Here is a 60,948-nt window from a genome sequence, read left to right on the forward strand (position 1 = left end):
TAGGGTATTTTTATGGAATTTTCCCAATTTGAGTTGAAGAAATTCGGATTTCCATCTCTTTCTCCTTGTTCCTTCTTTTATGGGTGCTGATGGTGAATCATAATAACGACATGATCTCTGGAGAGTATCAAATATCTTTACGACCATACTTAATGTCCTGATCTCCTATCTGATTTTGCTTTGATCGTGTTCAGTTCGGCATGGACAGTCTTCCTAGCTCGAGACGGGCCCTCAACTTCCGTGGACCTGTTGTCTCCTTGTCGAATTTTTATGATATTTGACCGGATTCTTGAAACGGGTTTAGAGTGGGTGGACCCCGTCTCCAACACAGTTAACAGAGGAACCAACTTACGATTTTTGTGCAGGTTGGTTACCGCTACAAAAAAAATGAAAACCACAAGATTTGGTTTAGAGAATAACGAATGGAAAAATCAGAAAAAAAAAATGGAAAGAGAGTTGTGCTCTAGTTCTCTTACAATCGCAGCCACCGATGTGTTTTCCGCCTATGAACACATTAGGAACGGTGCGTTGTCCTGTCCATTCTGCAAGAGCTGATTGAACTTGGGTACCATCACCTTTATTATAAATAACAAGAGCAATTAACAATGGTTGAGTATGGACTCTTTGGTGAGTCTGAATCAAATTAATATACACATCTGAGTGTAATGATTCCAGATAGATACGTATACATGGAATGAAAAAACTATCTGGAATCTTTAGAGAAAAGAGAGAAAATTATGAATGATGGCTCGTGAGCAGAAGGATCAAAGCAAAAACTTAACTTTAACAGAAAGCAGAGAGACATTTTAGAGATATGCTTCGATTGGAATCAAAAGAAACTCCAGAGAAACTTTCTACAGTGGGTTCATGATAAAACTTATACTTGGGACTCTACGGAGAACCCACGCAAGAGAAGAGAACAATCACAAAGTTTCTAAAAACAGTAAAAGCAGAGAAGCCTTCGATTTTGGGATCATGAACAATGAAATGATTTATAAGAAGAATATTGGGGATTGTTACTTTCTTTGTCGAGCTCGACGGCGATGAATTTAGCTCCCAGTTTCTTCAAAAGATCCTTCACTTTCACACAGTATGGGCAATAAGACTTGCTGCAAAAGATAAAACCATCAAAACACAAAGACTCTTCATGGATGATATGCTTGATAATCGTGATATCTTTCCATGGCAACATACACACAATCAAAGCCTTCACAAACAACCATCGAGAAGAGACGGACCTGAAAACAACGACCGCATTGCTAGAAACGATCTCTTTAGCCTTCTTCATCGCCATCTTTAACACTAGATTCGCTTTTCTTGGTTTCTCAGGAATGTTGGGAGAGATAGAAGCGAATCAATCCGCTTTATAAAAACGCAGTTGCAGACTTTTGTCATCAGTCAATAATATGAAACGTTTGTTTAGTATCAGCCGTCATTTTTGAAACGTCAATTTATTTTTTGGGTTGGGGGAAGGGCTTTTTTGTGTTTCCTAATACCTTCGAGTCTATTGTGACACCACGTTATGTCTAGCTATGATTGATAGAGTAACTCAAATCCACATTTCTTTAACAAAAGAAAAAAAAATGATGATCACGTACATAAGTAATGTATCACTACATAACTACACATCTGGACAAATATAATGTATCAATACCAACATGACCTATATGATTTACATGATAGCATTCATGAACTATTATTTGTTATGTTACTAATAACATCAACATTATTCCGATAGTATAACGTTGCATTTAAAAAAAAAAAAAAACTTTGCATTTCAATACTTAATCTATGTATTTTGTTTTATTTTAATTTTTAATTTGTATGCGTTATGATCCGTTTTTAAAGAGTTTGGTTGAAAAACTTTTCATTAGAAGTTGCTGCACCAATAGCTCAAGTAGCTTCATATTGGTTCGTATAGTTCGAGAAGCTATGATAGTAATTGAAAATAAGCTTTATTATTCTTCCGTTTAACGTCTTTCTTATTAATTTGAGAAGAAATTACATGGATTATACTCCCTCTGTTTCATAATAAATGTCACTCTGAGCTTATTTTCTTGTTACACAAAAAATATCACTTTACAATTCCAATGTAAATTATATTAACTTTCAGCTGAAAATTAATTGTAAACTGCATTGATTTTATAAATAATTTTATTTATCTAAAATACTATTGGTCAAAGAGGTATAATTAATTACAACTTACATATATTTCAACAATTTTCTTAATTTGTGTGAAAAATGTCACAACGACATTCTTTAAGAAACGGAGGGAGTATTTAACATTTTACCAAAAAAAAAAAATTACATGGATTATACATACAAGATACAGATACTTTATGGAGAATCTAAACTTAGTTACGAGTGTCACCTGTAACAAAGAGCATAGCTGCAAACTATCTCCTTCTATTAGTATATATATACCCTCAGAAAAAAAAAACCATGCACATCATCTACACCATATTATCTGCATTTCATCGGAGCAAAGCTCGAGCTTCTAGTTATCGTACGGAATTTGAAATATCGAACAAAGCCCATATATATGTTCTGTTCTTACATACAATCAAACATTTTGTAACACATATTCACAACAAAAACGTCAAATGTGATCCATCAAACAGCAAGAGCATAGCTGCAAACTATCTCTTTCAAAAACAAGCCAAGCCATATGTTCTGTTTTTAGAAATAATTTACCATTTTTAAGTTCAAAAAAATAATAATAATTTACCATTTTCAAACACATTTATATTCACAACTACAACAACGTTACCCGCTTGTCAGATGACCCATTTATCCAAACAGTAGCAGAAAGGGTTACACCATCAAACAGTAGAAGAGATAGCATACATAAATTCGTAAGACTTGGGCACTTTAAGAACAGCATCAAACCACTCGACTTCCCCCCGAATCTCTTCACAGCTGCGCCGTTCAAGCTTAATCTCTGCACACCAAATAATAAGCTCCTTAAACCCACTTGCAGGGACATACATGTCCCACAAAACCAACATCTTTCCACCGTGTTCCACCAATTTGACACAACTGTAACCAGCAAACTTTGGTAGCCTTTCTAAACCTCGTAATTTCCCCAAAAAACTATCATTCTTGGTGTCAAACCATTCAAACTCGCCACTGGACCTATAATAGTAGGCTATGTTCTCTATCATACAGGGAGAATCCCAATCCGTATTCGATCCTAGCAACTCCCCTGTCTTTTCCTTTGGCTTAAAAGCCAAACCCTTCTCACCAGTAGTTCTATTGACGCTCGCGACGATCATCTTTCCTTCCATATCCCTACCGTGTAGTTCACGTTTTCCGGGCGGCACTGGCTTCCAAGTTCGTGTCGTTGTGTTGAACACTTCAATACAGTTCAAAGAAGTTGGATTCTCACCGATTCCTGCTAAATACATCTTACCATCATGTTCACTATCAGTGTATGCAAGCCGCAAGCTTGGAGCCTCGAGCCACGTGTGAGTTCGACAGTCAAGGAACGGGACGTTAGAGCAGGGAGCTTTTTCAATGTGTCCGCAGATGGCGTAGATGTAAGGACCGACCGCGACGAGAGTTGTCCAATCAACAGGAGGAGCGTTAAGAACTGAGACCGGAACCATAAGATTGCCACTTGACTTCTTCTTGTTGGTTAGGGTTTGGTCAGGCTTCCGACAGAGAGTGAACCAGCGAGTGTTTGGGTCGGGAGGGAACCCTAAGCAGAGATAGAGACAACTCTCGGTGCGGCCTATGAGGGATCGGGTCTCGTAAAGCTCAGGGGAAGAAAGGAGAGATCGGAATCTTTTGGAGACGAGGGAGAGAGTTGGGTAGTATGACCTAGAGATGCGTGCGAAGCAAGTCAATAGCAAATCATCGGGAAGTGACGAGATAGGTGTGGAATGCTGCGGTGTCTGTGGGAGTTCAGGCAACGGCTTCTTCTTTTTCTTCTTCTTCTTAATTAGAAGTAAGATTCGTCGGTACAAATTAGCCGTTGAACAGGGAGTCATTAGAAGTAGGGTTTGTCGATATGATTAGCCGTTGATCAGTCTCTGTCTTGAGAGATATACGCCGGTGATGGAGTTTTATTAGGCCTAGATTTGTTGATCTTTTCTTGTTCTTCATTAGTTTATTAAATTGACTCAGTCCATACTCTTTAAACTATGTTATTAAAGGAAGAAATTTCCAGTTTAATAAACCAACTATTTATATTACCACAAATATAAACTAGTAGAAACAGACATGCCCTTGACCAAATGGCGCTGAGGATTAGAAAGACAACCGGACAGATCACAATAAATAAATAAGTGAATTAGAGTTGATATTAAAATGAGGTCTTTTACTTTATATAATTTTACGACTATTTATATATTTTAATTTTTATAACAAAAATTTAACCTATGATCACAAAATTTCTAGTGTTAAACTTTAAACTGTTTTATTAGTTTATAATCATTTTCAAAATATCAAAAAATAAAGTATACAAAAAATCAAAATTAATTTTAGTTATATGGTTAATATGATTCTTTAATTTAATTAATAATATAAAATTATTTAATACTATCAGTATTCATATATATATATATATATATTTCAGTTCACATTACACAATTTCATATATTTTATTTAAGGATATTGTTTTTTGTAGATTACTAACGCATTAACGCATGATCGTTAGTGGATCTATTATACCTTAGTTAACTAATTTAAACTTATTCGAATTTAAATTTGAAGGGAGATTTTTGGAATGTGGGTTTTAATTTTTTTTTAAAGTAAATAAATGATAAAAAATTCATATAAAATAACACAACTAAATTGTTTTAAGTGTTTTAATACCAAATTTTTTATTACCCGTTTTAACTTCAACTAATTATTTTGATCATCTTAATACACAAAAAATTTAAACTTGTACCTATTTTAATACCTAAATTTTATTTTTTTTAATCAAATATAAATACTAATAAGTTTCAAATAAAAATTTTAAATATCTAAAATTTACAAAAAAATCTCAGAAGTTTAAATTTTCTTTTTTTTCTCTTTGGAAATAAAGGTATCTAAATTATATATAATCTCAAATTTTGTAAGAAAAGTTTTGATTTTCAAATATTGAACATAATTTGTTTCTGAAATTATAAGAAAAATATTGTTTTTCTTCAAAACTAAATTTTAAAAATTTAAAAACATTTCTCCATACTTTATTTAGATTCTTTCCTAAATTTTAGAATAAAATTAGATTTTTATATTTTTCCTTAGAAAGATTTTTAAAATTTTGTCTAAAACTTATTAGTATTTGTAACTAAAATTAAAAAAAAAAATTGTATAATAAACTGAAAAAATAATTAGTTGAAATATTAAACGTAAAAGAAATTTAGGCATTAAAAGGATTAACTAAATTTAGTTGGGATATTTTTATGGAAGATAGTTCATGATATTGGGTTTTATGTTTTGGATATCTAAGTTAGTTGTGGAAATTAGTGGTGATAATGGATTGAGCTGAGGATTAACACCCGTTGACGTTTGATGGTAGTAAGTTAGAGAAGGTGACAGGTTCTTTGGAAAGGCGAAGAAGATGAGGATCTCTTTCGGTAAAAAGAATAAAAAATTGAGGATACCCTCTGCACTAGGTTCAAACTGTGGCTTTATTGATTTCAGTTAGAGAACATATTTTGAATTTTGTTATGATAGTTTTGGTCTCACAATATTATTTTAGGCTTTGCAAAACTATTATTAACAATGGGCTAAACACAAAATTCGCGATGTTTAAAAAACGTAGGAGACACAACAAATGGCTTTTTCTAATTGGATAATCATTTTAAATATTGTGGCATAGCTTAGAGAGCCATTTGTTGCTTGTTGCTTGTTGCTTGTTGCTTGTTGCTTGATGGCTTAGAGAGCCATTTTAAATCGACAATAGCTCTATTTTTTAATCGAGAATCTATTTATATAAAATAGACTTTCAATCACTCCTAGGCTATCCACATAGGATGCCATGTCATTAATTCATGCATCTTGGAGCTGCCACGTGTCCAGGTAAACAAAGCACACCGTTTCATTTAAAATCTAACCATCATGGGTTTCGATCATGTAGAATGCTATATCTTCCTGGGTTTTTAATACATGGCTGCCAATTATGATGTGGGTCTGTCGTAAATATTAGGCCATGTATCTATTTACCTGCCTGGATATGAATTGTCGTCGTCTCAGAAACTCCGACGAACTGTGAAGGTTCACGCAGCCAAAGAAATCAGTCTGAGTAACGTCGGACAATTGTTTACGGCCAAATCCTGTTTGAACTCGGAGTCTGTGTTTAATCGAATCGTCTTCTTCTTACCGGCGAACAAACTACAGAAACGTTATGGTAGTAGGAGACCTTCAATCTTCGTTATTAATGCCCTCATTAACAGTACCTCCCCACTAATCAAGACGATTTATTATCCAATACATCCCATCTATTATTTCCTTCTGTGAATCTCTCCCTATAAATATATGAGTTTATTTCGTTGAAAATCATCAGTTTTTTACTCTCAATCGTTACCAAACTTTCAAAAATGAGAATAGCAAACTTCTCTCTCATGTTCTCCGATTTGAGAGCCGGTCGTTCTAGCACCACCGTCGAGATTTCGCCAGCTGGGATTTTGGGAGTCGAGATCTCTCCCGATGTTATGTTGTGTTTTGTATTTATTCTCTATATAACAATCTCATCCGCTTGGAAGTTTTGGAATTTTGTGGTTGAGTTGAACATTTGATTTGCTGAGTCTAAGTATGTGTGGTGATTGGTGAACGAAGCTATTATTTTTAACAGGTTCCATATCAAGTATTTGGTCACAGGATTTGAGGATCTTGAACCTGTGTGTAAGTCGGAACCGCGTACGGATCAGTTCACAAGCCACTTACTTGCATAAGTTTGTTAAGTAACTACTTCTTCAATAACTTTTACAGCGTGGTAGCAGCATTAGGATCTGGATTTGGGTACTCTATGGTGAGCCAAGCCTTGCAAGGACAACAGCTGGTTTTGCTATATTCCAAGCAATAATTTTCAAAGGGAGGTATTGTTCTTTACTTTCTCACCGCTATATATATATCATCTTGAAGATTTCTTTGGTATTGCAACTAAGACTGTTGTCTTGATGCTTTTTGAAATATGAATGAAGAGCGGTAAGAGATGTGAGCATCCCACCAGGGACAAGGCTTCTGATAGTAGAACATATCCAGAGGTTTGAAATCAACTTCTATGCTCTTGCATTGATGAAAGAGTGAATGTGTTAAAAAAATACAAAGTGGATTGAACCATTCTCTGTTGTTTTGGGTGCAGGACCCCGAAGTTAAACGGCCAAACAAGGAAATGGGTTTTTTTTCTTTTCATATACACAGAAATACTAATCAGCTATAGCTTCACATCGGGTATGAGTTTATGGAGAAGATTACGTTTAATGACCATCTGTTTGCGTCGGATAACCCTAGGTTGAGCTGGAGACAGGTCTGAGATATATGTTGGTGCATCTAGAGGGCTTTACTATCCTCATACAGATTTTGCAATAGCCATCAAACACAGCAATGTGAAGTCTGCTAAGTTGGCACGTATGTATGCCGGTGAAATGAAGTTTTTATTACCTCGATCCGAGTAGTTGACCAAACAACAACTGACTGAGAAATCTTATATTTTCTCTGTTGGTGTGGTGATGTGTTAAGCTCTATGCGGGAGACCAGTCATTGCTCCATCTCTTCCGAGAGAGAAAGTGAATTTCATTTGAATGGGCGACAAAGTTGGTGAAGAAAGGGAAAAAGGGATCAAGGAAAACTTTCTTTACGAGAAGTGAAGCTTGAAGAGATTAAGAAGTATTGTGAGTTATCAGAGAAGTGTTTGGTGCAAGCCCGTACCGGTTTTCAAACTCCATCATCTAAAAGAAATGATCAGTGAAAAAAGATCGTTAATGTGTTGTTAATCTAAATAAGGTTTTGATTCTCAATAGCATATTTTTCATGTAAACTAATAATCCAAATGGATTTCTTTAGAATTTTTTTTTTTGGTTCAAGATTTCTTTAGATTAGATTTGTACTTTTGAGAGCTAGAGAAAAGAATTTCACATAATAAGTAATGAGTAAAGTCTAGATATTAAATTAAATTAAACTCTAAACCCAAAACATTTAACCCCAAAACTTAACACATTGATTTAAAACACTAAAAATTAAATTTTAAACACTAAATAATCGACTTTGTTACCACAACATTTAGCATTTGAATTGTTGGAACTGCATGTCTAAAACCACTATATTGTACTTATTTTACTTACACATTTTTTACATGGCGATTATTTATGAATACTACATCTCTACACACTTTTAGTTTATCACAAAAAACTATTGCAGAACAAATGTTACTATAAAAATAAGTTATGATGATTTTTTTTCATGCTGAATAAACTCAAACTAATACATTACATTATTTCTACTTAAGGGACTCAAGTTATATGTTCGTTTTCAAATACAGTAAAAACTCTATAAATTAATAATGTTAGAAGTATGACATTTTATTAATTTATAAAGTTATTAATATACGAAATTTTTTTTAAAGATTTTTCAGTTTTAGAGTATATCTTTTACCTAAAATATGAAATAATTAATTTTACTGTATACTCCCTCTGTTTTTAAATAATACATGTTTTGAGATTTTTACACTTTTAATAAAACATATTAAAATTTACTTATTAGTGCATAGTTTTTTGTTATTTTATATTTCCTATATTTCTAAACCAATAAAATTTCAAGAAATGCAATTAATGTTTTTGAGATTCACAATTATTCATAATTAGTTGACAAAAATTACATTTGAAAATATACAAAATACATCTTTTTGAAACAAAAAAATTCCTAAAACATACATCTTTAAAAAACAGAGGGAGTATACATTAATTAAGTTTTTTCAAATTCAACTTTCATATTATTTTTTCTTATATTTTTCGTGTATATGAAATATGATCAATAGAATTTAATTTTTTGTTTTAGATAAAATTTTACCAAATATTATCAAAATATAGTAAACTGTTAAAAATAGAGATAATAACATTGTGATTTAAATAAGCCATAACTTACACTGAGTTTTCAAAAAAATATTTATGTTAGTATTTTATTGATTTATGTCATATTTTGAATCGGTTCAACCTAGGACCAGGAAAATTTATTAATTTATATTGTTTATTAATTTATTGAGTATTAGTTGATATATATTTTATATTATCCATCTGCTTCGAGAAATTATTCAAAATAAAAGACATATCAAAATCTGATATAAAAAAAAAAAAACAAAATGATCAATAAATACAGCTAAGCTTTAAAATTAGACGAATTTAAACTTTTGAAATGAAAATTGTTAACCGAGACTTAAAAATATTAATTTAAAATATACACAATTAATCTTATAACTAATATCACATATTATGTCATACAATTAACAAATATCCCGCCCGTAGGGCGGGCCAATCCTAGTGGCTCTATAAGCTATACCCACTAACGACGTCGCGTGATCGGTAGCGAGAAGCCTTTAACACGCTTTGAATATGGCGAGTGAGAGATAGGAAAAACAGAAGAAGCCAAACCGAATCAAACCAAAATACTATTACCGAAACGAACCAAAAATCTGATTGCAAACCAAATGGTGACTCAGTCCTTTCCGTGGCGTGTACTTTGCCACTTATGATCATTGATATATATTCTATTAATTCTCCAGCATGACCGGTTAATAAAAAGTTGTGTCCAATAAATATAAAATAGATTAAATAAACTATACAACCATAATTAACTTTTATTAATCGATATTATTTTATAACCTCCAATCCATTATTTTCGGCACCACTTCTTTCTATTACATACATTAACCGACAGTTATATATAATAACAATTATTCCTTCTTTTTGGGTTTATACCAAATTATGATCGGTAATTTATGTTATTTTATATTATAATAAATTATAATTAAAATATATTACAGTATATACACGAACATCATTTTCTTATATTTTTATAATAACTAAATTAAATAATTATTTTTAAAAAATTATAATCCGCTGATAACTGCCAAATTAAATGGCCGGATACAATACAAATTATTTGTTTGCGAATTATGCGGGTCATATTTTTGATCAAAACAAAATTGAAATCCATGGGTTGGCGGATTCGACCGGCAACCCAGCCCAGCGTATACGGGATCTGCCAAACTAAATGGGCGGTGCCAGTACAAATTATTTGTTTGTGGGTTGTGCGGGTCATATTTTTTGACCAAAACAAAATTGAAACCCGCGGATTGGCGAATTCGACCGACAATCCAGTCCTAACAGAGAGTATATCGGATCAAATTTTAAATTTCTATTATTTAATAAAATATATTTTGATTAATATTTATACACAAATATGATTACAAATAAAAAACTAAAAATTTAATCACAAAAAATACAAATATGAAAATTAAATTAAAACAAAAAATATATCCGCCCTTTAAAATCTAGTAATATTGTTATAGCTCGATCAAAGTCTTCTTGGCATGCGCGATAAGTACATTGACATGTGTGATAAGTGCATTCCACTATGTTGACGACTTTATTGAATTACAATATTTTAGTTTAGATGAACTATTGTAATTATTTGGACGAACAATTATAACTATTTGACCAATGTTATGTTTAGATCTTGATTATTACAGCTGATGACAAAACTGTAGCACTATGCTATAAAAATTGTATCCTATATTTTTACCAAAAAAATTGTATACTGCAGAAATAATATGTTTTCATGAATCTATTTAATAAATGTATATATTAAATATTGCATTTATAATGTATATATTAGCTTTAGATTTTTATTAAAAATAATAAATAATATTTGATTATATATTTAATTATATTTTAAATGGTAATCTAAATTTTAAAAATTAAAATTTATTTATTTTTATTTTCTTTTTGAAATAAAGAACTTATTTTGGATACTAATATACTTTTGATTTTATGAAAAAAAAATTATAATTATATTTTTTATATTTTTATATATTCTAAATGCAAATACTCTAACAAAATATTAATATGAAATCATTGGATTAAGAGCATTTGCAACTTTTAAATTTCATTCAAAATATTCTTATAGTTATTGTTGTTTGGATAATAAGAAGCATAATGCTCATATTAATGTTCTACCAATAGCCAGTGTTCTTCTTATTATCCAAACTGACTATGTGATTGGTAGAACATTAATATGAGCATTAATTTTCATAACTCATTATATAATCATAACTCATTATATAATAAGAACACTGACTATAAGAACACTGACTATAAGAACTCATTAAGGTCATGCACATGTGTTGCAAGTCGGTATCGTGCGTGGTGGTCAATTGTTGCTCACTTCTAGTCATTATCATGTAGTTTTGGTTATCCTCATATTTCTAGCGCGAAACTGTTAAGAAAAAGTAGAATTTTACTGGAAACAAAAAGCAAAATAATAAAATAGATCAAAAGTTAGGTTTTATCTAAAATATTAATACTGAAGTACAAATAACTCTGTCCCCTTAGTTTTGCACAAATATTACCACTCCATGCCACTGCCATCACAATTAAAAAAACGTGGCCTATTAACATTGTCTTTGGGCTTTCTTTTTAACATGCACATGGTCCATCCTAAAATAGTCTTAAATTTTCGAAATTTTTTAATTGATGTACATTAATAACATTTAAAGTTATTTATAATTGATACTCACTCTGATATTTTCCTAATACTACGCGATCTTTCTGTTATATTCACTCAGAGATTTTCCTAATCCTACGGGAAAAGAATATAAACTATTTATTGTTGAACAGCTCGATGCAACTAACTAACCATACGGAAATCTTTCAATGTAATCTTGACCACCAAATTCTTTTCTCTACGAAAATCTTTTTAAATATCTTGACCACCAAATTCTCTTTTTCTCTACGAATATTCCTTTTCCCAAATAGATACTAAATAATAAATGTACATTTAATTACTTTTAAGATCTTTTGCCTTTGATTGTGTTTTTAAATTATAAATACCAAAAATAAAATATCGAACTTAATGACATTTAAAATGGGCTGTATATATTATGAACAAGAGATAAGAGAGAGAGAGAGAGAGAGAGAGAGAGAGAGAGAGAGGTCTGTACACAGACATAAATAAAATAAGAGAGAAAAAATAAATTGTTTATGGAAAACAACTCTTAACTATTTTTTCTGTTAGTTTCGCGGACAAAAAATTATAATGGACTTCGCATATTAGTCTCTTCCTTTCCATATATTAGCAAATTGGGCACATTTGCTATTCTGGCCTATCATAATATAATTTTCAAAACAAAATAATTTGGGTACATTTCCATTAATTTTTAGATTTTGAAAAATTTTATAATTAAAAGTTTAGAATATTTAAGCTTACATACACAAGTTATACAAAATTATAATTAAAAAAAGTACACACAATAATATTTTCAAAATTATTTAATTTTGGTAAATTTCCATTATTTTAAATTTTTTTAAAAAATCATGTAATTCAAAGTTTAGAATATATAAACTTACATACACAAGTTATAATAAATTTGAATTTTAAAAAAACATACAATAATATTTTCATTCTAAAAAATGGATATTTATATAAAATCATACTTTTTAATCAAATACTCAACAAATCGAATAAAATACACAAATATAAATTCAACAAATATGAAAGCCTCTAAATTTTTACTTACCAGTTCATCTTTCCAAACATACATCCGCGCGGGCGCGCGGGTCCAAAATCTAGTTGATCTTAAAAGAAGAAGTAGAATTTTAATGGTGAATGAACCCTGCTTTTATCTATAGCTGTTTCTTAGTTGAAAGTGTTTCAACTCGGATCTCCTTTTCTAATATTTTACTGTTCCTTATATATGTAGCTTACGAGATTAATGTTAGAGCTGGCCATAATATTGAGATATTGTAAGATTTTCTTTTTTAAGCTTGAAAATTGGAAGAAGTGCGATCCAAAAACTAGAAATCAGAATTTTGAAACAAAAAAATTCGAGTGCTTCTTTTTTAAATGAAAATAGGCTTTTAGATTAATTATCCCTAATACTCCTTCTGTTTTAAAATGATTCATGTTCTAAAAAAAATTGTTTCAAAAAAGATCAATCCCCTAGTCTATATTTGAGAAGTGATTTGCCACATATCTTATCTACAATCGTTTTCACAAAAAATTTGTGACGTGGCTATTAAGATTGATGACATGTCATATAGTTAAATATGACATGGATAATTATAATTAATATTGATATATATTTTTGGAAATCTTTTTAGAATATGACAATAACTCATATATTTCATCTAATATTGATTTATATTTTTGGTAAATTTTGTAGAATATGGTAATAACTCATAAATCATTACTAAAATAAATATATTCAAATATGACATTTTGAATTTCGAAATATTATATAATTTTACTTTTATAATTATAAAAAATTATTATCTAAAATTTTCTGAATTTTTTAAAAAAATTTAAATCGTAATATCATTAGTTTCTTTTAGATATCTGCAAATTATATAAATATTATTTAGTTTTAATTTTTGATAACTATACAATTTTATATGTTTTTTAGTAATTTTGTACAAGTTGATTTAATACATTTAACCAAATGAAATAAATAATTTTTTTATCTAAGATTTTAACTTTATATATATACATATATATTCTTAAAAATACTTAAAAATATTTTCTCTTAAATTTATGCTTAATTAATGATATTTATATTAATTACTGGTCAAATAATAAAAGATATAATATTAATAAATTACATTTTAAAATATAAAATTTAACTTTTAAAAAATTCATCACTATACATGGTGCACGAAAACATTTAGATTAATAATTGTGACATAACTACTAAAATTGATGAAATGTCTTATAGATTAATATCACATGGACAATTATATTTAATGTTAATTTATATTTTTGGTAAAATTTTTAAAATATGGTAATAACTCATATATTACATTTATTATCGATTTATATTTTTTGGACTTTTTAAAAACATGGTAATAACTCATAAATCATCATTAAAATAAATATATTCAATTATGACATTTCAAATTTCGAAATATCATTTAAATTAAAAAGTTTTCAAAAATAAATACATATTTTTTGAAAATTATAAAAATTAAATAATAAAATCAAATTAAATCGCAAAATTATTAGTTTCTTATATATATCTACAGATTTTATAAATATTTTTTAATTTTTGAAAATATGCAATTTTACATATCCATTCAATATACTTAATTAAAATAAATAGATAGAAAAATCTACCTAAGATTATAATTTTAAATATATACATGCACATTCTTAAATATAATTCAAAATAAACAAAATTGTTTTTATCTTAATATTAATGTTCAGTTAAATTAAATTATATTAAAAATATTGATAAGAAAAAAGAAAATTTATAATATTAATAAAGAATAAATATAATTTATATTTATCTATTAAAAATATTTTAAAATTCTTTTACTGCACATGGTGCAGGAAAACACCTAGTATTTTATATTTTTCATGCATATAATAAGAATAAATAATAAATTTCAAAAAATTAATTATGTCAATTAAATTTTGATTAGTTACTATTTATGAAAATTTGTTAAACACAAAAAAACAATGTATATTCAAAAAGTTTTTTTAGTATGCGTAATTTTTCTACAATATGTATCTTATTGGAACAGAGGGAAGTAATACATTACAAATATTAACTTATGCTTAGATCTATACAAATATAACACAATATTTTTATGTCTAAGTTGTTATAAACATGAAAAACAGAAGAAGAAGCAATGTCAAAGATATACGCACCGTAACTTTGACAAATGAAGTAAATATTTATTATGTGGAGCCCACGTCACTATTCACGCACATTAACTTTTCCTTTTTACTCTCTATATAAACGAACGAATTCGTTCGATTATAAACACACCTCTCTTCCTCTTTTCTATAAAAAACTATCTCTCGTTTATTTATCATATATCAGTGTTATCTTTCTCCTGCGGGTATAAAATTTCTTTCTATAAAATTTCCGATACATATAAAATTTATAAGTCTTTTTATAACACGTTATCAGCACGATCACTCTGCAATTCGGTAAAGTTTATATGTATCATATTTACCCTGCTATAATGGCCAGTATACCGCCTATATTATTGTTTATTATTTTATAGTGTTTGTTTTAATTCACTATTATTTATCTATATTAATGCGGGCGGTATGTCGCCTCGTTAATAAACCTTGATTGTTAATTACACCATAATTATTTGGCTTGGCTGTGCCGCCACAAAATTTATTTAATACTAATATGGAAATTTATTTATCACCATAATGCGATTGATATTTATCTGTTTATTATATCGTGATGTTTGCTCACCTATATAAAAATATTGTGAAATTTACTGAAATTGATTGACTGATTATTACGATATTTTCAGACTGATTTTCGATTCAACGATTTAACCCCAACAGTCACAAAGAAAAAAATTCAAATTTTTACCTTTTTCAAACGGCTATGAACAGTAATTTTACATCTATAAATACACTCATACTTCACTCATTTTCTTCATCAAAAATTATTCATCTTCTCCCAAATATTTTCAAATAATTTTCTCTCATTTTTCTCTCTCAAGAAAGATGATCCGCGCGTTTTTGATTTTAGTTGCAATTCTAATTTGTGTTTCTATTTACGGTTTATTCGTTGGAGAATTTGCTCCGGAAGAATTTACAATGAATATCGGTTTACTTTTCTATGCATTGTTTCTCTTTGTAATTGCTTGCATGATTAATATAAACGGTTCATTCTAAATATTATGAAATTCTAATAAAATTTATTATATTTGTTTTTAGAAATACAAATGGCAAGAATCGAGCATCTTCAGTTTCCGGCTCTCAAAATAACTGGCGAAAACTATGTCGGATGGGTCACAAACGTGAAACCCTATCTGATTATGAAAAAGTTAACCGAGACAATTGTAGTCGGTAACAAATCGCCGCCTGAGCATAAGGCTGAAGCGATAATTTTCCTGAAAAAACACCTCGATGAGAATGTTACGCATGATTATGCGAGCATAGAAGACCCAGCTGAACTGTGGCAAGCTTTAAAAGAAAGGTTCGATAACCAAAAGGAAGTCAACCACCCTCACGCTCTAGAAGAGTGGAAAAATCTGAGGTTTCAGGATTTTCAAAAGGTTGAGGAATACAATTCCGCTGTCCTGAGGATAGTTTCACTCCTGAAGTATTGCGGTAACCCTGTCTCTGAAGCAGAAATGATGAATAAGACATACAACACTTTCCACAAACAGCTTCACTTCCTACCCGAAATTTACAGAAAATGCGGGTACACGAGATTTTCTGAATTGATGGTTGCGCTCATGTTGGCTGAAAAGAACAATGAGCTTCTGATCAAAAACCACAATTCCCGACCTATGGGAGCCAAAGCATTCCCTGAAGTGAATGCTACGGCGATAGAAAACTCAGAGAGAAGAACCCAAACCAGTTGGGGTCGTGGTCGTGGTCGCCCTTTCAACAGCAAACGTGGAAAAACTTACAATCCCAAATGGAAGGGATCTAATAAATGGGTTAGATCCGAACAAGGTCCTAAGGGCAAAGAAACTCAAGAAGATACCACCCAGAAGCGTGAGAGTGTATGTTACAGATGTGGATGTAAGGACATTGGTCTCGTACCTGTCGTACAACTCCACATCTCTGTAAGTTATATCAAGAGTCCACGAAAGACAAAGCTAAGGAGGTGAATCTCACAGAAAAATTTAAGGGGACATCGTACCTCGATGCCTCTGATTTCGCAAATGAGCTGGACTAGATTCCTCCTGAAGAGAACTGAAGTGCTTATAATAAGACTACTAAATAATTTTCAGTATTGTCATGTATAATTATTACATTTCCTGTCTTAAACGAATAATGATGTTTTAACGTCACTTTAATGTATAATTATTGTATGTTTTCTGATATGATTATTATATGAATGAATTTCATGTTTCTCTTTTTATTGATGTTTATGACTATTACAGAAATGGATCAGAATGCCAGTGGAACAAAATCCAAGAAACGGATTCGAGAAATATGTATACCAGATAGTGGAACAACACACACTATTTTGAAACAAAAGAGATATTTCTCTGATTTAAAATCGACAAAAATTATTGTCAATACAATATCAGGTCCTGCAGACTTGATTGAAGGTGCTGGTAAAGCTAACTATACATTGCCAAATGGAACAAGATTATCCATAAAAAATGCCTTATACTCTCCGAGTTCTAAAAGGAATTTGTTGAGTTTCAAAGATACCTATCGTCATGGATATGATACTCAGTCTGCAACTGAGGATGGAAGGAAGTACATGTATGTAAGTTCTGAGAAATATGGCAAAAGACATATATTGGAAAAGTTTCCCGAACTCCCTTCGGGATTGCATCATACCTACATAGATGCAATCAAATCCAATCTTGTAATAAAAGAAAATCCAGAAGATTTCACAATATGGCATGACCGGCTCGGCCACCCAGGCACCTCAATGATGCGTAGAATCATAGAGAGCTCACATGGTCATTCACTGAAAATCCAAGAGATTTCTCAAGGGAATAAAATGACATGTGTTGCATGTTCTCTTGGTAAATTGATCGTAAGACCGTCGCCAACCAAAATCAATACATAATCACCAAAGTTCCTTGAAAGAATTCAAGGAGATATATGTGGACCCATACATCCACCTCGTGGACCATTCCACTATTTTATGGTATTAATTGACGCATCCAGTAGATGGTCACATGTCTGTCTATTATCATCTCGAAATGTGGCATTTGCGAGATTTCTAACTCAGATAATCAAACTGCGAGCACAGTTTCCCGATTACACTATTAAAAGAGTTAGATTAGACAACGCTGGTGAATTCACATCCCAAGCATTCAATGATTACTGTATGGTAACGGGGATTGAAGTTGAACATTCTGTGGCTCATGTTCATACTCAAAATGGTTTGGCCGAGTCATTGATTAAACGCCTGCAATTGATTGCAAGACCATTGATCATGAGATCAAAACTTCCAACCTCTGTATGGGGACATGCTATTTTGCATGCAGAAGCACTTATTCAGATCAGACCAAGTGCATACCATAAGTATTCTCTATTACAGTTAGCATTTGGTCGAGAACCAAACATTTCTCATTTTAGAGTTTTTGGTTGTGCGGTATATGTGCCTGTAGCACCACCACAACGTACAAAGATGGGACCACAAAGAAGGTTGGGAATATATGTTGGTTGTGATTCTCCATCAATTATACGATACCTAGAACCACAGACTGGTGATGTCTTTACGGCACGTTTTGCCGATTGTCATTTTGATGAGAAAGTATTCCCAGTTCTAGGAGGAGAAAACAAAAATGTATAAAATGATATCAAATGGAGTGTACCTTCGTTGTTATATCTTGATCCTCCTACTAAGGAGTCAGAACTAGAAGTTCGACGAATCATGCATTTACAGAGTATAGCAAATCAGCTACCTGATGCATTTGCGGATACCAAGACGGTAACTAAATCTCATATACCAGCTGCAAATGCTCCTGCTTGTATCAAAGTACCAAATGATCAAGGAAAAGAAAATGATACACGTGAGTCTAAAACACGCTTGAAGCGAGGTAGACCAGCTGGTTCTAAGAATAAAAATTCTAGAAAACAAAAGGATATCGAGGTGACTGATACACCCAAAATAGCAGAAAGTATTTTGAAAGAAACAAACGATGAGAATACTGAAAAAGTAGAGCATCCTGAGTCAGAAAGAAATCATGAGATTTCTATCAACTACATCCATAATAAGAAGATATGGAACAGAAATAAAAAAAGATGATGTTGATGATGCTTTCTCATATATTGTGTCAAGTGAAATAAATAAAGAAATCGAAGATCCAGAACCAAAATCTGTTTATGAATGTCAAAAGAGATATGATTGGAAACAATTGAAAGATGCAATACAAACCGAACTTGATTCGCTTAATAAACGAGAAGTATTTGGATCTATTGTACTCACACCTGTAGATGTGAGACCTGTTGGGTACAAATGGGTTTTCGTTCGAAAACGAAATGAGAAAAATGAGATCACGAGATACAAAGCTCGTCTTGTCGCCCAAGGTTTTTCTCAAAGACCGGGAATAGATTATGAGGAAACATATTCCCCTGTTATGGATGCAATCACCTTTAGATTCCTGATGAGTCTAGCTGCTGATAAGAATCTTGAGATGCGTCTTATGGATGTTGTTACAGCCTATCTATACGGGTCATTAGATACTGATATCTACATGAAAGTTCCTGATGGATTTAAAATGCCAGAAGCATTAAGTTCCAAACCGAAAGAGTTATGTGCAATAAAATTGCAAAGATCATTATATAGGTTAAAACAATCTGGACGTATGTGGTATAATCGTCTCAGTGAGCATTTAACAAAAGAAGGATATGTAAATGATCCCATATGTCCATGTGTTTTTATTAAGAAAACAAAATCTGGATTTGTGATAATCGCGGTATATGTTGATGATCTAAATATTATTGGAACTCAGAAGGAAATACAAAAGGCATCAGACTATCTCAAAGGAGAATTTGAGATGAAAGATCTCGGACAGACACAGTATTGTCTTGGCCTACAAATAGAGCATTATCAAAATGGTATATTTGTGCATCAATCCACATACACTAGAAGAGTGTTGAAACGCTTTAACATGGATAAATCAACTCCTCTTAGCACTCCAATGGTTGTTAGATCACTTAATATTGCAAATTGTACACGGCCTGATATATCATTCGCTGTTAATCTTTTGGCAAGATTCAGCTCATCTCCCACAAGGAGACATTAGAATGGAATTAAGCATATCTTTCGTTACCTTCAAGGGACCATTGATTTGGGCTTATTTTACTCTAAAGATTCAAAAGGTCCAATGGTTGGTTTTGCAAATGCAGGATATCTTTCAGATCCACACAAAGCCCGATCACAAACAGGATACGTTTTCACGATCGGAGGCACTGCTATATCTTGGCGTTCTCAGAAACAAACGCTTGTAGCCACTTCTTCAAATCATGTTGAGATCATCGCACTCCATGAAGCAAGTAGAGAATGTGTATGGCTAAGATCAATAAGTCGACATATCTGTTCAAGCAGCGGAATTGACGAAAATACGGAGCCAACTATTCTATACGAAGATAATGCGGCATGTGTTACTCAAACGAAGGAAGGATATATCAAAAGCGATAGAACAAAACATATACACCCGAAGTTCTTCTCATACACCCAAGAGCTCGAGAAGAAGAAAGAGATTGAAGTAAGATACGTTCGATCATGCGACAATGCAGCTGACCTCTTCACTAAATCACTTCCAACCTCGGTGTTCAGAAAACATGTTCATAATATTGGAATGCGTCATCAGAAGGATCTATGACTGCTCATTCGAGGGGGAGCTTACGTGGTTGTACTCTTTTTACCTTACTATGGTTTTTCCCATTGGGTTTTTCTAAAAAGGTTTTTAACGAGGCAACAAAGACGTTGAGCAAAAGATGATAGTGACACTGGTCTCCAAGGGGGAGTGTTATAAACATGAAAAACAGAAGAAGAAGCAATGTCAAAGATATACGCACCGTAACTTTGACAAATGAAGTAAATATTTATTATGTGGAGCCCACGTCACTATGCACGCACAGTAACTTTTTCTTTTTACTCTCTATATAAACGAACGAATTCGTTCGATTGTAAACACACCTCTCTTCCTCTTTTCTATAAAAAACTCTCTCTCGTTTATTTATCATATATCAGTGTTATCTTTCTCGTGCGGGTATAAAATTTCTTTCTATAAAATTTCCGATACATATAAAATTTATAAGTTTTTTTATAACATAAGTTGAATAAAAAACGTGGGTGTTGGGAGGTCCCCATCAATTTCTTTATTTGAACATAAAAACTGATGATAAGAAAAATGGTCGGTGGGTGAGCCTCCCCAAAATACGAATATGCCCGTATTAACCGTTAGGTGCAGATAGTGGAATCTTATAAGCAGCGTAAAAGTCTCCAAGGCCCTCATGACACGACATCATATTGCTTCTGTTGTTGTTTAGCTTTTTATTAAGCCGTTCTCGTCCAATCTCCCCCTCCCTCCCAAAAGAAGAAAGAGAGTCAAAAAAGATTTTTGATCGAATCAAACGGAGACAAATATGGCTTCGTGGAATTCGATTCCCCTAGAAATCTCGTACGAGATCGTCGGATGGATCACGTTTGCTTCCTGGTCGATTAGCTTCTACCCTCAGATGATTTTGAATTACAAAAGGAAAAGGTATTCTCCATCTCCCCTTTATATCCATCCTCCTCTAGAGATTTTCTTTCTGGGCTTTGTGTCGGAATTTGATTTTGTATTTTGGTTTTTGGTTTTTCAAGTGTTGTTGGGTTGAACTTCGACTTTGCTCTTTTGAATTTCACAAAGCACTCATCGTATATGATCTACAACGTCTGCCTCTACTTTAGCCCCTTTATTCAGAAACAGTACTTTGACACTTATGGAGAAGAAGAGGTATCTCTCTCTCTCTCTCTCTGCTTTTTTATTCGTTTCCTATCAGATTTTTGTTTAAAATAATGATCATTTTCTCCAGATGATACCTGTGGCTGCAAATGATGTTGCATTCTCAATCCATGCTGTCTTAGTGACAGCTGTTACCCTCTTCCAGATCTGTATTTACGAAGTGAGTAGTAGTCTTCTCCTTTTATATGGATTGTTTTTTTTTTCTTCTTCTTAAATCTATATGATGGTTTTTCTAAGCGACTTAATATTCTCAGCGTGGAACTCAAAAAGTATCGAGATGTGCAACAGGTCTTGTGATCCTTGTCTGGGGGTTTGCAGCTACCTGTTTCTTCATTGCTTTACCTACACATTCTTGGCTCTGGCTCATTACCCTCTTCAAGTAAGCATCTGACTTAGCCAATATGCTAAAGCTTATTTTCAGAAAAAACTTAACAAAACGTGACTAGTCTGAACGCTTATACGGAGTCAAGATAACTCTGTATAATTCAAAAAAAGAATTTAACAAAACTCCTTGAAAAACTGGGACACTCCATGTTTTATCTCTAATGGATACCTTTTCATCTCTTAATAAATAAACTAACAATAAAGATGTAAATATTTGTGGATACCTTTTGATGATAATTTTCATTGTTATATATAGTTCGATTCAGGTTTGCATGACATGCGTCAAGTACATTCCACAGGTGAGAAACGATACTGAAGCTTAGTTAGTTTTTTTTTTCCACAATTGGTTTTAAATCTGTGTTGACTCTGGATTCATTCATCTGTCTCTTTCACAGGCGAAGATGAACTTTACTAGGAAAAGCACAGTCGGGTGGAGCATTGAGAATATTCTTCTAGATTTTTGTGGAGGAGTCTCTAATTATCTCCAAATGGTTGTTCAATCGATTGACCAAGGTAACAAATCTCTTTTCCATCATTAGCTTTTGTTTGCTGCGCATAAATTAAACACTATCTTCTTTTGTTCTTTTTAAGGTTCTTGGGTGAATTTCTATGGGAACATTGGGAAGACTCTTCTCTCACTAGTAAGAAAAATCCAAATTAAAGCCTTCTTTTACGAATCTTTCTGACTGTTCTTCGTTTGTCTTTCTAATAACACCACATATCTTTTTGCAGGTCACTATATTTTTCGATCTCATCTTCATGTTTCAACACTATGTGTTGTACCCTCCGAAGAAACCCTCAAAATGTCTTGAGGAATCGAACGAGCCTCTCATCGATCCTTCTCATGAACCTATTTAGGATCAAAGTCAGGGAAACAGAACCCTTTTTATTAGTTCCACAGCATTCCCTTTTGCACATAAAGTAAAAACTTTGTCGTATTGTTAAGTAACTGCATTGTATTTAGTTTGTTACAATGTAAAAGAAAAAAAACGAATGCATACGACAACGCTCAATTTTGAGTTTCTTGTAATAGCAAGAAAACTTTTTCTTTGAAAATTGTCCAAGCCGATTTCATTAAATATAATTTATTTTCTTATAATAAGTTTGTGAGAATCTTTCTAGTGCTTGATAATTAGATATATACACTATAATTATGTTATATTATACATATGTTATCATATATTTACGCATTTTAGATGATGAAATGGACTCATGCAATGAATAAAACTAATCTGATTTAGTTTGTACTTCAGTATAAAGTAATATATGTAACAGTATATCTACAAAATGAATAATTGGATCAATCCAAATTTTTACACCCAAACCTAAAAATCTAATTAAAATAGCAAATTATTATTATTTAAGATAATATTTTATTTATATTAGACATATAAATGTGAAAGGACTCAAAATTATTAATAAATCAAAACAAAATATCAACCAATTGTTACATTTTAGTTTTTTGTAAACTTTATATAGACATGAGTTTCAAAATAATATTGTTATATTTGAGTATGATCAAAACATTAGTTTATTTTTTCATTTAGTTCTCTATACAACATATATTTAATTAATACAAAATTTTCCTAAAGTATATTTACAAATCTAAAACAACAACACGCTAAATACAAATAACAAAACTAATCAACTTTTTTTTCTAACACTAATCAACATTTTAATATATTAAAATATTACGGTTAAATTTTGAAATATAAATGCATCAAGTATATGCAAACAATAACCAAATCGAGTAAAATTATGTAATAATATCAAAACATTAGTTTATTTTTCATTTAGTTCTCTATACAACATATATTTAATTATACAAAAATTTCCTAAAGTATATTACAAATCTAAAACAACAACTAAGCTAAATACAAATAACAAAACTAATCAACTTTTTTTAACACTAATCAACATTTTAATATTTTAAAAATATTATGATTAAAATTTGAAATATAAATGCAATCAAGTATATACAAACAATAACTAAATCGAGCAAAACTATATAATAAAATCATATGTCTAGTTATAATAATATAATATTATATAGAACAAATTATACATATAAATTACAAATCTATTTAAATTTAAAATTCAAATATTAATCATTATTATAATACATTTATTTGTTTAAGCTTGTGTCAGTGCATGAACACATGGAAGAGTCATCTAGTAGGTAAACAGTATTGCTTGGTTCGCTGATGATTAGAATTTAGAAAGGAGAAAATGGTTCTAAACATGTGCATCGGGGACAGATATGATATATTTAAGCATGTGCGTCGGGAACAGATATGATATACTCAAGCATGTGTTTCAGGGATTGCAATGCATGCTTCGGGGACAGATATGATATACTTAAGCATGTGTTTCATATTAAGTCTATTATTGTATACTTTAAAGTCTGTCTTTATATACTTTAAGATCTGTTTTTTTTTCTACAACCGTGATCCAGTGATCGAGGTTCTGACTAGTTCCACGAGACTCACGATACTCTAAATATTTTTGTGATTTAATGGTAGTCCAGAATCCAGATAGCCACACAGAATTTCGAAATCGAATTCGTATAAGTGACGTTCTATATTTATAATGTATATGTTGCTAATTTTTCATTTTTATCCTAAATTTGGTTTATTTATTTTTGGGGACAAAAATAAAGTAAGGTAATGTAATATGTTTCTAACCATTTTAATTAGCGATATAGCATCTTAACATGTGCGGGAGATGGGTTTGAGCTGTGCAGATGTGTTTAAAGTATTTTTCAAGCTTTTCCAGATAATGGGCCAAAAAATTAGCTTCTGTACCGTTAATTGTCCGGACCGGCTTGGATGATGGAAGAATTCGTTCGGGAAGGATGGTGTTTGGCTGAATAGATATGATGGCTTATTCCCCCAATAATTTTTTTTTGAATTTTTCTTTGTAAGTTTTATCGTTTGTAAGAGCTTTGGGGATGAATGACTAGAGATATATACCTAAGTTACGTAAATGTGATTTCATTCTTAAGTAAAGAACTATATTAATCCTCTTATTATCAACTCTTATTATTAATCAAGAAGCAATTGGGAAAAATAACGTTAAAAAGGTAAATTATTTACAAATATACCATTTATTATGGGAAAAATAACGTTAAAAAGGTAAATTATTTACAAATATACCATTTATGATGATGTGTCGCCTTGACATTCATTCTCAGTCTTCTATTATAAAAACCTTTACTAGATTAAACTATTTACAAGATATGCCACTAGTCCAACTCTCATTCATTACATTCTATTGTATCATATTATTTAGGTAATAGAGCTAAATTCATTTAATAAAGCCGTATATTATCAATTTAAACTTTATATGTGGTCATATTTGCAACATAAGTCTATCACGATAAAATATTGGTCACGTTATAGTATTTTGTTATTTTGAATACAAGAAAATAAAAAAACAATGTAATTTTTTTTGAACACTAAAAAAAAATGTATATGTTATGATTTCTCTACATACAATATTTTTTTTTATCTTCCCCTATAGCGACAACCAGGGGCAAACCCACGTTGATTGTACATGTGGCACGTGCCACATACTACATCAAATTATTTTTATGTAACTAACAATATACATAGAACATAGAAGACAATGCGGCTTCGCTGGTAAGAGATCTCTGGGACGAGGGATAAGCAAATGTTCTGGTCCGTAACCATGTTCTTAATTTCTGTTTGATCCATTCTTATTGTTTTGTTCTCTGGTCTTAGCCATCCAGTTGGTCTTGTTTCAGTCTCTTTGGATAGTGTCTGTAGCCATGTTTGAACTGTCTCTAGGTTTATCTATGTTCTTAAGTTTCCCAGTTGGGCTGTAGTTTCAGGAGATAGTATGTTATCTGCCTGCTTAGTTTCTCCTATTTTCTAGAGCTCTTGTCTTCTGCTAGTGTTCTGTTGTAAAGTTTCAGGCTAAAGATCGAATGAAAGTAGTGGTCAGTGAAAAAAAAAGAAAAAAAAAAGACAATGTAGCTAATTTGGTAAAGAGGGCTATACTGTGCCCCACCTAGTATTAGGTTCAAACCAAACTGTTGCCTTTCTGTATTTTCAAATTTTCTACAATTTTTAATTACTATTTCATCAAATATTTTCTTTTGATTTTGTTACACTATTTTTTAACAACTGTTTTATTTCTGTTTTTAATAGGGAAAATTCTAATTTACCACTAATTTAGTGTCACTTTTCAAATTTATATTTAAAATATGATTGTTTTCATAAATATTTTACATTTGTGATGAAAATGACTTAACCAAATCTCTTAAATTATTTCTATAAATTTATAAATCTAACATTATCCCTTAAATATTAAATCCTAAACAATAATCCATAGACCCAAATATTAAAGTATTGTTTATTCAATTTTATTTTTGAAAAACGTTATCCAACTTATAGTATTTCAGTCACTTTTTAATATTATTTTTTTTCAAATAAAAACTCATAGTTTGTTAATATTTAACTTTGACAATTATTTTTATTAAGATTATTTTTCAACAGTTAGAAAAAAAATAAAAACTAAAAGGAATAAATTTTTATAGTGAAATTACTATATATATATATATGCATATATAATCTAATGATATTATTGAAAATAAATATATAAAATTAAAAAAATATCTCTTTATATAGTGAAATTAATGACTAATGTATTTTTTAAAAATATAGTTTAAATCAATTAATTTAATTATATTTATATAACATAAATTTATATATTGTGTCCCACATCAAATTATTTTCTGGGTCCGCCCCTGGCAACAACCGAGGGACAACCATTTTGATATATATAGTTCTCATTTGGATATTTTTACATTTTTGAATTCAAAAGAAGATAGACTATGAATCTGCTATTTAAAAAAGGAGAGATCATATTTTATGTTACAAAATAGGTTTCGATTTATAATATAAACTTAAGACCCACCCTTGGTCCAATGTTTGTGAGGGGATCATATTATCAACTTAAGTGTACGAGGGTTGAATATGCATTTCATTATTTTCTTCTGTAAAAATAAATCAGTATAAAAGCAAAGAGGTCTTATTTCTCTACATCAATATTTTATATGTTTACATATTTTGTGTACTGATTTTCAAATGTAATCACTTAAATAATTCACATGTCAATTATTTTTCTTTCGTTAATCTAATGGTTATTTTTATCTTTTGCTATATTGCATTTCACTATTTTCTGAGAAATCATATTCTATATGACAAATAGAAGTCTGATTTCTTTACATATGTACCCCGTGCTTGGTCCACATATTATCAATCTAAACCCTGGCAATATTAAACTGTAAAAAAATATCATATTTATACATATAAATTTTCAGAAACAAGGTATTAAATAAAACATGTATTGACCTAAAATTTTATGATAATTTTTTATCTTAGAAGTTTAGCATGTCATAATTAATTTGAATAACATGAATCTTGATATTGCCAAACTTCGTGAATGATTTTGTTTCCTAATATGATTGGTTTATAGAAATATTAAATAATATAATGACAATCGCTACTGACTGTCCTAATGTTATGTGATTTTCAAAAACATACAATATAAAAATCCATCAATCACACAATCATTTCTACCTATAAAGCTGTCACAATATTTATTATTTACTGTATGACTTAATCAAATATTAAGTAACTCTATAATCCTCCTATATATTAAATGAGAAGTTACTTTCTGCTGACGTATCACTCATACATGCACTCTGAAAAAAATCGTTATAATTTCATTGATCGATGATTTTTAATTTTTATTTATTTTAATCAAATCTAAATAAGAAAATCCTAGAACTAATCAATGTTAGTTGCCAAACTATTTATATAGTCTTATGCATGATCATCTATATTATCAAGTGGTAAAAAATCATGAAAATTCTATATAATACTTCATCATTTCATTTTTCGCTAATAGTCTATTTATAAATTATATGAAGTATGTTTTGAAAAAAATTATTAATTAAACTAATATACTATGTTTATTTTTCTGTTATAAACAATCGTAAAAAGATTTATTTTCCTATCTAAGTCATAATATACATATAGTTTTAATAAAGAGATTATAATAACTATTAATGCATCATATTATAAATTATTTAAACTTTGTTTTAAATCCTCTGTGATAATTAATATATTTAAAAAATTAAAGTCATTTATATTGATTCATTGCTAATGGTGTGTACCAGGTACATAGTAGTATATAATAGTATAAATATTTGGTAATCATTTAATATTTTAAATCATCAATAATGATTATTATCCACTTATATATTAATTGAGAAGTTACTTTAGTGACTTCTGCTGACGTGTCACTCATACAAGCACTCTGAGAAAAATCGTTATAATTTCATTGGTCGATGATTTTCAATTTTAATTTATTTTAATCAAATCTAAAAACAGAAATCTAAAAACCAATTAATGTTAGTTTCCAAACTATTTATATAGTCTTATGCATAATCATTTATAGTATCAAGTGGTAACAATTATGGAAATTCTATATAATACTTCATCATTTCATTTTTCGCTAATAGTCTATTTATAAATAATATGAAGTACGTTTTAAAAAGATTGTTAATTAAACTAATATAATAGGTTTATTTTTCTATTATAAACAATCGTAAAAAGCTTTAGTTTCCTTTATAAGTCATAATATACATATAATTTTAATAAAAATATTATAATAACTATTAATGCATCATATTATAAATTATTTAAATTTTTTTAAATCATCTGTGATGATTAATATATATTTTTTAAAGAAAAATTAAAGTCATTTATATTGATTCATTGCTAATGGTGTATACCAGATATATAACAGTATATAATTATATATATATTTGGTAATCATTTTAATGTTTTAAATCATCAATAATGATTATTATATCATTAATAAGAGTTTACAAATCAATATATAAATATATATAAAAATTTTTATAAAGATTTATAAAACCATTCATATGGAAGAATTTCTCATTGTTTATAGGAGTTTACAAAACGTTTATGAAGGTTAATAGGTTCATAATTTATTTAGAATTAAAAACCATCAATAATTAGAAATAAAACCATTTATTAGGATTTATGAAACTATTTATATGGATTCTAAAACTTCGGAGAAATATAAAATTTAAAATTTGTAAATATTTTATGTATTATTTATAATTGTATAGTTTTCTTTCTAAGAGGTTATAAAAATGTTATCGAGTCAGAATTAATTGCAAAATATTATTTTCTTACAGATTTATCATTTTCAATAACTTTTTCAAAAATTTCAAAAACAAAAAAAAATGTTTTGCTTTTATCTAAAAGCAAAATAAACACAAAAAATACATCAGTCATAAAACAATCCAAAGAATATTATGAATAAAAGTATAAAACTATATTATGATTTTTTATATTTTTAACTTTTTATTAAATTAATAGAATTCATATATATATAGTTTTGTTTCTTCTAAATAATTTTTGTGTGTTTATACTTTAGTTGTAAATGTGGATGTATTTGTCACATGAGTTGATGTTTTGGATTATAATAATTTTTGTGGACTAGAATTTGATTTACAAACCAATTAAACTATATATATACATATATAGTTTAATTGGTTTATATATATATGTTCTAACAATAATGTTATAAAAATTTAATGAAATATTGTTTTGTAAAGATGTAAAAAAAATCTAACTAAATACTACATAATCCTATTTAAGAGTTAAAAAAACATTAATAAATAAAATATGTTTATTAATAAATTAGCTACCAAAAATTTACATTCAGTTTTAAAATATTAAAATATATTATGGTAGGTCGAAAACACAAAATATTATATTATATCAAAATTTTAAAATTATTTGTATCCGCAAATTTGCAGGCAAACACCTAGTAATTATGTAAAGTTGAAACCTTCCCCTTCCGAATCAGAACAGAGGTGGAGTAAGTATATCTGTTTAAATTTGATTACCAAACTAGAAATTTTTTTTTGTCACTGACCAAACTAAATAATTATGCAAAGTTTATACTTTTATATTGAACAGACACATCCATTCCAAAACCAGAAGAGAGGTTCCCACCATCAGGTAAATCTCAATGAATAACAACACAAGCAAGCATATAAAAATGAGGATAAGATTGAAAAAGAAACCAGTTTATTTCATTGAAAATATATACAATACAAGAAAACGAAGCCAGCTCTCTTCTGGGTGTTCCAGTTTTGTGTTTTTGCCACTGTGCACTCAAAAAGATTCTATTTTGCTACATACTTTGAATCCGATGACAGATCTTTCTAAAAGCTTTGTAACCAACATTAGAAGAAGAATCTATCTTTTATTCTCAGAGATTCCTCCTCTGAGTTTTTGTTGGCCCTTTTGTTTCCCCGACCACATCAGAATTGAAGCAAAGACATAGAAATGGTTTCATTGGTTTCTTATCTGTCTTCTTCTGTACGGAAAAACACAGCTAGTATCAGTCTTACATTACTAATAGCAAAATGAGAAATGTTCTCCTTGTTGAAATGGGAATCTTACCTTGGAGTTCTGACGTTGAGTCTTAGTGTTTCCCATCAAAAGCCTACAACACACAAAAAAAAAGAAAAAGAGTTATACACTTAGGACAAGAACAGCAAATTGACTCGAGAAGAGAAATCAAATCCGTCTTACTTCAATAAACTGAATCTCTGACGAACTGGTTTTTCCTTGTTATTCATCAAATTTTCACTGCCAGGATAACATCATAAAACTAATCAGACAGAGTAAAAGTTATTTTGTAACAACAGAGGACAAGTTTATTAGAGGATAACAACAATCAAAAGCTGCTTTTTATGTACCTTGTTTTCCGTGTGACAACGAGCTCCATTGGTTTGTCTGGAGCTTCTGATCTATGCAACGATGAGTTCTTGGTTACAGATTTTACCTCTTCTTCAACAGCAGATCTCTCGTTCTCTTCCAGACCATCAAGCACTTCAATAACAGCCTGTAAACCATCTTCTTCAATCACGGTGTTAGCTTCCACAACGTCTTCTTCACCACCCAAGACTAACTCTGTTTCACCACTCTGTTCTTCCTTAACTTCATCCTGATTAGTCAATGTCTCCAAAGTTTTTAGCAACACCTCAACACTTTCCGGCTGTGCTTGTTTTGCTTTCTTAGCTTCAGCTATTCTCTTGTAGTGAGCGTCAAAGAAAGCTTTCTTCTGAGCAACGGAACCAGGCTGAGAGTATTTCTCTGCTTCATCGACGTACTTTTTGTGCGAGAAACTTGACCACTTCCCCCATTCAAGATTCTCTGTCGCGAATCTCCCAAAGGAGACTGATTGGCTAAGCGCATGGATCGTATTATCCTGCAACAATCCAACATATTAGAATCTTAAAATTTTATAAACTTTCTGATGAATCAAATTAATAATAGAGAGGAAAGGAAAGAAGGTAACCTCATGACGTGAAGAAGGAGCTGCGAACGAATGTGAATGAAACAGAACTGCAGATTCACCCATTGCCAATCTTCTCTCAGCTTTAGATAATATTTTCTCTAAATTGTTTTTCTTTTTTCTGTCAGCCAAACGGCTAATAGAATTCGAAGTTTTAAGAGCAATTTTAATTTATTTGAGTTTCTTAAGACGATCTGAAAATGTTTGGCTGAAATCTGGGTCCCACAAAGCATAAATAAATGAGTTTATATTAGGATTTGGTAGAAAAAAATTAAAAATAAACTGTGCTTAAATTATGAACCTAAGAAGCTTAACAAAAATAAATTGTTTCTGGTATGGTTGTTGACATGAAGTAGTTCACAACTGAAACCAAAGGTGAAACGAAGTTTTCTGCTGATCATATAATTAAAAAGTAATTTGTTTGCAAAGATAAAAACTATGTAATCTTTAAACTGAATTCTGATTTTTAAAATAAAAACTGACAATATTAACGCGTTTCAAATCTATTTTATTTATTTTTATTTGTTGTGATTTTATATTTAGTTTTATGTTTGCTAATATATTATATATGTATACATATGTTGAATTTGATTAAGGGTCTCGCTGTTTTTCTGCTACCATCCGCAAACGCAGCTTTTCCGGTTGATATCGGTTGACAGTGTTTTAAAATAATAATATAAATCGCTACAAATTGTTTCGAACCGCTCCGAATCTCTTAAAATAAAAAATGGTTCCAACTAACTTTCCGGTTACAGGTGGTTGTAGATGGATAAAAAGTTTAAAAATTAATTTTTAAAAATATTTTAAATTTTAAACTAAGAATTAAAAATTTGAAATATTATAAACAAAATTATATGTGCATTTATATATTAATTAAAATTCACAAACAGTATCATAATTGTTTTATAAAAAATTTAAACTAGCTATTCATTAGATTTTTTAAAAATTAATATACATACATATGTCAATTTATACACATATATAAAATTAAAAAAAAAAGAAATATTCTTTTAAATTTTTAATATAAATTTTCAAAAAGAAATTATTAAAACTATAACTTTCTTCAACTAATTGAAATAATTATTATTATTAATCATATTATATTAATAATTATTATATTTTATCACAATAGTATGTTTTATAATCTTATGATATGTTTATATTGGTAATTTATTATTAAATTGCTACAATATCTCATAATTAATCAGTCACAAACATCCCGCAAAAGTAACAATTTCTAAACGTTATGCCAGCCATACAAAACGCTAAATAATGTTTGAAATCGCAATCATACGTATCCGTAAACTTCCCCACCTACATTCGCAGCCAATGTGTTTGAACCACTCAGACTCTAAGGGTGGGTAGATAACAAATAAAGATTTTGAATGTAAGTACTGGTTAGGTACGAGACATCTCCAATAGTTTGCATTATTTTGTGTAAACTCAAAATGAGTTTGTATTTTTCTCAATGATTATTTTCATTTTCCGTTCAAATATATTATATCAATACTATTATTGTTAATTTTAAAATAATTGTTACTATTTATAAAACTTACAAATTTTACTCAAGAATGATTTTATTTTAATTAATATTTCATTATGTACAAAAGTTTAATTTCTAAAATATACAAGGGTTTATATAAACTTATAATTATATTATGAAAGTATTTTTAGGAGTATAAAAATTATAAAACAAAATTACATAAAAAGACATGGGAAGGAACACTATTCAACAAATTCATTTTTTTTCCTTCGAATGATGTATCATTGAAAAAGGTTTTTCTTCAATTTTTTTATGACTTCTTTCAAAATAATGCACTATTGGAGATAGTCTACTTTAGGTTTCCATTTAACATTATTTTTCTGACATAATACATTTTTAAGTGTATTTTAATTTCACTAAAACACAGTATGTTTCACTAAAACACCTATATCTTTCAGACTTATTCTTAGGTTCACCCCTAGAGTGAACTTAGAGGTTCACCCAACCAATAGGAATCACTTATTTCACAATTGATATATTTTAAAAAAAAGAAACAAAATATTATCAAGTTATATTATGTTTTTAAAATAAAAAATGTTAAAAATAAATAAAATAGTAATATATGCAAAAAAGTTTAATTTTTTTTTAACTCCGTCATCAAAACACTAAACTCTAAACTCGAAACTAAAAATATTAAACACTAAATCTTAAAAATACCAAATCCTTAATCCTAAAAAGAGTTTAGGGGTTAAAATTAAGAGTCTAGTATTTTAAAGATTTATTGTTTTAGTGTTTTGTATTTTTGATTTAAAATTTAGGATTACTCAAGGGTTTATGATTTACCCAAGGGTTTAGGGTTTAGAGTTTAGGATTTAGGGTTTAATATTTCGATAATGGCGTTGAAATATCTAATTTTTTTTTGCATATACTAGAGTTTAGGATTTAGGGTTTAGAGTTTAATATTATCCAATGGTTTAGTGTATACCCAAGGGTTTAGGGTATACTCAAGGGTTTAGGGTTTAGGGTTTTTTTTTGATGATGTTAAAAATATTTTTTTTATAAATCATTTTTTGTAACTACTATTATTTTTATTTGTTTTTATTTTATTTATTTTAAAAATATAATATAACTTGACAATATTTTATTTCCATTTTTAAAAGATGTCAATTGTAAAATAAGTGATTCCTATTGGTTGGGTGAACCTCTAGGTTCACTCTAGGGGTGAACCAAGAATAACTCTATCTTTCATATTACCTATTTTGTTGTGGTTATATGTATAAGCTTTCTTCATGTGTTAGGACTACTTAGGAGTAGGTAATTAAAGTTAATGGTTGTTAAAAGAGGAAGAAGTTAATGTATGTAACGATTTATGTACTTTTTTGTTACACCAAAGAAACAACTTTACACTACAAGTAATGTTGTTAGAATACATTTACATTACAACCATCACTGAAAGCAACCTTTTTTTTCTTCCTTTGACCTTCGCATCTACTGATAAATAAACACAAAATTCTCTGAATTCGAAACTAACAAAAATACAAACAACTAAGAATCCATCATCTTCTTATCAGTACGTTTGAAATTTATCGTTTGATTGGTCTGATCCACTTCTTACTAAATGAAATCTTTGAAAGTCTTTTATGGTAGAACTTATTTATACACTGAAAATAGTATAGATGTGATATGTGCATTACATTCAAAAATAACGTTAAGAGTTTACTTCTATATATTTTCTATATATTAATCATAGAAGTATAAAATAAATAACACCAATATTTTATTTTCAAAAATTTTATATATAATTTAATAAATATATACTTGATTATATTTATATTTTCAAAAACTTTATATATAATTTATATGATTTTACTGCTAATCTATAGTTTGACGTGTAAATTGGCATCAATGCTTCTCAAGAACACTCTTCTTGCTTAAGCACGTCAAACTCTAAAAACCGTAATCTAAATCTACCCAAGGTAATTTAGTTATATACACCTCACACAATATCTCCCCTGAGATATCGTGATACATACAAATCCCCATTGTTATTCATATCTCCGAGATATCAGGTTCCAACGATTGCCTCTTCGACACGTCATCATTCAGCTACTTTCTCGCGTCACTGTGTGTTACTCACCGCTCCGCATGTGTAAACCACCAACCTTGTTCCTTGCTTCACAAGCACCAATCTTTAGAGCTTTCATTCTCCCCCTTTTTATCTGAATGTGTCACCCTAAGCCACCTGCACATCCAACAACATAACAGACCAAACCACACACTCCCAATAGTGATAAACAAGGTGAGAAGGAGAAGATAGATTAGACTATTAAACAGTGCCAAGCACATGGAGGTTCATACATCGTTCTGCTTCACATCTAAACCGAAAATAACACACTAGAGAGTCAGACTAGGACAATGCAATACATAACACAATCACTAAAAAGAAGCACTCTCATCAGATTCTTCTTCTCCTCCGTTTTCTCCATCATCCTCACGTGGACCATATTCTTCCCCTGCTTAGGTGCACATACAGATAAAAGAACTTAGATCAAAAAGCAAGAGTCACAGATCACAAGAAAAGAAAGTGACACTCTTACTCCTCAGACGAACACGAACGTTCTTAAGATCTGCGATGAGACGATCAATGTCTTCAGCAAGATCAGGATGACTGGAGTCAGCTCATGTTCCTCTTCCAGCCTTTCTGTCTTAAGCACCGCTTTAGGATAACGAATCTCTTCACAATCATTAGGATCCAGTGGTACGACACCCTGACACATGAGCACTTGCTGAATGAGAGTAGGATAGGTGATCATGCGAGACTCCTTAGTTAGAACCTTCTTTGCCATCGAGAGAATCTGCTTGTAGACTATCTTCCCAAAGTCAAACCCACGGTGATGATACATCATGTAGATGAACTTGAGTCGTTCATGATTCATTGATGTGTAATTCATGGTGGGAAGCCAATTTGCGCACACAAGTTTGTAGAGCACTTGGTTGGAAGAGGTGAGAAACTTTGATGCCATGTTCTCCTAACGATTCACCCTTCCACCAGAGAGAAAGCTACAAACCTTATCAATGTTCTCATCACGCCAGTTTGGGTCATCCTCAGATCCAGGAATACAGTACAGCGAATTGATAAGCCCCGGAGACAGGGTAACAACTGACTCTCTGAGATACATTGCCACACCACCATCTCTCTCCTCAGCATCTGGCAGATTAGCAACAAACTCCCGAATCACCGTTGGTTGGAAAGCGTCGGAGTCAACCACTGTGTAGATAAACCCAGAATGAAACACAGTTTCTCTAACCTCTGCGAGTTTCTTGTTGGTGAGCACCAAGCGCTGTTGTGGCACAAAGTTTTTGTCTCTGAGGATGCAATACCTACCGCGTGCAGCCATGGTAGCAAAACGAGCTGAGAGGGGATGCTTTGACGGACGAAGATACTCCGGGTTAGCCTCATACATAGCTTGAAACACAGCTCGACTCTCTTCATACCTTGGCTCTTTTGGGAGAAGAGTCTCTTCGATTGGAACATCTGTGTGATTGTCACCACCGCTGTCATCGTCAGACACCGAATCTGCGGCAACTTCTGTTGGTTCCGGCGGAGCTGGAGAACGACGACGAACACGCTTCCTACTCCGCCTTGAGGATTCACCGGGTGTTGGATCATTAACCCATATTGGTTCATCGTTCGACGGAGAGCTCACAGATCGATTCAGGCGAGAACTCCTTCGAGGTGGCTGCATGTTGAGTTTGTGCAAGAGAAGCAAAGTGCCTCGACCTTAATGACAACCCTATTAATAAACACACTCAGACATTGGGCCATTAGTAATATATCACAAAAGCCCATAAACTCAAACATTAGCCCAAAATCGAAGGTAATGAATTCTAATCCAGTCCAGCAATTTCAAATTTAGACCAAGTGTTGAAAACACGCACTTAGAGAGGCAAGAGAACCAAGTAGAGACGAGAATTTCGAGCACGATACACGAGCAACAGAAAAGTTTAGTAACCACGAGACACTGTACATTCTGACAAGACACGCAAAGGTGCCCTTTGTTCAAGAGAAGAACCACTGATATTATCGCTGACTCATAGGTATTCATCAAAAGAATTTGTGAGTAAATCAATGAACTCAACCCAAGTCTGTAGCTATTTCTCAGCCGAGTAGCTGTCACAGACGAGATTTCCCAAGGACTGTCACTCAAGCTTCAACTCCTTCATAACACTCATCTGTATGGTCTGGAAACATTGCAAGTATCTTGTGTGTATGCCCCTTCTTCTCAGCACGACCATAATAACCTTTATGTTCACCAAGAGGTCATCTACCATTCTTAATGAAGAACTGATCAAGTCCAAAGATTAAGTGTTGTGACACCCAACTCCGGCTGGGTTACTTCAAATGGTAGATTATTCCTCTGCCTAGTTAGGACAGTGATCGAATTCAGAGTCAAAGTGTGATAGCACCCTGCTCCAACACGAGTATCCATCATTCCAGGCCTTCATTTGAGAGAATCATTTTTCTAATTTGTGTGTCACTCATTGTTTATGACGTGTAGCACACCTTCATTTGAATGACACTCACCTTCACCAATATTTCCTTGTTCAATCCAGACAGTAAGATCTAAACATACACTTGATGTAGAAAAATTAGGTTTCTTTGAATAAATTTTATAAATATTCAAAAAATAAATAAATAACTTCTGTCCACATATAAATCTTTTATCAAAAAAATAAAATAAAAAAACTTCTATCCATATACCTCTCTAGGTTAAGATCTGCGCAATTACGCAACATCACATATAAAAATAATTTTTATATATTATTATTTATTTATGTTCATCTATGTATTATGTATATAATTAAATTATAGTAAAGATATACATCAAAAAAATCTCTTGTTTATTTAAGATAATATTTTGGTAGATAAATCAAAATAATCATTTTATTTATTTAATAGGGTATATAACTAAATTTCAGTGACATGGAAATAGATATATAGTATATTTTAATATAGATATTTATTATTGAGAATTCATATTCATATGATAAACACAAAATCTCTAATGTGCAATTTTTTCAATGCAAATTTAAAGATGAAAATATTAGGGTTTCAATACCTTTTTCAATAGAAACTTATAAATTAACATATTTATGTATATAGTTTAATTTTAAATTATATTATTATATAATATGAATGTCTATTATATGAGATTTTATATTCATACGATCTATGATCATTTGTATCTTATTATTACAAAAAGTTAAATCATTAATCACAAAACTTTTGTGTGACACATTTAACGTTTTTAGTAATTTATAGTTATTTTAAAATTCAAATATAACATATTAATTTTTATTATATGGTTAATGTGATTATTTAATAATATAAAATTAAAAAAAGAGCTAAGTTAAAAAAATTATTATCAAAAATTTATTATTCATAATCATTAGTCATATATACTTTAATCATATTAAGTAATTCCGTAGTTTTTATTTAAGAAAAATGCAAGAATATTATTTCGTATACTATTTATCAATTTGATAGTTAATTTAATAAAAAGGTAAAATATAAGCTAAGATGGACCAACATATTTTTCTAATAATTCTGAATTTCATTCTCATGGTGAAATGTGGTTAGAAAACAATGTTGTAATGTTTCTTAGTTAATATATATATAAGGGATATGAGCAAATGGGTTTCTGATTTGGAAGTACCAGATTTGAAAGTGCTGTGGCCTCGTCTAAAATATTCAAACAAATTTGGAAAAAAAAAGTTTAGATAAACACAAGCAAAAAAAAAGACAAAAGCAAAACAAAAGCAAAATAAAAGCAAAACAAAAGCAAAATATAGTATTTTAACAATCAAATACAAAATATAGTATTTTAACAATCAAATACTAAAAATAAATTAGGTTTCCCGCGTGTACATGCAGAGACTTGGGTAGGAAATGATCCTTGTCACAACTGGTACGGGATCATCTGTTTTGAGGGTAGCATCACGATGATAACCTTTATAAAATCCAATCTGACAGGTTTCATATCTCCGAGATTCGCAGAGCTCAGCTCTCTGACTGAAATTGATCTGGCGCATAACAGACTGACCGAGTGACAGACATCATCCCTCTCGAGCTTCTTATCAAGCTCAAGAATCTTACCATTATGGATGTTTCCTATAATGACATGCACGGTAAAATTCCAGGGTTTAGGAAGGATGTTGTATTTGTTGCAGGCAATCCGCAGATTGAGAAGCTTCATGTTATCTCGAGACTGTCTTTCGTTTGGATTGGTATTGGGATAGGGCTTCTGGTCGCTGGAGTAATAAGAGTTCTGTATTACTACGTGGTGATGAGGAAGAAGGGTTCTGATTCGGAGACAGAACCAAAACCGACAATTGAACTAAAAACTCAGGCATCTAGTGTCGTTACAGAGAGAGTTGTAGCTTCTGACGACAATGCGATTCCCTTTCATATTCTTAGGGACACTCCTACTAGTTTTAGTGACGGTAACTTCATCGGTAAAGATGAGTTTTCAGCTGTGTACAGGGACATACTACCTGATGAAACTGACATCGCAGTCAAGTGAATGGGAAAAAATGACCCTTTGATTAGTCTAGACACCTTCACATGTGAAGTCAGTATCCTCAGTAAGCACGTCAAACTCTAGAATAGAAATCTTCAAAAGATAATAAATAATTATCATAAATTACTATTAGATTACATAAATTTTTATTTACTAGAAATTTAATATATTTATTTAATTCTAAAGTGATACATCAATGCAAATCCATTTTTTATAGAACTATTTCCAATGTAAATGAATTGATATTTATGTGTTCTATTATGTAAGCATATTTCACCATTAAACTGACTTATTTTGTATATGAATTTTTGATAAAATCACACATCTCTTACATTTCAGTCAATTAACTTTTAGAGAATTAGACATACTTACTAAAAACTTATTTTTTATTTATTATATGAAAGTCACTGATACGGGCAGACAAGAACATCTGAACTGTGTGCAGTTTAGCTTTTCTCCTCACAACAACAACAATTAATACTTGGCTTTAACAAAAAGCGTTTTCGATTGGTTTCTTTGTGGTTCTTAGAACCGAGTGTGCATACTCTTTGTGGGATGAATGATGCACAGGGAAAACGGTCACGTTTCTTACCAAAACAGAATAGTCAACATCTAGGAACTACTATCTTAAGTGAAGCTTTAGATGAGCTACAAAGATAATTTGTAATTTACACGCAACGATCCGGTGACTCGGGTTTGGTATAAACGGGCTTTCAAGTTTTGTTCTGTATTCAAATTGCTTTTATTCTTATAATATTTGGTAACAAGAAATATAGAGCTTTACAAATAGATAATACATATCTACGAAACAACAGTATACATTTATTTTCTTTGGTGGTTCTTGAAGAAAGAATGCAAGCAAAACTGGACATAATAAATATCTCCAAGAATAGGAGGATGAAAAAAAAATCCAAAGCTGATGAAGAAGGCTCTTTGCTTTTTGCTTAGCTTCTTTCATCTCAGCTTTCCACTTTTATGTTTATCCAAGTGAGGAAACGCTTGTAGAATGTTATAAGCCCTTAGATCTTGCCTTGTTAAGATCCCTATCACAGGAGACATCTGCAAAGAGACATGAAACAAGTTTTAGTAGTGTTCTTGAAAGATTGTTACATTCAAAATAGTAAAAAAAAAAAAAGAAAAAGGCAAACTTACTCCTGAAGCTTGAATCTTAGGGACAATCAGCAAATGTCTGAGTCCAACTGATCGGAAAAGCACCAAAGCCTTGGCCACTGACATACTCTGCACCACAGTGTAAGGCGTTGTGTTGGCCAAAGGATGAAGATCAACGTACATTTGCATCTCTGAGCTCGTGATTGCAACGTCATCAAAGTTGTCTTCTCTCTCAGCTAACTCAACCGGTGTGAACTTTTCCCTAACCTCCCACTCTTCTGTTCTCCTCTTCTCATTCAAGAACCATCTCTTTTTCAGAACTTTAACAAGATGTGCTCTCAAGATCAACCCATGAAGCTCCGTCACAGCACTATCTTCTCCATCCAATACCGGGAATGCGTTATGCGTTGTGTTCCTCAGCGCATCGACTATATTGGCCACTTTCTCTACTCCGTGGAGCGTTATAACCGGAGGCTTAGCGTCACCAAGCTCACCTACAGTGAGATTCCTCATCCACGGCTCCGGATTGGCTTCCAAGAAAGGTAAACCCTTCAGATGGAGAATGATCTCGTAGATACTCAGATTGAAGCTGTCTCCAACCGTTTTAGCAATGAGAAGCACAAACATTGTAATGGGTAACAAAAGAAGGTTGTTGGTGAGCTCTAGGAAAATCACACAGAGCGAGACGGTCATCCTCATGGAACCAGCCATGAGCGAAGCTGCACCGAGCACCGCGTAAAGCCCTTGATCGATTTTTGTGTAAGATCCCATCACAGTGCCTAGCATCCGACCGTAAGCAGAACCCATGAGGATGATGGGGAGAAAGAGACCCGAAGGTGTGGCTATACCGAACGTGATAAGCCCCAGAATGCAGTAGAGGCCGAAGTATATCCAGAGGGAAACCATACCAAACTCGTTAGGAGTGTTTGAAGAGAAAACGTTTCTTACTGCATCGTCATTGGTTGTGAGAAACAGAGTCGCTAGGTCGTTGTAGTAGCCGTTGGGACAGTTGAACTGCTTGAAGTTCCCTGATCTTCCGTTTGTTGGACAGGCCTCGTCTATCGAAGGGTTACAAGGCTTGCATTCCGCTAAGAAAGGAAGACCGTACAGGCAGACCGAAGTGAATAGAGACACGGAAAGACTCAGAAGCACCTTGTGAATCTTACCCTTCCTGCACAAGAAGTAAACTCATAAGTCTTGGTGTTGTTGAAGTTTTAGTTGTTCACGAGACTATCTCCAACCATACTTTATTTTTTACTTTAAAAGAAAATAGAATTTAGATGTCAAAAAAAAAAAAATAGAATTTAAAATAAAATATTATAATTTCACTCTATTTTCACTATATAATAAACTAAAAAGAGTTGGTTTACTCTGTAAATAAAGTAAAAATAAAGTTAGTTTACTCTATAATAAAGTAATTTATTTATTTGTTCATCCCTCTGTTTTATCTTTTTAAAATAAAGTACTATTAAAATAGAATTCAACTTTATTATAAAATTCTATTTTAAAGAAAAAAAAATGAACAAGACTTGGGTTCACCCCCTATGGTGAACCTTTAAATTCACCACCTCCCTAATAACCAACCAAAGTGCCAACTAGATTAATGATAAAAAAATATTAAATAATTTTTTAAAAAACCAAAATAATTTAAAAAAATAAATAGTGTCAATTTTAATAATGCTAATGTCACTATCTAATCTATAAACTCAAATTATATACCCTAAATTCAAATTCTAAACCCTAAATTCTAAATTATAAACCCAAACTCTATACCCTGAACTCAAATCTTATACCCTAAACCCAAATCTTATACCATAAACCCAAAAACCTTAACTCTAAACCCAAACCTAAACCCTAAACCCAAATCCTAGACTCTAAACCCAAAACGTAAATACAAAACCCAAACCCTATACCCTAAATATTTAGATTAATATTGATGTTGTTCTTTTGAAATTTAAGATTAAGAATTAAAGTTTGGATTTAGAGTTCATGGTTTGGGTTACGGTCTAGGGTTTGGGTTTAGGGTCTACGGTTTAGGTTACGGTCTAGAGTTAGAGTTTGGGTTTAGGGTCTACGGTTTGGGTTTAGAGTTTTTGGTTTGGGTTTAGAGTCTAAGATTTGGTTTTAGGGTATAGTTTTGGGTTTAGAGTTTAGATTTTTTTTTGTTTATGATTTATGGATTGGGTTAAGGGTTTAAGATTTGGGTTTAGGGTATAGAATTTGGATTTATAAATTAAAATTTAGGGTTTAGAATTTGGATTTAGGGTATAGAGTTTGAATTTAAAGATTAAATAGGGATATTAGCATTATTAAATATAATATTATTTATTTTTTAAATTATTTTATTAGTAATCTAGTTGGTACTTTGATTGGTTATTAGAGATGTGGTGAATTTAAATGTTCACCATAGGGGTGAACCCAATTCTTGTCCTTATTAGAGATGGTGTAACCGTAAACTTACTGGTTGATGAGATTGTAAAAACGAAGAACTTTATGAAGAAGGTGATTGTATAAGCTTCCAAGAATACCACCAAAGACTCCAATCAATGTGACAGGGATTATATCAACTGCGTGATACCTAACCTCAACATGACTCACATCAAACATAATGAGTCCTCCTTTACCGAAAAGCCCGCATTTACCAGAATTGCAAATCTCGATGAAGGCTCTCAGTACAACCACCACAACAGCTGTGCTGAAGAATGTCCTCCACAAGAGAGCGCTTCTCCACCACGTGGCGACTTCCTCAAGAGCGAAGAGCACTCCTCCTACCGGTGATCTGAAAGCTGCGCATACTCCAGAGGCGGATCCGCATGTAATAAGATCTCTACGGTCTCTATCGTTGTTGAAGTAACGAAGCCATCTCCATTTGATTCTATGGTTGTCTGGACCACCTTGACCTAGCAAAGAAGCTATGCAGCTTCCAATGTGAACCAATGGCCCTTCTTTCCCAAGATCAAGTCCAGCTGCAACTGCTCCAATACTTCCAACAATCTAAATCCGAAATTAGGTTGAGTTAAAACAAAAAAAGGATGTCATCTTAGATGTTCACGAAGGTCTAAGAAGCAAACCTTAACGATCATGGTGGTTGCACCAAACATATTGGGAGTGTCGACGCCATTGAGATAAGCTTTAATCTCAGGAATCCCAGGACCAGCCGCCGTAGGAGCAAAGACAACAACAAGTACTGTCGCCACCAATGTCAGACCCAAATTCGCACCCGTAAAGATCAGTAGACCTGTCCAATACCTATTTCAACATAAGACTTGTCAGACAAGGCAACTCAGTTTCTCTTCTTTTTTTTTCTTAATCTTTTGTGTAATTCAGTTTCTTGATTTTGGCTGTTTTCTTTTCAAGATTTAGCTGATGAGTCAATACCTGTCTTGTGCTATGTAGTAGCCTACGGCGAGAAGTTTGTAACCTGCGATGTTTTCAACGGCGAGGTTGATGAGAGTAGCAATGAGACCAGTTAAGAGACCGACAAGACAAGCTAATGTCCATTTTGCGAATATGTATTGAAACACTTGTGCCTTTGATCTGCTTCTCCAGTCATGCTTGAACAGATCATTTTCATTTATCCTGCAGAAACCACAAATTCAAGCTTGATTTTTTTTTTGTTTTTTTTTCACAAAATGATTGAAACAGTTCATGTCTTTCTATCACTGGAATTTTGTTCTAAATGTTTTTATTTAAATGAAAACATTTATCTTTTAACAGAAAAGATAAAAACTTTATCGAAAAAGATTGAGACCAAGACTTATCAGACAACTATAATAAAAGGTATCACAATCTCTAGATCTTGATTCTCTTAAAGATTTGGCTGATGATTGCTTGCGGCAAATTGAAGATGTGAGAGAATATTGAAGTGTTTACAACAGTTTCTATGTCTCGATCACTAATGTATTTATCCAATCATAAAAAGGAAAATAGTTTGTGTTCTAAAAATCAGAATAGATAGAGACTAAAACTTTATAGAGAGAGATTGAGACCCAGAAAAAATTCAAAAAAATAAATAAATGAAGATTACTTGAAAAGAGAGTAAGGTTGAATCCTTATAGAAAACATGAAAATGCATCCATTTTTTTTTCCTTATCTGAAAACAGAGTCAAGCTCAACGCTATATAGAAAAGACTGAGACCAAGAATAAATATTTTAAATGTTTTTTGCAAAAATGAAAATTTATCTGAAAACAGTATATCAAAGATATATAGAAAGACACTGAGACTAAGAATCTGATTTTGGTAGGTAAAGAAGACGTACTCATAATCTAAGCTCTCGATGTGTGAAACCTTGGTACCCACCAAAGCAAGAGGAGTTGAAGAAAGAGTTCTATGTCTTTTAAGGAGAGGTTGGTTCATAGTGTTATTCTCTGGATCTGCTTCTTCTTCTCCATTGTAATTACTATTACCAATCTGCAAAGTTCCATCTTCAGCCATCAATAACTCTTTCTCTCTCTCTTATGATCAATAGGACCACCAAGAGAAAGAGAAACAGAAAAAAGGAAGAAGAAGCTTTTGGTTGGATCTTCAAGAGGAAGCTCTTTTGGTTTAAGTTTACAAAAAAAGGCTCTTTTGGTTTGGATTTCTCTGCGTATTTTGTCGTTTCTCCTAGATGATGCACTTTTGTAAAGCTCTATAGATCTCTCACATATAGAAGCATATATGCATGCATCTACATACACATTAGATGTATATCTATTTGTATTGTACACATACATGATAACATTTATTTTGAATTTTATTTGTTGTGGGGAATCACAGTGGGTGAACGGGACCAATGGGTGCCATATGCGTTTCTCATTAGACAACAATCATTGTTTTATACTTAAATAATATAACAAAAAGGCATATTACGGTATTTGTTACGATTAAAATTTTTTTTTATCAATTTGTGTGTAGAAATAGGCATGGACACTTTACCTGATATCCGAAGCCAACCAAAGTATAGAAGTGATGCTAAGAGTTTCAAGGCTCTTAAAACAAATGTTGTAATATGAGTGAAATGTCGAACCAATTCCAAGGGATTCAAAGCACCAAGAATACAAGTACTTCCTTAATCTAAGTGCAATCGATGATTTGATGATTTCTAGAACTAAGAGTGCAATAACTAAACAATAAAACAGTAAATCGAAGAACTTTCTTTTATGAGAAAGGAGAACTCATGGGTATAGGAATTTAGACCTTGGGTGATCAAGTTTCGAACTAAGGATGGCAACAGTCAATCAAACTAAACAACCTTAAGCTTAGACACAATCCTAAACAAACTCTATGTCTAGATGAATGCTCATTTGCTAACATATTTCAGACATCAAATGTCTTTGGCTGAATAATATAAAAGCAATCATTAACAACAAGTCTATTGGCTATCTTAACACCCTTAACAACAAATGTCTTTGGTAAAGTGTGTTAAGGGCTTAGGAGAGTTGACTCAGACATATCATCGAACACCTTGTGGGTGGGATATGTCTAAAGATCAACTTTTGAGAGGCCAACTCAATAGATGCATTATGAATACTCTCCTAGGCAAGGAATAAGGTTTGATTTATACTAGAACATCCTAGAACTAACTTAATCATCCTAAATCTTCCTAACCCATGAATCCTATGGAGGATTACTCACTAGGGTTCATGATCATTCTTAAACCTATTTGAGGTTTCAGATTGATCATCAACAGAATAAGAAATCAATAAGATAAACAACAAGAACAATCGAATCAATGATCAAAAGAGATCAAGAACTTTCAATAGAATGATGTTTACCAAGTAACCAAAGATAAATCTGCCTGGTGGCTACAAAATGATAACTTAAACATAGGTTTAGAGTGTGTAAATCGTAGAGGGCAAAATAGTAATTTAACATAAAACCAATGCACAGCGGCTTAATGACATGCCACTATGCCGCTGCGGGTCACAAGGCCGCTGGGTCTCGCTGTGGCGCGGTATCCTGACTCATGGCCTCAAGGCCGCTGTGCCTAAAAGCCGCTGGGACACTTAGTGTCGTTTTCTCCATGATTGTAACGTGGCGGCTTCAGGAACCGCTGCGGGAAACTGCTCTAGAGTACGTAATTTTGTTGACCAAAACTTGGTTTCCCAGCGGCTTAATGACAACGTGACTCAAGGCCGCTGCGGGTCAAAGGCCGCTGCAACACTTAGAGAAATAGGCACACGAGCTGGACCATCACTCTTGCCTCCAAAACACCTCTCAAATTTTCCATGATCACCATGTTGCATCTCCAACACCTGATAAGGACATGTGCAATGAAATGCATCCTAGATATGTCTAGATGATGCCTCAGATGATCAAAATGCACACTAGTGAATGGTTAAAACAATGCAAATAAGCAAGATATCAAGAAGTACCCGAACGGATATTATATCCCTATACCGAAATACCCGAAAATCTGAAATATCTGATCTGAATCCGAACGGATACCCGAACGCCCACTGAAGAATCTACTAGTATTTTGTAACTATGTTTTAACATGAATATACAGAAAATAAATTACAAGGATATATTATTTGACATAAATAGAAGAAAACTGTAAAAATATTTTTGGCTTTGACTGTCTGGCACATCTAAAATAAAAAAATAATTACTGTTACTAAAAATAAATAATGTAAGAGACAATATAAATATATTTACTCTATTTTACTTTCTCTCTCATTTTTACTTTTATTATTGTTTCCACTTTTTTAATTTTCTACTCCAAATTTCTCAATCACAGTCTTTATATCATGCACCAAAATTCTTTTCTTTTAGAAAGACATATTATGCACTAAACTTAACAAATTTATATCCACTCTTGACCTCGAATATTCATGGATACAAATGGTGACCAAGAAACGACGAAGAATAATGCATTCCTTAATATTCCAAAAAACAATCATCATTCACAAGGAATGATTTTTCTTTCTCATTCTTTATCATTCTTTTTTCTGTAAAGAAACAAAGAAAAAAATTATTCTTTGTCAAATTTTAGATGGAACAACAATTCTTTTTTATTTCTGTAATTTTATTCTTCTATGTTCATTTCCTATTTGTTCATCATGATTCTAGAATGTTCACCAGTCAGACCCGGTTTATAAACGTTTAGCAAAAAAGTTTCTCGTAAACTTTTTTTCTTTTTTTTTGCTAAAGAAATTCTCTAAAATTATGAAGAAAAAAAGAGTTTCTCGTTTACATTTCTTACACATTCACTTTTTATATATAACTACTTTTTTCATAATTTGTTGATTTATCAAATGTATAATTTAAATTTTCTAAAGTAAGACACTATATAACTATTTTCACTTGTTTCTTGCACAGAGACCAACGCTCCATACTTTTCCCTTTTGAATAGATAAAGACGGGTTATGTGTGGAACTCTAGCTCATTGGCAAATTCATTATGTTTTATTTATTTATATTTTTTTGGACAACATGTTTTTATGTATATAATAACATAATGATATTCAAAAACTGTCCACACAAGTTTATACTTTATATAATACTAGATTATGATCCGCCCTTGAAAGGGCGGATATATTTTTTTGTTTTACATTTTTCCAGAAATTTAATTTTAATTTTTATATTTATATTTTAAATTATATTTGTGCTTTTTTGTAATTATATTTTATAAAATATTCTCTTAAATAATTAGTAAGAAGATTTAATGACTGCATTAAAATAGTTGGACTAAATTTATATCAATAAGTAGTGATGGGTTTGCGGATTGACCCGCCCAGCTCCGTTCCGCTGTGGGCTGAATCATTTTTTGATTCAAAAATTCGACCCACTTGACCCACAAGCAGAAAAAATGATATACGTATCCGCTCTACTTAAATTAACGGATAACCCACAGGACCCACGGATAATATTAAAAATAATAAAAATAATTATTTTATATATTTTTATTGATATTTTGTAAAATTGACATAAATAATATATTTTAGTTAATTTTTATAAATATTCGTAATTTTAATTATTTTTATAAGAAAATCATATTTTTACAAAAAAAATTTTTTTTTAATTTTGCGGGTTAAAGGGTATCCTCAGTTTAAATTCGATCGATCCGCATCTGCCGCGCATAAAATATACTCGACCCGCACCCGCAGCCGCCCCATATATTTTTCAAATTTGTTGATCGGCACTCGTCCCGCAGTGGATCAAACGGAGCAGAACCCGCAGATAAAGAATCAAATTTTGAGGGCTATCAATAAATCATGTTCCTAATTTAATAGAATAGACTAATATTAGATTCGTGTAAAAACTGTAAAAAAGAAGCATTTTAATATAATTAACTGAAAACGCAGATATATATTTGATCATTTTCCTAAAAATATAAATAATATTACTTGATTATACTACATACCAAATCATTTTAACAATTTATACCCTAAAAAGGGCGGGTTTATTTTATTTTTTACATTTTTTAGAAATTTAAATTTTATATTTGTGTTTTTAATCATATTTGTATTTTTTGTATTATCTTTATTTTAAATGATTAATAGAATATTTTAATAATTGTATTAAAATAGTTGGACCACACCTATATAAATAGATCATGTTTATGTTTTAATAGTATTGATGATAGAATAATAGTTATTGATACATATATTGTTTAGACTTTCGATTATAAAATAACAATTTTAATTTTATTGGTCTTAAGATGTTGATTTATATTATTGCTTCTAGTTTAAATGTATTTGATTAAATGTGTCAGTGAAAAGCTATTGATCATTTATTGGTCTTAAGATGTTGATCATTTTACTATTTATTGGTCTTAAGATGTTGATTTATATTAACATCATTCTTGTCTAACTTATGATAGAATTGGTCAATTTTTTTCTCATTTTTATTATGTTCGTATTTTTCCAAAAGATAAACTGAAAAGTCAAAACAAAGGCAGTTGGTTTTATTTTAAAATTTTAACTAAGGATAAAACAATTACCGAGAATTTAGGAACAAAGTGGAAGTTACAATACCAATATTCGTAATAGGTTTGATTAGTGGCAGTTAATATTTTTAGAGTAGGTTTAGTAATATTTCAAAGAGTAATAGGGATAAATAAGTGGACACAACTTTTATTAATAGCGCAAACTGCAAAATTAATGGAATAGATTATAAAACTTGCACTAGCTAGAGGGCTATTCTACAAATACATCGATTTTCTTCATTTTTCATCAAAATATTGTAAGAAATATTTTGAAAATTATGAGTTTTTGGTATTATTTGGTTGCTTGCGTATACCTGGTACATATCACATTAAGTATCAGATTTTTTTTTTCAATTATTAATTTTTCATCAACTACTTTTTAAAACAATTTGAAAATCGTGAATTTTGTATATTTTTAGGTTGATTATGTCAGAATATCTTCAATTTAACTCTATAATTCATTGGAAATGAAGTTTGCAAGCAAGCGCAACTCCAACTCATTATTATATTCAGCTCAAAATGTTATAATAGAGAAAATGTGTTACAACTCATCAATATTTATTTTTTAAAATAGAAATTGCTATTTTCTCTATTTATAGAAGCAAAAATAGAACTAAATGAATACATTGGAAATAACCACAATTCTATTTTAAAATTACTTAATTTTAAAGATAAAACTAGGATAATACAATGGATATGGTCTACAAATGCTTTTCCACTCTATAAAGAAGTAAAATATTTACTTTATAATGAAATAATACATTTATCTTTTGTTAATTATTTCATTTTTCACTTCAAAATGAAATATGATTAGATAAAAAATGAAGTTTTACGTGAGAGATATTAACTATTGCCAGTTTCAAAAAAAAAAAAGATATTAACTAAATAAGTAGGTTTTTGTCCCATGTGCTTTTTGTATTTTTATTCGGGAAATATCAATTTTGAATAAAGTTTTTATAAAAATTTAGTTAATTTAAAACTTTTTTTCCAATCTGCCATTTGGTTTTACTGACCAAGTGACCATATCTTTTCCGTTAGAGCGACAGACAACGCAGCCATTATATCTGACAGATTAGCAAAAACCATTGTAACCAATAACAGATAATCACGTGTAATGATACACACTCGTTCATCATCTCAAGATCCAACGTTGATAAGAATTCCGACCCTTGAGGTAAACGAGCAGCCACTTTAGTAGTAGTATTATTTTCCTTGTACGAATATATTAGACCTAATCATTCTCCACACACACGTGATGTATGCCGGCCTCAAAACCGAATATTAAAATAAATATTTGACTAAATATATAATTAACCTTAAGTCTTAAGATTATACGATGCTTCGTAGTTTTGAAAATTATGAAGCTGAGTATTATTGACAAAGGAAAAAAGGTTGCTTATAAATAAAATAATAGATTAACAAAAAAGGAAAATGATTATATAAGGTAGTATTTTGTTTAACGTCAATTTCGCCACTGGCAACTGCCGAGCAGCGGAAACCATGTGATCCATTTGTAGAGTCCCTATTTGACAACGATCTGGTTTTCACTGGGGACCACAAGTTATCTCTGCGTTTACGGATATCAGATCTAATCGAACTGGCTGGTCTCATCACTCATGTATGGGACACGTACCTCGTTATGGTTCATGCGAGTTTTTGATTTTTGCTTTTTATCTACTTTTTATCTTTTCTTTTTCCGCCTATGAACACTGCAAGAAAATGTTAAATATATAGCATACGTAAAAACGCTATTACATGATAGCATATGTTATGGTGAACGTTGTGTCTATCTTTACAATCTTTTCTTTATATATTGTTTTATATGTGATATGTAAATAATTTTTTCGATTGTGAAATTGTATAACTTATGATAGCATATAATAATTGTTGGTATAGCATTATTAAAAAATACAAATAAAAAATATTTAAGATTTTTATATATAGAAATTGTTTACAAAATAACCCAAACCTAAACATAAACCAAACCTAAACTTAAAATAAGAATTATGAAAAACATAACATTCATGTACAAAACGAGATCTTCTAATGGTATTTTTACTCAATTTTCTTATAGTGGAATCATTATGGTGAAATAACATCAACCAGTTATAACTCGAAAAGATAGAAAACCGGTGGTGCTGGCCTAGTCGCGCTTGAGGGAATTAAGAAACCCAATACGGCGAACCCGGGTTCAAACCCCACCGGCCACACGAATATGAGTTATTGCTTTCGACTCATTTGAATGCCCAGGAGAGGGTCTATCCGTGGGATGTACCTCTACCCGGGGGTTAGGCTTGTGTCATCATTGACCCGGGTTTAACCTTTTTTTTAGCAAAAAAAAAAACTCGAAAAGATAGAAGCTTTTATACGATAGATGGGAAAACACGCACACACGCAATGTCTTGGAAAGATAGAAAACCGGTGGTGGTGGCCTAGTGGCGCTTGAGAGAATTAAGAAACCCAATACGGCGAACCCGGGTTCAAATCCCACCGGCCACACGGATATGAGTTATTGCTTTTGACTCATTTGAATGCCCAGGAGAGGGTATATCCGTGGGCTGTACCTCCACCCGGAGGTTAGGCTTGTGTCATCATTGACCCGGGTTTAACCCTTTTTTAGCCAAAAAAAACTCGAAAAGATAGAAGCTTTTATACGATAGAGGGGAAAACACGCACACACACAATGTCTTGGTTGATCATTAACTAAAAAGACCAGTCTAGAAGACCCCAATGTTATGTAAAAGGATGGAATTTTATATGTGAGAGTTTAAGGGGGTTGTATTCAATCTAAAATTTAAGGTGATTTGATTTTTAACGAGGTTTTAGATGATTTTAATAAGTTACAGAGATTAAAGTAATTTTTTGTTAAACAACTCTAGAATATCACCTAAAATTATGGGATTTTAGTTTATTTTTTTTAACCTAGAAATTTCACCTAAACGATCTAAAATCACTTGAAAACTTTAGAGCTTCACAAATTAAAATATTTTCAATAATAAGGGATTTAAGAGTACTTTATATAATGTCAATGATTTTAAATGAATTTTTGAATTTTGTGTTTGAATAACAATGGATTTGTCATTTTAATACAAATTACCTAAAACTCTCAGTTCAATAACACCCTCTAAAAGGTATTGATTCGAGTGTTGTAATGTTTTCGAAATTACACCGATGTTCCAAAATAATATTCTGCAGCTTGTTATTTTGGACTTATATTCTAGATGTCGATTTATCTTTGACAATCACTTGTAAATTACGATATTCTTACATATCTTAAAATGATATTCAGAATTTATATGAAAAATGTTACTTCGAAATAATTCTGATGGGTTTGATCAGGGTCGGCACAAAGGGCAAGCCATCCAAACAAACGATTAGGGCATCCAAATTACGGGACATATTTAAAAAAAAAATCTTATTAGTATTTCTTAAACAAATAAAATATTAAAGGTTATTAACTAAATATTAATTTTTGGGGGTTATTTAGCAAAGTTTAAATGATTATTTTCATAGAATTAGAGTTAATATTATATCAATTATAAAGACATTAAGTAGGATATATATATATATATATATATATAAACATTCTAAGATACAACTATTGTAACTTCCATTAGAAGTAATACACCTTTTATTCTTTATAAATATGGAAATAATTTAATATATATTCTAAATGATTCAAAAACCTTCGTAAATATTTTATTAAATTTTATAATATAATTTTGTAAGTCAAAATAAATGGCTTTATAATATTTTTTATGGTTTTATAAGTTTAAATATATGATTTTAAGTTTTTTATAAAATATTTACGAAATGGTATGGATTCACATATAAGAGACGATGATTTATTTATAGAACTGGAGATTCTTCAAAAATTAAAATTTATGTTCGAAAGCCTATTGAAGTGTTCCATTTAAAAACAAAATCGGAAAATCGTTATCAAACACACATAAATTACTTATCGTATTATTAACCATTATGGTATTAGTCACTACAGGTGAAAGAAGTTTTTCGAAGTTAAATCTGATAAAAGAATTTGCGTTATACAATGTCACAAAATATATTAAATAAACTTTATATGATCTCTATTGAAACAACTAGGATTTAAATATTTAACTATATAGATATAGTGAATTATTATAGGAGGAAACAAATGTAAAAAATTTTTTTAACAATAAAAGTTTATATAAACTGTTTATGACCATTTGATTTTTTGTTGTTTGATATAATTTTATGATTTTGATAAAATATGTACAGAGACATAAATTTCAAATTTTGCATGGGGCATTATACACCGTTAGACCGGTGTTAGGTTTGATTAATGTTATATTATATTTTAGAATGAAACAATACAGATCTCTAGCTGCAAAAGTCTCCTCCTGATAAATTTGCGTATTCCAGTATTAAATAATGCATTGCATGTTTTCTTTGAGTATAAAGTTAGACAAAGATGTTAGACAAAAAAAAAAGTTAGACAAAGATATTGGCGATAATATTATTTTATTTTTAGTATGAGGGAAAGTTAATAAGATGGTAATATTGCACAAGGCATCGACTCATCGCCTATCGCCGACAAGATACGTACACTCGAAGTCTTGACATGTTTATGTTTTGCAATTCCTCTATCTCGGGGATGTGCTGATTGTAACACCCCCAGTCCAGTCTATATCAAAATTGATTATTATAAAAGGTTATGCAATAAATCTGATTATATATATATATATATATATATATATATTATATATACTCGATAAATAAGCTAAATAGTTATAAAAAAAAGTAACTAAAGAATTTTTATTAACTTTATTTTATTTTCATATTTTATAGTTATTAATAATTTAAACATTTGTGTATTCTTAAGATAAATTAAATAGTTTATAAAATAGGGCAATTCTCTCGAATAAAAAATGATATCTAAGAAAATTTCTCTATAAAATATAATAATTAATATACTTTGTATTCTGCCTTTCCAGAACGATTTATATCCAAGAAAACTATTATAAGATTTTCAAACAAGTTATCAACCGTGATGAAAGAAACAATCAGTAGCTTTCTTGTGAAGAAAAGACAATTAGTAAACCATATTGTGGTGGTCTAGTGGTCTCCACTAGAGGAGGAATGACTCTCTAATGCGAAATTATTAGTTCTATATGTAGTTATGCAGATATGGGTCGACATTTACGACTCATTTGAATATCCGGGACATGATTTATCCGTGGGCTGCACTTCCCACCCGAAGGTTAGGTCTGTGTCTTTAATAGATCCGGGTTTAACCGTTTCTTTTAGCAAAAAAAAAAAGACAATCGGTATTGTTAATTAATATGGAATTTAGCTTTGTCAGTAAAAAAATCATTATAAGATTTTCGTTATGCAGATTTTAATTTTTTTGGCGCAGATTAATTATTTTTAGGTAACAGCTTTGGTTGGGCTTTATTGAATCGGGTATTCACTTGTATAAGAAAAGCCCACTTTAGTAGCCCGATTCCGGATGCAGTTGAATGAATAACTTCACTAGATTTTGACCCGCGCTTTCAAAGCGCGGGTTTATTTTCCTTTATTTTTTTAATTACAGCGCGGATTTATTTTCCTTTATTTTTTTTAAAATTGACAAATATTTAGTAAATGTCATATTTTCATATATTTGTTTTTTTTATAAAAGACTTAAGCCTTTTATTTTTCTTTATCGTGTTTCATTTCAAATGAGTATAGGCCTGAGCACAATATCCGGATCCGAAGAACCAACTTGAAACCGACCCGAAAATCAGGGTTCCAAATCCGATCAGACCCGGGGTAAATATCCGAATGAGTTCTAAATTGCTATATCCGAAGAACCGGTCCCGAACCCGACCCGAACCGAGAACCGAATGAGTACCCGAAGATATCTGAAATGTGAATATATATCTAAAAATCTATGTTATAATTATATTTATAATTATTTTAATATTTTAAATTAATATTATAAGTTAAATATAGTAGTTATTTTCAATACTTTTGAGTATTTTTGGATAAAATATGATAGTTTGGATAAAAGTTTATCCAAAAAAACTGTATATATTGGATATTTTTGGTTACTTTTGAGTAATTTGGATACAAAAATTTGAACTGAATTGGATACTTTGGTTACTTTGAGTACAAATAACCAAACCCGTTTTAGATACTTTGGTTATTTGGTTATTTTCATGTTCTTATGCATGAGAACCGAACTCACCCGGAAAGACCCGACTCGAACCCGACCCAAAATTTTATAATATCTGAATGGAGTTTAATTTCAAAACCCGAAAAACCTGATACCCGAAAAAACCGATCCGTATCCGAATGGGTACCCGAACGTTCAGGTCTAATGAATATTTATGTTTAGAAAATTAAAGTTTATTTTTAATGAACTAAGTTGGTATAACTTAATTTTATTATGTTGTTAATTTTTTAGATAAAAAATTATATACTCTTAATAAAGATTTATACTTTTCAATGAAAAAATTCAAAATTTTTTATGAATGCTTAAGTTATATTAAAAAGAAAAAAACATAATAGTTAAGTGATTATTTTTTTTTCACTACACAAAATATTAAGAATGGTTGAAAATAAATTATTTGAACTTGGAGGAAAAAATAAGAATTGGATATGATTTCTTGATCGGCCCAAATGACCCAAAAAAGATCTGATATGAGGAGTGGGCTGGATAAAAAAAATGACCCAATATAGATATGTTATTAATATTACTTGATTGCCCTTAATGAAATAAGCAATGTGAGTTAAAGAAAGGGCATGTTTAGTAAAAAATCCAAATGTGCTTGTACTTTAATAGTATAGATACTTGTTGCGAGATCGTAGGAGTTGGAGAGTTTCCTATTGTCGTTGAATGAAAACCCTAATTTTCCCCACTGAGACGAAGATCTGTATTATTGATAATAAAGCAATGGTGAAAACTGACTGAGAACATCACAATCAAAGACACGAAGCTCAAAAGAAGTATCATGTGCGTGTCGACATCTTACCTTCAAACTCTTCTTGAGCCAGTAGCAGCCGAGTGCCAAAGACCCTCGGGGAGCTACTTCGCCAGAGAAACGGGAGAGAAGCAAGCGGTGTACTTAGATGTTTCTCCAACCATGACAATGAAAATGAGAGATGGTTCTCCAACCATGAACCGGCTCAAATACGAGGTTTTTGTTTTCTATATAATCTCCAAAGAAGACTGAAACAGTGCTTTGCTTTTTTCTATTTCTTTCTTACATGCTCCTTTCTTCTCTGGGTTTTTTTTGGTAGGCTCAAATACAGATTCTGAGTCACTTGCAACCTGACAAAACAATGTTAACGAGATCTGAAGAATATATGATACTTGGATCGGAAGATTGCTAAACAGCGTAGAGTGGTAACTTAAAATTTGTCTTTTAGTTTATTGTTCTAAGGCTTGAGACTGACATTGAGTTTAACTGGACAGGAGAGGCTTTTGGTTTGGTTTGAACAAATATGTCATTTTATGGAGCATGGGATAGATAAAGAGGCGAGTATGCTGTGATTGTGTGCAGTTTATGCATTTGACTCCGCTCTTATTCGAATTCTTGGTTGGTACTACTTAAATAACTTTATTTAGTTCACATTAACTCACAACCAGTTGTATTGATTTCATGGCTATTTTTGGTTGTGTTAGGGTGCATGGATCCATGGTTGCTTCCTTTGAAGCCTCCAGGAGATCCTGATTGCCATAAAAAGATTGTCAGTGATTCTTATCATAAGGACGTAGTGGAATATCTGCAGCTTACTATGGAGTCTCCCGTATGTATCTTTAGCTGCATTACATCCATTTATACAAGTAAAAGAAAAACTATTTCTCCCTATGTCTCATTCTGAATGCCCCACACTGACTAGATGTTTCTTTTATAGTTTACTTGTAAGCTTCTCTTAATTGGAGGTTGTGTGGATGAAGCGATGAAAGTGGTTGAGGAAATGTCTTTGTTTAAAAAGGTGTCGTCTAGGTTAGCTAAGGATAGGGGCAACGTCCACCAGAGAGGTTGTCGCCATCAGTACTCGAAGCCAGGCGAATTCAAGTAAGTGTGTACCTCTTCACGCCCCATGCCGCCTTGTAAGCTCACGCCTCATGCCGCCTTGTAAGCTCACGCCTCTTTAAGCCTCAACGTTTTCTGCATTTAAAGGTAAGATCCTATTTTCAATATATCTTATATTTAAAATAAGCAATTATAATTAAGATTAAATATTTAGTTGCTTTTTATGTTTCCAAAACAAATTCACCAATAATCTAACCTAATTACTTAACAATTTTGAATCATTATATATATATATATATACTCTTTTTTTCTTCTAAATATTCACGCCTTTTGAATTCTGAAACGAAAATCTCTAAATCTTCTTCTTATTGTGTATGCTCTCTTCTCCTAATCTTTGACTCTTTACTTATCACCATGTACATTTCTACTAAACAAGTTGATCCAACAAGAAAATATGCAACTCTTGAATCTCATAAGTTTGGTTGTTGGACTTGTAACTTTTGTGGTAGAACCACATACAATGGAGTTTTACTTTGATGGAGGCTATACAACTGTAATTGTGTCCTGAGGTTTCAGATCATGTGAATAAGTTAAAAAGTTTCATTCTTGACAAATTTATAATAAGAGTTAATGTCCAAATGATGCAACCAATGTTTAATTATGATGATAAAGTTCTGCGAAGCTAGAAACGTCCATGTCAGTCTTAGCCTAAATCAAGAAGCGTAAGAGGGTCCAATGGACATTTTTTTTCGCTCTAACTACTCCTGATGTTTTGAAAGAAAGAAGAGATAGAAAATAGTTTTAGAGTGTGATAGAAAACTTAGGAACAACGCTTGTAGTGCTACTGGGACATGCAAGAATTCTTTTCAATGCATCTAGCTATGATAATTTCAAAGAGGTACTTGAATTAGCGGGGCAATATGGTTCAGGTTGTAAGCCACCAAGTATGTATGAATTGTGAGTTCTTCTCATGATAAAAAAAGAGGTGAAGGAAACTGAGAATCAGTTGGTGGAATACATAGGAGAATAGGTAGCTAAAGACTGTTGAATCATGTCTGATGGATGGCGTGGTTCAGTTGTACAAAAAATACATCATCAACTTCTTAGTTAACTCTCCAGAGGGATTAAGTTTTTCTGAAATAAGTTGATGTTTCAGAGGTTGTGAAAAAGACTAATTTGTTGTTTAACATGTTTTGATCGTATGGTGGATTAAGTTAGAGAGTCTAATGTTTTCTGAGTGATAACTGATAATGCATCAAACTATGTTAAGGCTAATAAGTTTATTTATGTTCAATTTTATGTGTTTCTTTTTATTTAGTTCTTACTAATTTGATTTTATCTTCTAATTCACATTGAAGCTTCTAATGGTCGTGAGACAACATCTAAATTGGCTTCCTTGTGCAGCACAGTGCATTGATCTCATGCTAGATGATATACATATTCCTTCAACTAAAGCTACAATAAGAAGTTACATTAATATGAGCGGTTGCATCTACAATCATACGTCACGTGAATATGATGAAAAGATTCACATGCGGTGAAAATATACATAGACAAATAATTATTTGGATTGATAATTCATTCATCACACTTCCACCAGAAAATAACAATTTAACAAATTTTCTCAATTTATTCTTTTGGTGGAAGTGTGATGAATGACATAGCAAACCAAATAATTGCTTGTCTATGTAGATTTTCACCGCATGTGAATCTTCTCATCATATTCACGAGAGATGTATTACCGTAAATGTAACTATTCATATAGATGTAGCTTCCTATTGTAGCTTTAATTGAAGAAATATGTTTTATCTCTTTTAGCATGATATTGATGCAGTGTGCTGCATATATAAGGAAGTCAATATAGATGTGGTTTCATGACTATTAGAAGCTTCCATGTGAATTAGAAGATAAAATCAGATTAGTAAGAACTAAATATACAAAAACACAAGATTGAGCATAAAGCTTATCAGCCTTGATATAGTTTGATGCATTGTCAGTTACTACTCGGACAACATTAGACTCTCTAACTTAATCCCCCATATGGCCAAAGCATGTTAAACAACAAATTAGCATCTTTCACAACCTCTGAAACATCAATTGATTTCAGAAAACCGATCTCTTTTGAAAGTTAACAAGGATATTGATGATGTCCTTTTGTACAACTGAACCACACCATCCATCAGACATGATTGAACATCCTTTAGCTACCTATTCTGCTATGTGTCCCACCAACTTATTCTCAGTTTCCTTCACTTATTTTTTTATCATGAGAGGAACTCACAGTTCATATATACTTGGTGGCTTACAACGATGAACCATATTTTCCTATAAATTCAAGTGTCTCTTTGAAACTGTCATAAACGGTTGCATTGAAAAGAATCATTGCATCTAAGTACCACCTCCCAGTAACACTACAAGCATTGTCCCTAAGTTCTTTATCACACTCTAATTTTTATTTTCTTCCTTTCAATACATTATGAGGAGTTGGTGCAACAAACATGACCCTCGTGCTTCTTCAAGTTAAGGTGGGACTGACTTGGCTGAACTTCATAATCAAACGCTGGTTGCATCATTTTGACACTGGCTATTATTGTACATTCGTTAAGAATGAAACTTCTTCATTCATATTATCTGGAAACTTAGGACACAGAGTTACGTTTGAATAGCTTCCCGCCAGATTTTGTTTAGCATGTAAAACTCCACATTTGTGACTTTACCACAAAAGTTACAAGTCCAACAGTCAAATTTATGAGGATTAGTAGTTGCATATTTTCTTGCTGGATCAACTTGCTTAGTAGAAGTGGACATGGTGATAAGAAAATAGTAGGGGATTAGGAGAAGGTTTAGAGACTATTGTCCCAGAACTCAAAAGACGTGGATATAAGATGAAGAAGCGTAGACATATGATGATGTAAAATTGTTTAGTCAATAAATTAGATTTTAGGTGAATTTGTTTTGGAAACATAAAAAGCAACTAAGTATTAAATTATAATTTCTTGTTTTAAGTATGCAAATATATTGAGAAATGATGCTTACCTTTAAATTCAGAAAATGTTGAAGCGTGTGCTTACTTGAATTCGACTGGTTTCAAGTTCTCAAGGTGACAACCTCTCTGGTAGAGTTTGCCTCTAGCTTAGGCGATGCCTTTTGAAACACATGAGGGTGATAGAATAAAGTTTAAGAAGATGTGGGAAATATGTTTGTGAACATGGATGCATACGAAGACTCTGATGATGACTTTTGTGATGACATTGTTTGGAAGTTTTGTTTGCTTTGTAGTTTTGTTTTCTTTGTAGTTTATGTTTATGATGACTTTGTTTAGGTTATGTTTGTTTCAGAGTTTATGATATTATTTTGAATTCAGTTTTTTATTCTCTTTAACCACCCTGGAGAAGCTTATTGAAATGTCAAGACAAGAAACATAGGATCACT

At 31.3% G+C, this 60,948-nt stretch overlaps 6 protein-coding genes, 1 long non-coding RNA gene and 1 pseudogene across 8 annotated transcripts in view; 3 read left to right on the top strand and 5 right to left on the bottom strand.

The window, feature by feature from the left end:
* The window catches only part of LOC108852011 (glutaredoxin-like), a 1,431-nt gene extending 18 nt beyond the window's left edge, over positions 1–1,413 (bottom strand). Inside the window, exons 1-4 of the mRNA XM_018625492.2 lie at positions 1,239–1,413; positions 1,021–1,109; positions 477–575; positions 1–376 (exon numbers count right to left, since the gene is read on the bottom strand). The exon at positions 1–376 is cut by the window's left edge and continues 18 nt beyond it. Coding sequence (XP_018480994.1) covers positions 150–376; positions 477–575; positions 1,021–1,109; positions 1,239–1,294 — 471 coding nt within the window. The 5' untranslated portion in view covers positions 1,295–1,413 and the 3' untranslated portion in view covers positions 1–149. The remainder of the gene's footprint in view (positions 377–476; positions 576–1,020; positions 1,110–1,238) is intronic.
* A 1,145-nt stretch (positions 1,414–2,558) lies between these two features.
* Positions 2,559–4,049, bottom strand: LOC108852726 (putative F-box/kelch-repeat protein At4g39600). Its single transcript, XM_018626219.2, has one exon. The coding sequence runs from the start codon at positions 3,990–3,992 to the stop codon at positions 2,823–2,825; it is 1,170 nt and encodes a 389-aa protein (XP_018481721.1). The 5' UTR covers positions 3,993–4,049; the 3' UTR covers positions 2,559–2,822.
* An 11,847-nt stretch (positions 4,050–15,896) lies between these two features.
* On the top strand, positions 15,897–16,861 carry LOC108839115 (uncharacterized; annotated as a pseudogene).
* Positions 16,862–21,116: 4,255 nt separating this feature from the next.
* Positions 21,117–23,094, top strand: LOC108849386 (cystinosin homolog). The gene is made up of 8 exons (XM_018622935.2): positions 21,117–21,365; positions 21,467–21,599; positions 21,679–21,768; positions 21,863–21,987; positions 22,249–22,291; positions 22,388–22,505; positions 22,584–22,633; positions 22,725–23,094. Exons 1-8 carry the CDS (start codon positions 21,247–21,249, stop codon positions 22,848–22,850), a joined length of 804 nt encoding a protein of 267 aa, XP_018478437.1. The 5' UTR covers positions 21,117–21,246; the 3' UTR covers positions 22,851–23,094.
* Positions 23,095–30,134: 7,040 nt separating this feature from the next.
* Positions 30,135–31,562, bottom strand: LOC108852652 (uncharacterized). Of its 2 annotated transcripts, none has more exons than XM_018626149.2 (5): positions 31,431–31,562; positions 30,829–31,340; positions 30,662–30,718; positions 30,530–30,572; positions 30,135–30,440 (listed from the first exon to the last, which is right to left on the bottom strand). In XM_018626149.2, exons 1-5 carry the CDS (start codon positions 31,491–31,493, stop codon positions 30,336–30,338), a joined length of 780 nt encoding a protein of 259 aa, XP_018481651.1. In that variant the 5' UTR covers positions 31,494–31,562; the 3' UTR covers positions 30,135–30,335. The 2 variants fall into 2 exon arrangements, with proteins under 2 accessions (XP_018481651.1, XP_018481650.1); XM_018626148.2 differs by having other exon boundaries at positions 30,135–30,443.
* Positions 31,563–35,939: 4,377 nt separating this feature from the next.
* On the bottom strand, positions 35,940–36,656 carry LOC108850745 (uncharacterized). The gene has a single exon (XM_018624222.2). The coding sequence runs from the start codon at positions 36,654–36,656 to the stop codon at positions 35,940–35,942; it is 717 nt and encodes a 238-aa protein (XP_018479724.2).
* A 3,635-nt stretch (positions 36,657–40,291) lies between these two features.
* On the bottom strand, positions 40,292–45,373 carry LOC108855326 (chloride channel protein CLC-a). The gene is made up of 6 exons (XM_018629119.2): positions 44,862–45,373; positions 43,980–44,180; positions 43,673–43,850; positions 43,063–43,595; positions 40,644–41,772; positions 40,292–40,550 (listed from the first exon to the last, which is right to left on the bottom strand). The coding sequence occupies exons 1-6, from the start codon at positions 45,035–45,037 to the stop codon at positions 40,446–40,448; spliced, it is 2,322 nt and encodes a 773-aa protein (XP_018484621.1). The 5' UTR covers positions 45,038–45,373; the 3' UTR covers positions 40,292–40,445.
* A 10,984-nt stretch (positions 45,374–56,357) lies between these two features.
* On the top strand, positions 56,358–60,681 carry LOC130510976 (uncharacterized). The gene is made up of 6 exons (XR_008944754.1): positions 56,358–56,673; positions 56,777–56,882; positions 56,952–57,075; positions 57,162–57,323; positions 57,395–57,663; positions 60,565–60,681. It is a non-coding gene; the product is annotated as an uncharacterized LOC130510976 (long non-coding RNA).
* Positions 60,682–60,948: the final 267 nt, after the last annotated feature.

The sequence above is a fragment of the Raphanus sativus genome, chromosome 4 (assembly GCF_000801105.2).
Source record: "Raphanus sativus cultivar WK10039 chromosome 4, ASM80110v3, whole genome shotgun sequence".
Lineage (NCBI taxonomy): Eukaryota > Viridiplantae > Streptophyta > Magnoliopsida > Brassicales > Brassicaceae > Raphanus > Raphanus sativus.

Bases quoted from the DNA above. Each gene is read 5' to 3' on its own strand.
- LOC108852726 (XM_018626219.2), bottom strand. From the start codon at position 3,992: ATGACTCCCTGTTCAACGGCTAATTTGTACCGACGAATCTTACTTCTA.
- LOC108849386 (XM_018622935.2), top strand. From the start codon at position 21,247: ATGGCTTCGTGGAATTCGATTCCCCTAGAAATCTCGTACGAGATCGTC. The intron at 21,769-21,862 runs GTGAGTAGTAGT...TAATATTCTCAG, and splicing joins TCCAGATCTGTATTTACGAA to CGTGGAACTCAAAAAGTATC. The intron at 22,634-22,724 runs GTAAGAAAAATC...ATCTTTTTGCAG, and splicing joins GGAAGACTCTTCTCTCACTA to GTCACTATATTTTTCGATCT.
- LOC108852652 (XM_018626148.2), bottom strand. From the start codon at position 31,493: ATGGGTGAATCTGCAGTTCTGTTTCATTCACATTCGTTCGCAGCTCCT. The intron at 31,341-31,430 runs GTTACCTTCTTT...GGATTGTTGCAG, and splicing joins CTCCTTCTTCACGTCATGAG to GATAATACGATCCATGCGCT. The intron at 30,719-30,828 runs GTACATAAAAAG...TTATCCTGGCAG, and splicing joins GTTGTCACACGGAAAACAAG to TGAAAATTTGATGAATAACA.
- LOC108850745 (XM_018624222.2), bottom strand. From the start codon at position 36,656: ATGCAGCCACCTCGAAGGAGTTCTCGCCTGAATCGATCTGTGAGCTCT.
- LOC108855326 (XM_018629119.2), bottom strand. From the start codon at position 45,037: ATGGCTGAAGATGGAACTTTGCAGATTGGTAATAGTAATTACAATGGA. The intron at 43,851-43,979 runs GTATTGACTCAT...ATGTTGAAATAG, and splicing joins TACTACATAGCACAAGACAG to GTATTGGACAGGTCTACTGA. The intron at 41,773-43,062 runs GTAAGTTTACGG...CTTCTTGTGCAG, and splicing joins TTTTACAATCTCATCAACCA to GAAGGGTAAGATTCACAAGG.